Source organism: Lithobates pipiens, unplaced genomic scaffold, assembly GCF_037356315.1.
Source record: "Lithobates pipiens isolate NorthernLeopardFrog02 unplaced genomic scaffold, aLitPip1_a1.2 Scaffold_19, whole genome shotgun sequence".
Classification (NCBI taxonomy): domain Eukaryota; kingdom Metazoa; phylum Chordata; class Amphibia; order Anura; family Ranidae; genus Lithobates; species Lithobates pipiens.
In genome coordinates, this window is record NW_027507764.1 from 5,087,521 (window position 1) to 5,159,609 (window position 72,089).

The window sequence follows — 72,089 nt, forward strand, 5'->3', positions numbered from 1 at the left end:
ATCGCTCCGTTGTCCCCGCTGAGCCGGCTGCGGACAGGGCGGTCTCCGCACACTGTGCGGGGACCGCCCTGTCAGCTCTCCGCTCTCCTCTATGGGGATCGGACGAGCACGGACCGTGTGTCCGTGTTCATCCGATCCGCTCTGCAGACAGACAGAAAAATAGGATTTTCCTCCATCTGCAGAATCGGACATTTGCGGAGGCGGACAATAGCGGGTGTCTGCGGATGCTCATCCGCAGACACCCGCTATCCCATAGGGATGAATGTATGGCCCGTATTTCATCCGCAAACGGATGGATGAAATACGGACATACCATCCGCATGTGTGAAAGGGGCCTTAGTGGGAATGCTTTAGCAGTCCCACTATTGTTATTTGTTTTTATTTATTAATCATCTTTTTATTATTATTATTATTACGTACATTTTTTGGCTCTGCGTAAATTCTGCATACTTTCAGCTATTAAAGCCATTCAACTTTTAAAATGTTCAGCTCTTTCAGCTAATGATGGGACCTCTTCAACTTTTTTTTCTACTATTTATACTTTTTAAAATATTAAGCTTTTTTAACACTTTTTTTTTTAACATTGAAGTGAATGAGAGCATGCTTCAGATCCTTAAAATCTTCTTCCGCTCCCAAAAGTTTCAGTTCCTTCATACTTTCATCTACAGACGCCAAACAAACTTTAAAATGTTCACAAAATGTTCAGCTATCTGGCTATATCTTTTCGGTTTGATATCTTTTAATTTTTATTATTATTTCGTACGTTTTTTTGGCTCTCTGTAACTTCTGCATACTTTCAGCTATTAAAACCATTCGACTTTTAAAATGTTCAGCTCTTTCAGCTAATGATGGTACTTCTTCAACTTTTTTTCTACTCTTCATACTTTTTTCATACTTTTTAAAAGTATTTTAACATTTTAAAGTATTTTAACATTTTAAAGTATTTTAACATAATATTTTTTTTAACATTGAAGTCAATGAGAGCATGCTTCAGATCCTTATCTGTATCTTTTCAGTTTGATCTCTTTTAAAGTTTTCGTGAAAACGCTGTTTAAGTTGAATGATCATTTCAGGAAATTTTATCGATTAAACAGAAGAGTGTGTATTGGGCTGCTTAGAGTGAATGATGTCATAGCTAGAGCACAGTGTGGGTTATTTACTAAAGGAAAATCCACTTTGCACTGAAAGTGCACTTGGAAGTAAAGTCGCTGTAGATCCGAGGGGGATATGCAAGGAAAATAAAAAACAGCATTTTAGCTTGCACATGATTGGATGATAAAATCAGCAGAGATTCCCCTCAGATCGACCCCTTAGATTTAGAGTGACTGCACTTCTAAGTGCACTTGCAGTGCAAAGTGGATTTGCTTTTCGTAAATAACCCCCCAGAGCCTTACAAAAATGATCTTAGTTCCTTCTCTATAAATTGCTCTCACGCCCACAAGATCTACTTGTCATACGCAATTTATACATCAAAACGTCGGTATTTTTTTGTCTAGTTTCAGGCAATGTGCTCAGTTTTCTGATGGCTGGTTGAGCTTCCAACTGACAAGAGTTCTACACTTTCTTCCATTGACTGTCTGTATAAAATTCTTCACATTTCCCAGCGAGAAACGCACAGCCAACTTCTTTTTTAAATCGCTGACATGCCCACCTTTTTAGGTTTATCAACATAAATTTTATACAGATACGTTCACAAAGCCTGCGTGTCTTTAACCGTGAAGTCGCTGTTTCCATAGCATGTACTGTTGTTGATTTATTAACCTCCCTGGTGGTATTCCCGAGTCTGGCTCGGGGTGGGATTTCAGAACCAAAGGCGGTAACCCCCGAGCCGGGATCACATCGCAGGATCCAGGAAGAGCTTACTTAACTTGTCCCCTGGATCCAGCGATGCCCCCCCCCCCCCCCCCCTGCTGTGTGAGCGGCTCGTCCTCCGCTGGATTCATCACGGAGCCGGGGGTTCCGTTCACTGCGAGCGTTGTGACGCACGGGGACGGAGAACGGCGCCAAATTCAAAAAGTGAAACACACACAATACATACAGTACATTGTGATCCTACAGATTACATTACTGTATGAAATAATTTCACATCCCCTTTTGTCCCCAGTGCCCTGCATGTAGTTTTATATTATAAATACTGTTCTTTCTGCCTGGAAACTGGAGATTGTCCATAGCAACCAAAACTGTCCCTTTACATCAAAAGTGGTTTTAGACCAGCTAGAAAACAGCGATAATAAATTGGAATCACTCGCAGAATTGAGCGATAGCGATTTGTGGGGAGATCCGTCATCAAATATTGAAAAGTAATGACAGCGACAATTCTGCAACTGAGCAAATTTCCGTGTTTTTGATTTGATTACGTTATTGAATAATTTTTATTATTATTTTATTATTATTTGGTATAATTATTTATAGTTATTTATTATATTTTAATTTATGATTTCATTTTTCAAACTTTATCATACCCGGGATGCCTACTAGACTCTGATTTGGACAGATTAAAAGCGGAGGTCCACCCTAAAGTGGACCTTCCGCTCATTGGAAGCCTCCCCCCCCCCTCCGGCGCCACAATTGGCACCTTTCAGGGGGGAGGGGGGTGCGGGTACCTGTACAGTACATGTATCTGCACCCACTTCCGGCGTAGATTCTGCAGAAGGTACGCCCCTTTCCGCAGAATCTACGCCCCTTTTCCGAAAGTCCCCCCGCTGCCTGCTGGGAAACACACGGATCCCAGAGACAGCGGGAACCATCCGTATTGCGCAGCGCGACTCGCGCATGCGCAGTAGGGAAACCGGGAAATGAAGCCGAAAGGCTCCACTTCCTGATTCCCGTACCCAAGATGGTGGCGGCAGCACCCCAAGAGACGATCGAGAGATTGGCTTCGGGAGCCGACATCGCGGGCGCTTGGCGGGTAAGTGTCACTATTTTAATAGTCAGCAGCTGCAGTATTTGTAGCTGCTGGCTTTAAAAAAAAAATAAAAATGGCGGGCTCCCGCTTTAAGAGAGTTATTCCTAAGAAATACAGGCCTACAAATATAAAACTCCAAATTTCCATGCAAAATAATTCAGCGCCTAAAACCCGACATAATCATCAGGGAGGTTAAGGCTTGTTTGAAGGGTTCTCTCACACTGGGGTTGATTTACTAAAGGCAACTAGACTGTGTGCAGTTGCTCCAGAGCTTAGTAAATGAGGTAAAGCTTCACTTTGCAAAAATACCCAATCACATGCAAGGAAAAAAAAAAAAACGGAATTTTTGCTTGCACATGATTGGATGATGGAAGTCAGCAGACCTTTTGCTCACTTACTAAGTTCTGCAGCAACTGCACTTTGCAAACTGCACAGTCGATTTTCCTTTAGTAAATCAACCCCACTGTCTCTCACTCATTAGGTGTGAGGATTAATGATCAAAAAGCTTTTCAAAAAAACCTTTAAATAATCCACATCTTTCATACATTAGTGGTGTTGTTCAACTTTTTTTTTAATGAAATTTATGTTTATTTTAAAACCTTTCTTGCTTTTCCAACTATTCTCACTCCTTCAACTTTTTCTTACGGATTTAAAGCGGAGGTCCACCCTAAAGTGGACCTTCCGCTCATCGGAACCCTCCCCCCCCTCCGGCGCCACAATTGGCACCTTTCAGGGGGGAGGGGGGGGTGCAGATACCTGTACAGTACAGGTATTCTGCACCCACTTCCGGGATAGCTCTCTGCGGAAAGGGGCGTAGATTACGCCCCTTTCCGCAAGCGCCCGCCCCTTTCTGCAAGTGCCCCGCTGCCTGCTGAGAAACACACGGATCCCAGAGGCAGCGGGGACCGTCCTTATTGCGCAGCGCGATTCACGCATGCGCAGTAGGGAACCGGGAAATGAAGCCGAAAGGCTCCATTTCCTGATTCCCATACCCAAGATGGCGGCGGCAGCACCCGACAGACGATCTAGAGATCGGCTTCGGGGTGCCGACATCGCGGGCGCGCTGGGCGGGTAAGTGTCACTATTTTAAAAGTCAGCAGCTGCAGTATTTGTAGCTGCTGGCTTTTAAAAAAAAAAAAAAAAGGCGGAGTCCCGGCGGACTCCCGCTTTAAGCTATTCATCCAGTTAGCTTTAGCAATTCAGCTATTCGGCATTCCCACACATTTTCTCCAGGAAATGCATTTTCTATATATTTTTTTCAATTCAGACATGTTCAAGCACCCATTAAACTTGTATCTCTAATACTCTACACCAGTGATGGCGAACCTTGGCACCACAGATGTTTTGGAACTACATTTCCCATGATGCTCCAGTACACTGCAGAGTGCATGAGCATCATGGGAAATGTAGTTCCAAAACATCTGGGGTGCCAAGGTTCGCCATCACTGCTCTACACTGTTGGAGGACTGTGCTCCTCCTATCTAATGCCCTGAACACACGGTCGGACATTCCAACAACAAAATCCTTCTGATTTTTTTCCGACGGATGTTGGCCCAAACTTGTCTTGCATACACGCGGTTGCACACAGTTGTCGGAAAATCCGATCGTTCCGAACGCGGTGACGTATAACACGTACGACGGGACTATAAAGAGACCAGTAGCCGATAGCTTCCGTCTCTTAGTCTATTATGAGCATGCGCGGCACTTTGTCCATCGGAATGGGGGCAGTTTTGATGGAATTGTCTACATACGATCGGAAGTTAAACGATCAGATTTTGTTGTCGCACTTTGTCCATCGGAATTGTCTACATACGATCGGAAGTTAAACAATCAGATTTTGTTGTCGCACTTTGTCCATCGGAATTGTCTACATACGATCGGAAGTTAAACAGATCAGATTTTGTTGGCGGAAAATTTTAGATCCTGCTCTCAAGCTTTGTGCGTCGGAAAAATCAGACGCCAAAAAGTCCAACGGAGCCCACACACGATCGGATTTTCCGACAACATGATCCGATCGCACATTTTCCGTCGGAAAATCCGACCGCGTGTATGGGGCATAACTGTTATGGTGGTAATTTTTGTTGGAGGCGGCGGCGGCGGCAACCAGTACCACGCTCCCATCAGTCGGTCGGTGGGCGGGTCTGGTGCACTGTAGCAAGAAAAGACACACGTATGGGAGTCTGTAAAGGCTGCACACCCCGATACAAAAAATTTAAAAGATTCAAACAAATTCCCCATGGGGCTTTTTAGCAGCAATGAGCAACAGATACCATGGTAAAATTTTTACCACGGAATATATAGGGAAATTGGGGGAAGGGGGAAGAATTGGGACTTTATATGATAACACAACCCTCGGGTAGGATGGGACATACAATATAATATGTAAGTTAATCAAAAGTGACGATAATGGACATAATACAATGATAAATATGCATTTAATTGATACAATAAATATGATACAAATTAGTAAAACATGGTTGAGACGTCATATCATAATAGAATAACATAGTAGACAATGTATCATATAATAAAATCAATATAGGCAGTACATCCAGAATAGTCACGGAACACCATAAACCTCTAGTATTAATTAAATTGATGACTCATCCAGATAAAACCCATTGTATGGACATGGTTGCTGTGACATGACATCAAATATGTAATCTCTACGTGTTTCGTGGATTTATATTATTGTAATGTAAATTTGTAATTATTTACGTATTATTCATTCTAGACATCCCTAGTTATCTGCTCCTGATGAGTGGATACAAATCCACGAAAAAGTGGATTTACGTTACGTCTCCATCCCTAATAACGTCATCTACGTTATCAGGGATGGAGACCTGGGTGCTGGATAGCACTGGTCTCATATAAAGTCCCATCTGTTCAAAAATTTTACCACGGTATCTGTTGCTCGTTGCTGCTAACAAGCCCCATGGGGAATTTGTTCGGGTCTGGTGCACTTACCCCGTCTATGAACACAAAAAGGGAGAAACCAACCAGCAATTACAAAATAACCACCACCACATCCCACTTATATAGGACCAATAGGAAAAGAGAACATGCCCCAAGGGACTTTGTGGGTGGGGTTATAAATGAAGTCAGTACAAAAAGTATAGGAATATATCAAATACAATTTGTATTAATACATTGCAATAATAAAGGCAAAAAAAACACAAAGAAAAACAGTACAATATATGCAGAGACTCTTGCATGATATACATGGAAGAAGCTGAAGATTCTAAATAATCAAAGCATTATCCAATATACTCCTGATATCCAACATGTTTTTTCGGATTCATATTTATATGTCTAATTCCTTCTTCAGGGATCGCAAAGAGAAACTGCAATATCTAGCAGACATGCAAAAATAGTATTAATTATTATGGCATGTGACATACAGTATGTATAGATGGCAGGGGCGGACTGACAACTCATCGGGCCCACGGGCAATAGGAGATTATGGGCCCCCCAGGCAATTAGAGATTATGGGGCCACACAGTAAACACACACAGTATACAATCACACAGGTTACACATACATGTACACACAGTATACACAGACGTGTTTCTATTGGCCGAGAAGGTACTGGAGAGGTGGGGCAGCTATAATCTCAGGATATTTAGACTATAAGGATGTCGGTAAGGGACATTTCAGAGACAGATGTAAAAAAAAAAACCCACAGATTTTTACATACTGTCCCTGGTTTTAATGAGGCTGGCAACCCTGATGGGGCCCCCTAGTGGCATGGGGCCCTCGGGCAGTGCCTGAGTAGCCAAATGTTCAGTCCGCCCCTGATAGATGGTTCAAACAGCGGATGCAGAAAACGTTTAGACTACACTTACTAGGCAGATCAGAAGACACAAAGTGTTGTTTTAAAACCAAGCAAGACTCCAGGGCAGGCATGTACTGGCCATCGGGACTACCGGGAGTTTCCCGGTGGGCTGATGGCTCAGTGGGCCACTCTGAAGTAAGGGGGCTGGTGATGGGACACTCTGATGTAAAGGGGCTGCTGATGGGACACTGTGATGTAAGGGGTGCTCATGGGACACTCTGATGTAAGGGGGTGCTGATGGGACACTCTGATGTAAGGGGCCTGGTAATGGGACACTCTGACGTAAGGGGGTGCTGATGGGACACTGTGATGTAAGGGGCCTGCTCATGGGACACTCTGACGTAAGGGGGTGCTGATGGGACACTCTGATGTAAGGGGGCTGGTAATGGGACACTCTGATGTAAGGGGTGCTGATGGGACACTCTGATGTAAGGGGGCTGGTAATGGGACACTCTGATGTAAGGGGGCTGGTGATGGGACACTCTGATGTAAGGGGGCTGGTGATGGGACACTCTGATGTAAGGGGGTTGGTGATGGGACACTCTGATGTAAGGGGGTGCTGATGGGACACTGTGATGTAAGGGGCCTGCTCATGGGACACTCTGATGTAAGGGGGCTGGTGATGGGACACTCTGATGTAAGGGGGTTGGTGATGGGACACTCTGATGTAAGGGGGTGCTGATGGGACACTCTGATGTAAGGGGTGCTGATGGGACACTCTGATGTAAGGGGGCTGGTGATGGGACACTCTGGTGTAAGGGGGTGCTGATGGGACACTGTGATGTAAGGGGCCTGCTCATGGGACACTCTGATGTAAGGGGGCTGGTGATGGGACACTCTGATGTAAGGGGGTTGGTGATGGGACACTCTGATGTAAGGGGGTGCTGATGGGACACTCTGATGTAAGGGGTGCTGATGGGACACTCTGATGTAAGGGGGCTGGTGATGGGACACTCTGATGTAAGGGGTGCTGATGGGACACTCTGATGTAAGGGGGTGCTGATGGGACACTCTGATGTAAGGGGTGCTGATGGGACACTCTGATGTAAGGGGGCTGGTGATGGGACACTCTGGTGTAAGGGGGTGCTGATGGGACACTCAAAATGTAAGTGGGCCGGTCTGGATGAAGTCCAGGGCCAAAATTCTGTCCCAGTCCAGCCCTGCTCCAGGGTTTCAGCATCCAGATAATGCTAAAAAGATTCCAAAAGCTCAGGGGTGATTTGATTGGAAACTATTAATGGATGGTCTAATTGAGTAGAAAATTGCAGCACAAACTGTAGACCACCAAATGCACAGAAGACCTCATTGGTATTTATAGCCCAAAAGGAGTGGAGACATTGGGGTTGCCGTGTCCGCAAGGAGCAGGTCATATGATGGCGTGGAACCCCTGGATGGATGGATGATTGAAAAATAATAAAGTATACTGAGCAATATTTCACTATCAAACTGGCAAAGGTTATAAAGTTAAGTACAATAACAGGCAGGGCTATCTCTGAGGCTCACATAAATATTGATGATGTCGGTGTCACTTGGAAAATCTAATATGTATGGATATCAAAGATTCCATCTAACATCTAAAACCAGAGCCAATCCATATAATGATAACTACAGTTAGGAAAAAACCCCGGTACAGAAAAACTCAAGACAAATGCTCCAAACCAGAATCAGTAAAAGAAGATTCCTTATTAGAAAGAAGTAATAAAGAGCTGTCCACAATCAGTATAATTGTGTAGCTTTACAATAGTGGATTGCCAATCCAACCTAGACAGCAACTTAACGTGAGAACAAAGCAGAGAAGACTTACCAATGGTCTGATACAAAGTAGCGAACGATCAGTCACGCCAGACTTACCAATGGTCTGATACAAAGTAGCGAATGATCAGTCACACCAGACTTACCAATGGTCTGATACAAAGTAGCGAATGATCAGTCACACCAGACTTACCAATGGTCTGATACAAAGTAGCGAACCATCAGTCACACCAGACTTACCAATGGTCTGATACAAAGTAGCGAACGATCAGTCACGCCAGACTTACCAATGGTCTGATACAAAGTAGCGAATGATCAGTCACACCAGACTTACCAATGGTCTGATACAAAGTAGCGAATGATCAGTCACACCAGACTTACCAATGGTCTGATACAAAGTAGCGAACCATCAGTCACACCAGACTTACCAATGGTCTGATACAAAGTAGCGAACCATCAGTCACACCAGACTTACCAATGGTCTGATACAAAGTAGCGAACCATCAGTCACACCAGACTTACCAATGGTCTGATACAAAGTAGCGAATGATCAGTCACACCAGACTTACCAATGGTCTGATACAAAGTAGCGAACCATCAGTCACACCAGACTTACCAATGGTCTGATACAAAGTAGCGAACGATCAGTCACACCAGACTTACCAATGGTCTGATACAAAGTAGCGAACGATCAGTCACACCAGACTTACCAATGGTCTGATACAAAGTAGCGAACGATCAGCCACACCAGACTTACCAATGGTCTGATACAAAGTAGCGAACGATCAGTCACACCAGACTTACCAATGGTCTGATACAAAGTAGCGAATGATCAGTCACACCAGACTTACCAATGGTCTGATACAAAGTAGCGAATGATCAGTCACACCAGACTTACCAATGGTCTGATACAAAGTAGCGCACGATCAGTCACACCAGACTTACCAATGGTCTGATACAAAGTAGCGAACCATCAGTCACACCAGACTTACCAATGGTCTGATACAAAGTAGCGAATGATCAGTCACACCAGACTTACCAATGGTCTGATACAAAGTAGCGAACGATCAGTCACGCCAGACTTACCAATGGTCTGATACAAAGTAGCGAATGATCAGTCACACCAGACTTACCAATGGTCTGATACAAAGTAGCGAATGATCAGTCACACCAGACTTACCAATGGTCTGATACAAAGTAGCGAACCATCAGTCACACCAGACTTACCAATGGTCTGATACAAAGTAGCGAACCATCAGTCACACCAGACTTACCAATGGTCTGATACAAAGTAGCGAACCATCAGTCACACCAGACTTACCAATGGTCTGATACAAAGTAGCGAATGATCAGTCACAACAGACTTACCAATGGTCTGATACAAAGTAGCGAACCATCAGTCACACCAGACTTACCAATGGTCTGATACAAAGTAGCGAACGATCAGTCACACCAGACTTACCAATGGTCTGATACAAAGTAGCGAACGATCAGTCACACCAGACTTACCAATGGTCTGATACAAAGTAGCGAACGATCAGTCACACCAGACTTACCAATGGTCTGATACAAAGTAGCGAACGATCAGTCACACCAGACTTACCAATGGTCTGATACAAAGTAGCGAATGATCAGTCACACCAGACTTACCAATGGTCTGATACAAAGTAGCGAATGATCAGTCACACCAGACTTACCAATGGTCTGATACAAAGTAGCGCACGATCAGTCACACCAGACTTACCAATGGTCTGATACAAAGTAGCGAACCATCAGTCACACCAGACTTACCAATGGTCTGATACAAAGTAGCGAACCATCAGTCAGACCAGACTTACCAATGGTCTGATACAAAGTAGCGAATGATCAGTCACACCAGACTTACCAATGGTCTGATACAAAGTAGCGAACCATCAGTCACACCAGACTTACCAATGGTCTGATACAAAGTAGCGAACCATCAGTCACACCAGACTTACCAATGGTCTGATACAAAGTAGCGAACCATCAGTCACACCAGACTTACCAATGGTCTGATACAAAGTAGCGAACGATCAGTCACACCAGACTTACCAATGGTCTGATACAAAGTAGCGAACGATCAGTCACACCAGACTTACCAATGGTCTGATACAAAGTAGCGAACGATCAGTCACACCAGACTTACCAATGGTCTGATACAAAGTAGCGAATGATCAGTCACACCAGACTTACCAATGGTCTGATACAAAGTAGCGAATGATCAGTCACACCAGACTTACCAATGGTCTGATACAAAGTAGCGCACGATCAGTCACACCAGACTTACCAATGGTCTGATACAAAGTAGCGAACCATCAGTCACACCAGACTTACCAATGGTCTGATACAAAGTAGCGAACCATCAGTCACACCAGACTTACCAATGGTCTGATACAAAGTAGCGAATGATCAGTCACACCAGACTTACCAATGGTCTGATACAAAGTAGCGAACCATCAGTCACACCAGACTTACCAATGGTCTGATACAAAGTAGCGAACCATCAGTCACACCAGACTTACCAATGGTCTGATACAAAGTAGCGAACGATCAGTCACACCAGACTTACCAATGGTCTGATACAAAGTAGCGAACCATCAGTCACACCAGACTTACCAATGGTCTGATACAAAGTAGCGAACGATCAGTCACACCAGACTTACCAATGGTCTGATACAAAGTAGCGAACCATCAGTCACACCAGACTTACCAATGGTCTGATACAAAGTAGCGAACCATCAGTCACACCAGACTTACCAATGGTCTGATACAAAGTAGCGAACCATCAGTCACACCAGGAGTTTGAGAGGAGCCATAAATGTGTGATACTAATAAGATGTATAAATATTACCTGAGATCATTGCACCGCCCACAGAGCGAAGGACCAGATAATGGCCAAGATGCCTTACACCTGTGAAGAGGGAGAAGGGGGCCGCCCGCAGGGCGTGTCAGCGACGCCCCCGCCGATGTCACATGTCATAATAATTAATACTATTTTTGCATGTCTGATAGATATTGCAGTTTCTCTTTGCGGTCCCTGAAGAAGGAATTAGACATATAAATATTAATCCGAAACATGTTGGATATCAGGAGTATATTGGATAATGCTTCGATTATTTAGAATCTTCGGCTTCTTATGCCGCGTACACACGAGCGGATTGTATGGCGTACTTAGTCCGTCATACAATCCGACGGAAAATCCGTCGTAGTTTCCACTGAACGAACTTGACCACACACGGATACACAAACAGTTCGTTGAAAGCTTGCGCGATGACGTGTACAGCACGTACGACGGGACTAGAAATAGGAAGTCCAAGACACAGCAAAGCACGCTTCCGCCGCGTAAATCCTTTCTGGGCATGCGCCATTCTTAGTCCGTCGAACTAGCATACTGACGACCGTATTGTCTGCTGAAACCAAAGTACGACGGACAGAATTTCGAAAAAAACGAAATTCTTAGTACTCCGGACTGCACGCTGAAAAAGTCCGCTGAAGCCCACACACGAGCGGACTGTCCGCTGAAATGTGTGTCGACGGACTAAGTACGTCATACAATCCGCTCGTGTGTACGCGGCATTACATGTATATCCTGCAACAGTCTTTGCATATATTGTACTGTTTTTCTTTGTGTTTTTTTGCCTTTATTATTGCAATGTATTAATACAAATTGTATTTGATATATTCCTATACTTTTTGTACTGACTACATTCATAACCCCACCCACAAAGTCCCTTGGGGCATGTTCTCTTTCCCTATTTACCCCATCTATGCAGCGCTTCACGGGCAGCTTCCCCGGCTCAGCGGCGGCAGCTTTCCCTTGGCCTGCTCTCCGCGGCAGTGGTGGGACAAGGTATTCCAGTGCCCAGGGCGAAGATGCGAAAATGCGACCCCACCCCGACTGGTCGCAGAGCATGGGGGTCGGAGCTAGTACAGGCCGTGCTCCACGGGCATCGGCGGCTTCCGTTTTCCCCTTCTTCCTAGGCGGCCAATCGTGACCCTTCTCTTTCCAATTGGAAAACGGGTCTTCATTCCCTGTTGTAACACCTGGGTGGGCTCACAGTGCAATGCTCTGGGCTCCGAGCCCACCCTATTTTGAAGCCAGGTGCTTTAACCACTTGCTTACTGGGCACTTAAACCCCCCTCAGTCCCAGACTGATTTTCAGCTTTCAGCGCTGATGCACTTTGAATGACAATTACGCGGGCATACAACACTGTACCCAAATGACATTTTTATCATTTTTTTTCCACAAATAGAACTTTCTTTTGGTGGTATTTAATTACAGCTCGGAGTTTTATTTTTTGCTAAACAAACAAAAAAAGATGCAAAAAAAAAAAAAATCATGTTTAATAGTTTGTTATAAAATTTTGCAAACAGGTCATTTTTCTCCTTCATTGAAGTGCGCTGATGAGGCGGCACTGATAGGCTGCACTGGTGGGCACTTATGGGCTGCATTGGTGGGCACTGATGGGCTGCATTGGTGGGCACTGATAGGCTGCACTGGTGGGCACTGATAGGCATAGTTAAGGCGGCACTAATAGGCACAGATAAGGCGGCACCGATGGGCACAGATAAGGCGGCACTAATGGGCAAAGATGGGCACAGATAAGATGGCACGTATGGGTGGCACAGAGGGGTGGCACGGATGGGTGGCACGGATGGGTACTGATAGGTACCACTGATAGATGGGACTGATGGGCACTGATAGGTGGCACTGATAGGTGGCTCTGATAGGTGGCACTGCTGGGCAGCACTGCTGGGCACTGGTAGATGACACTGATGGGCACGGATATGTGGCACTGGGGTGCAGCACCTTTGTTGAGGCAGATTGTGGGCACTGCTGGGTGGCACTGTGGGCACTGCTGGGTGGCACTGCTGGGTGGCACTGTGGGCACTGCTGGGTGGCACTGTGGGCACTGCTGGGTGGCACTATGGGCACTGCTGGGTGGCACTGACGGGGGGCACAATTTTTTTTATTATGTATAGTTATGAGGGGGCAGGTGGGCACTGGCAGGGGGCAGGTGGGCACTGGCAGGGCTGGCTGTGATCGGGACCGATGTCCCGATCACGGCCGCCGGTGATCAGCTTTTTTTTGTCAGCGCGAGGAGGAATAATAGCCGATTACCGGCTCCATTGTATCACATGATCAGTTGTCATTGGCTGACAGCTGATCACGTGATAAGGGGTCGGGATCGACCCCTTGCACGGATCGGTGATCAGGCGAGTCTCATAGACTCGCCGATCACAGAGCGCTCCGCGCGCGCCCCTCGGGGGGCGTGCAGGCCACTCGTGCACGGGACGACGTCAATAGACGTAGTCCCGGCAAAGGAGATCCGCGCTGTAGCCGTCATTCGGCTATAGCGCGGGTCTCAAGTGGTTAAAAAAACACCCCCGCCACTGTAATTCAGGCACCCGGAGTCCTGAAAGGGGCCGGACGCATGAATAGGGGGTGGCCGCAGAGACTGTAGATATGTGTGCTATGCATGAATCTATACATTACTCTTATATGGGGTGGCGTGGATAGCGGGGGTGGCGCCCGGGTGCATCTAATGGACGGGCTACCCCTGCCCCACTGGCAGGTGACATGGACTCACCCAAGGCATGGATCCTAAGAGACAGTTGGTTTTCACCAGAGCTCCTAATGGGGAGATGGGCCGGAAAAACCCAAGTGGACACAGTTTTCTTCACTTACCAGGTCCCAGCTTACAGGTTTGCCCCACCAAGAGCATAGCCGAAACAGCTAGAGTGGGGAGACTGCACACAAAAATCTAGACAGAAGAGTAGTTTACCCCAGACAGGGGTCATGGGAAGGCAGAGGTTGTGAACAAAAGGTAATCAGAGAAGTAGTCAGGTCCAGGCATAGGTCATGGGCAAATGGCAGGCAAGAGAATAATAAGGTCCAGATCAAAAACAAGCAAAGCAATCAGGAGGTATAATAGCATTTTTTCACAAAGGATAGCTGGAGATAGGACACAGAACCAGCCATATCAAAAGCTGGTGCTTCTATTACAGGGAATGGAGGGGAGGCAGGAGATACAGAACACAGAAGAGGGGGTATAATACCTCTTCTATTACAGAGAATGGAGAGGAGGTAGGAGACATGGGACAACTGAGAGGGGGGTATAATACCCTTTCTATTACTGGGAATGGGGGGAGGTAGGAGACACAAGACTAGGGAGAGGGGGGTAATAATACCTCTTCTATTACAGGTAATGGAGGGGAGGTAGGAGACACAGGACAACTGAGAGGGGGGTATAATACCCTTTCTATTACTGGGAATGGGGGGGAGGTAGGAGACACAAGACTAGGGAGAGGGGGGTAATAATACCTCTTCTATTACAGGTAATGGAGGGGATGTAGGAGACACAGGACATCGGAGAGCGGGGTATAATAACTCTTCTATTACAAGGAATGGAGGGGAGGTAGGAGACACAGAAAACCGGTGAGGGGGTATAATACCTCTTCTATTATAGGGAATGGAGGAGAGGTAGGAGACACAGGACACCTGAGAGGGGGGTATAATACCTCTTCTATTACAAGGAATGGAGGGGAGGTAGGAGACACAGGACACCTGAGAGGGGGGTATAATACCTCTTCTATTACAGGGAATGGGGGCAGGTAGGAGACACAGGACACCAGGGAAGGGGGTATAATACCCTTTCTATTACAGGGAATGGAGGGGAGGTAGGAGACACAGGACACCAGGGAAGGGGGTATAATACATCTTATATTAAATGGGAATGGAGGGGAGGTAGGAGACACATGACATTGGAGAGGAGGGTATAATACCTCTTCTATTACAGGGAATGGAGGGGAGGAAGGAGACATAGGACACTGGAAAGGGGGTATAATACCTTTTCTATTACAGGGAATGGAGGGGAGGTAGGAGACACAGGACACCAGGGAAGGGGGTATAATACATCTTATATTAAATGGGAATGGAGGGGGGGTAGGAGACACATGACATTGGAGAGGAGGGTATAATACCTCTTCTATTACAGGGAATGGAGGGGAGGAAGGAGACATAGGACACTGGAAAGGGGGTATAATACCTTTTCTATTACAGGGAATGGAGGGGAGGAAGGAGACATAGGACACTGGAAAGGGGGTATAATACCTTTTCTATTACAGGGAATGGAGGGGAGGTAGGAGACACAGGACACCAGGGAAGGGGGTATAATACATCTTATATTAAATGGGAATGGAGGGGGGGTAGGAGACACATGACATTGGAGAGGAGGGTATAATACCTCTTCTATTACAGGGAATGGAGGGGAGGAAGGAGACATAGGACACTGGAAAGGGGGTATAATACCTTTTCTATTACAGGGAATGGAGGGGAGGTAGGGGACACAGGACATCAGAGAGGGGGTATAATACCTCTTCTATTACAGGGAATGGAGGGGAGGTAGGGGACACAGGACATCTCAGAGGGGGTATAATATCTCTTCTATTACAGGAAATGGAGGGGAGGTAGGAGACACAGGACATTGGAGAGGGGGGTATAATACCTCTTCTATTACAGGGAATGGAGGGGAGGTAGGAGACACAGGACACCGGAGAGGGGAGTATAATACATCTTCTATTACAGGGAATGGAGGGGGTAGGAGACACAGGACACCGGAGAGGGGGGTATAATACATCTTCTATTACAGGGAATGGAGGGGAGGTAGGGGACACAGGACACCGGAGAGGGGGGTATAATACATCTTCTATTACAGGGAATGGAGGGGATGTAGGAGACACAGGACACCGGAGAGGGGGGTATAATACCTCTTCTATTACAGGGAATGGAGGGGAGGTAGGAGACACAGGACACCGGAGAGGGGGGTATAATACATCTTCTATTACAGGGAATGGAGGGGAGGTAGGAGACATCAGAGAGAGGAATAGAATTCAGTCAGTCGGGGAACTTTTTCTTGGATATTATTTTATGCTGACCGGGTCACTTTAAAGGATGACAACTTCCTACAAAGTTGGGCATAACAGTGGAATTAAAAGTGCGAATGTATTCATATTTGGAAGGAGATATCTCCGCTCCCCTCATCCCTTTCGGCGATGTTGTGTCATCTGTCTTTGTTATATCTTTACAAAGTGTCAGTTATCAAAAAAGCTGACTTTTCTCTGGAAACCAGTAAGAATTGAAGATTAATAGAAAATAAAGCTCTTAACTATAAAGTCCGAAGGAACTAATTTTCTTGCGCAGAGATCAAAGCCACAGAGGGAAATCATCGCTTAGAAGAAGGAAGGCGAAGCCTCGTCTGATGGAACGGAGACGACTAATTCCTTATCAAGTCAAAAGGTTGTTCATAGAGAACTTTGATAGCGATCATCAGGGAAGACCGCAGGCAATACATCAGTGACACACTGCGTTTTAACGGAAAGGGCGAGGCGACGTCTGACAAATGTCTCTGTCTTTTCAATGGTGAAAATGTTCACATTCGCCAGCTGCTACAAAACGACAGTTGATTTATATGGAACTTTCCATTGCTACAGCAAAAAGAATAACACTCTAAGACCTTAGAGACAAAAGGTACATAATGTATAAATAACAAAAAATAAAAAATAGCTTTGAACAGTAATAAAGGGTCACACGTTCTTTATAGTATACATGTCCTCAGGGGAGGCAGTTCCTTGCCATTTTGTTCTGTTTTTGTAAACAAGAAGCCAGAGATTCCTTTCATCTATACCAGAGCTTTACCCATGGGTGTCCAACTTGAGGCCATCTAGCTGTTACGCAACTACATCAAGTCCCATCATGCCTCTGCCTTTGGGAGCCTAATCCCATCATGCCTCTGCCTTTGGAAGCCAAGTTCCATCATGCCTCTGCCTTTGGAAGCCAAATCCCATCATGCCTCTGCCTTTCGGAGCCAAGTTCTATCATGCCTCTGCCTTTGGGAGCCAAGTTCCATCATGCCTCGGCCTTTGGGAGCCAAGTTCCATCATTCCTCTGTCTTTGGGAGCCAAGTTCCATCATTCCTCTGTCTTTGGGAGCCAAGTCCCATCATGCCTCATCCTTTGGGAGCCAAGTTCAGTCATGCCTCTGACTTTGGGAGCCAAGTCCCATCATGCCTCTGCCTTTGGAAGCCAAATCCCATCATGCCTCTGCCTTTCGGAGCCAAGTTCTATCATGCCTCTGCCTTTCAGAGCCAAGTTCCATCATGCCTCTGCCTTTTGGAGCCAAGTTCCATCATGCCTCTGCCTTTGGGAGCCAAGTTCCATCATGCCTCTGCCTTTTGGAGCCAAGTTCCATCATGCCTCTGCCTTTGGGAGCCAAGTCCCATCATTCCTCTGCCTTTGGGAGCCAAGTCCCATCATGCCTCATCCTTTGGGAGCCAAGTTCAGTCATGCCTTTGCCTTTGGGAGCCAAGGTCCATCATTCCTCTGCCTTTGGGAGTCAAGTCCCATCATGCCTCATCCTTTGGGAGCCATGTCCCATCATGCCTCATCCTTTGGGAGCCAAGTTCAGTCATGCCTTTGCCTTTGGGAGCCAAGGTCCATCATTCCTCTGTCTTTGGGAGTCAAGTCCCATCATGCCTCATCCTTTGGGAGCCATGTCCCATCATGCCTCATCCTTTGGGAGCCAAGTTCAGTCATGCCTCTGACTTTGGGAGCCAAGTCCCATCATGCCTCTGCTTTTGGAAGCCAAATCCCATCATGCCTCTGCCTTTCGGAGCCAAGTTCTATCATGCCTCTGCCTTTTGGAGCCAAGTTCCATCATGCCTCGGCCTTTGGGAGCCAAGTTCCATCATTCCTCTGCTTTTGGGAGACAAGTGCCATCATGCCTCTGCCTTTTGGAGCCAAGTCCCATCATGCCTCTGCCTTTGGGAGACAAGTGCCATCATGCCTCTGCCTTTGGGAGCCAAGTTCCATCATTCCTCTGCCTTTGGGAGACTAGTGCCATCATGCCTCTGCCTTTGGGAGCCAAGTTCCCTCATTCCTCTGCCTTTGGGAGACAAGTGCCATCATGCCTCTGCCTTTGGAAGCCAAGTTCCATCATTCCTCTGCCTTTGGGAGCCAAGTCCCATCATGCCTCTGCCTTTGGAAGCCAAATCCCATCATGCCTCTGCCTTTCGGAGCCAAGTTCTATCATGCCTCTGCCTTTCAGAGCCAAGTTCCATCATGCCTCTGCCTTTTGGAGCCAAGTTCCATCATGCCTCTGCCTTTGGGAGCCAAGTTCCATCATGCCTCTGCCTTTTGGAGCCAAGTTCCATCATGCCTCTGCCTTTGGGAGCCAAGTCCCATCATTCCTCTGCCTTTGGGAGCCAAGTCCCATCATGCCTCATCCTTTGGGAGCCAAGTTCAGTCATGCCTTTGCCTTTGGGAGCCAAGGTCCATCATTCCTCTGCCTTTGGGAGTCAAGTCCCATCATGCCTCATCCTTTGGGAGCCATGTCCCATCATGCCTCATCCTTTGGGAGCCAAGTTCAGTCATGCCTTTGCCTTTGGGAGCCAAGGTCCATCATTCCTCTGTCTTTGGGAGTCAAGTCCCATCATGCCTCATCCTTTGGGAGCCATGTCCCATCATGCCTCATCCTTTGGGAGCCAAGTTCAGTCATGCCTCTGACTTTGGGAGCCAAGTCCCATCATGCCTCTGCTTTTGGAAGCCAAATCCCATCATGCCTCTGCCTTTCGGAGCCAAGTTCTATCATGCCTCTGCCTTTTGGAGCCAAGTTCCATCATGCCTCGGCCTTTGGGAGCCAAGTTCCATCATTCCTCTGCTTTTGGGAGACAAGTGCCATCATGCCTCTGCCTTTTGGAGCCAAGTCCCATCATGCCTCTGCCTTTGGGAGACAAGTGCCATCATGCCTCTGCCTTTGGGAGCCAAGTTCCATCATTCCTCTGCCTTTGGGAGACTAGTGCCATCATGCCTCTGCCTTTGGGAGCCAAGTTCCCTCATTCCTCTGCCTTTGGGAGACAAGTGCCATCATGCCTCTGCCTTTGGAAGCCAAGTTCCATCATTCCTCTGCCTTTGGGAGCCAAGTTCCATCATGCCTCTGCCTTTAGGAGACAAGTGCCATCATGCCTCTGCCTTTTGGAGCCAAGTTCCATCATTCCTCTGCCTTTGGGAGCCAAGTCCCATCATTACTCTGCCTTTGGGAGACAAGTGCCATCATGCCTCTGCCTTTTGGAGCCAAGTTCCATCATTCCTCTGCCTTTGGGAGACAAGTCTCATCATTCCTCTGCCTTTCGGAGCCAAGTTCTATCATGCCTCTGCCTTTTGGAGCCAAGTTCCATCATGCCTCGGCCTTTGGGAGCCAAGTTCCATCATTCCTCTGCTTTTGGGAGACAAGTGCCATAATGCCTCTGCCTTTTGGAGCCAAGTCCCATCATGCCTCTGCCTTTGGGAGACAAGTGCCATCATGTCTCTGCCTTTTGGAGAGAAGTCCCTTCATGCCTCTGCCTTTGGGAGCCAAGTCTCATCATGTCTCTGTCATTGGGAGCCAAGTTCCATAAGTCCTCTGCCTTTGGGAGCCAAGCGCCATCATGCCTCATCCTTTGGGAACAAAGTCCCATCATGCCTCTGACTTTGGGAGTCAAGTCCCATCATGCCTCTGCCTTTGGGAGCCATGCTTGCAACTATCATCCTTGAAATGCCCCATGGGTGTTTCCTTGCGATGTCTCATGGGTCCTGTAGTTTCACTACAGCTGGAGGGCCGCAGGTTGGACACCCTTGTGGCCTAGAGGAAAATCTACCATAAATATTAATGGGGGATCCATAAAAAATTAAGAAAGGTGAGAATTTCCCCCATAAATCATACCTGGCCCTTTAGGTCTGGTATGGATTTTAAGGAGGACCTCATTCAAAAAACAAAAAAGCAAACAGAGTGCGGTACCCCCCCCCCCCCCCCAAATTGCATATGAGACCCTTTAGGTCTGATATGGATTAAAGGGGGCATCACACACATAAATCAAGAAAAAAAAAGTATGGTGTCCTCCCCTCCTTTGCTTACATGGCTTACATGGGTTAGGTGATGTCACTGGATGTTAAGGACTCGGAGCTGTCAGCACACCAAACACCAATCGGTAGTGCGAGTCCCCAGAGAGGCTAGGCTCTCATGGGCATCGTTGGATCGAGAGGGGGCTCAGGTAAGTATTGGGGGGCTGCTTTAGTTTTGATAAATTCCCATCAAAGTACAATAACATTAAACCTTTTATGGCATGAACAAATTCAATTTCCCTATAAACTGGTAGAAAGTGGAGAGAACAGAGGAAAAAACGGGGCATAGTTGATGATGATATAATTAGAAATTACACAAAGGAAGGGGTAGAGTGGGATAAGGAAAGATGGCGGGGGGAATGGGAAGGGGTAAAAGGTAAAGGAGGGGGAAAAAACAGCCAGGGTAACAAGGTGGTGGGTTCACAATGTCAGACACAATCTCTCACAATGTGCTCAATGATGCCTTCATAGAGGTCAAGCAGTCAAGATTTTGTTTTTTTTGTACCTGATTTACCTGAGGTAAGGATCTTGGTGTATATATGAGTGTTCCAGTAGTGCCACTTCCAACAAAAAGCTTCTTCGATTCCCTTGATTGAAAGGTCCTCAAAGAATTTTTCCTGGTTGAGCCATGCAAACCGCTATGGCCAGTGGCGTAACTAGAACCTTCAGGGCCCTGATGCAAGAAACCATGAAGGGCCCCCCTGAACCCCAGCCAGGGCCCTTCCCTCCGAGTCCGGCGCAGGAACTCCAGGGCGTGGTCACAGGTATGACCTTTGTGAGCCCTGTAGTTCCACCACTGGCATCAGTCGTTTTTATTTATTTATTTTTTTAGATTTTTAGGTGCCCCATTGGGGGACTGTCCCTAGGCAGGATTGGGTCCCCACCCCCAGAAGAGATGAGGTCCTTTTCTCCAGGGCAGATGAAGTTACTGCCCCCAGGTGAGAAGGGGTCCCTGTCCCCATGTGAGAAGGGGGTCCCTGTCCCCAGGGGGATATGGAGGGGGTATGTAATAGTGTGTGCTAGCTGCCTACGCTGCTGCCGGCCATATGTAGAGGGGGCTGCATGGGCCCCCTGCATCACAGGGCCCGGTTGCGGTCGCGACTGCTGCACCCCCTATAGTTACGCCCCTGGCTATGGCAAAATGGAGGGGGTTCCTACCTATGCCAAAGTGCCGGAATATGGGATCTGGCCAGGCATGGACTGGCCATTGGGACTACAGGGAGTTTCCCGGTGGGCCGATGGCTCAGTGGGCCACTCAGGTGCAGTCCTGGAGCCATTCCTCTCTGACAGTGAGTGATCACGATTTCACTCCTGTCAGGAGGAGCTGCTTCCGTCATATGCTGGAGAGAGCATTAGGCTTTCTGCTCCCTCCAGCCGGCAGACTTTCCTTCCTCTCTCCCCTTATCACTTGTTATCACATGACTGGAGCTGCTGATGGGACACTCTGATGTAAGGGGGCTGCAGATGGGACTCTGATGTAAGGGGGCCGCAGATGGGACTCTGATGTAAGGGGGCTGCAGATGGGACTCTGATGTAAAGGGGCCGGTCTGGATGAAGTCCAGGGCCAAATTTCTGTCCCAGTCCAGCCCTGGTTCTGGCAGTATTCACCAGGGTTTATTATGATATATACAGTCAATGTTCCAGTAGAACAACTTCCAACAAATTATTTTTTCAGTTCTCTAAACCACTTCCCGACCAGCGCACGACGATGTACGTCGACAGAATGGCACGGGCAGGCATATTGGCGTACAGGTACATCCAATATTCAATGCCGTCCTGCCATCGGGAGCGCGCCGCCGGCGGCGTGCTCCCGCGCTGGTCGGGACCCCCGTGAGTCCGGTCGCAGGACCCGCGGACTCGATCGCCGCGGGCATCCCCGCGATCGTCTCACGGAGCGGCCGAATGGAGGAAATGCCGTGTAAACAGCATTTCTCCATTCTGCCTAGCAACTAGTGACGCTGATCTCTGCTCCATGTGATTGGAGCAGAGATCAGTGTTCACTAAATGAAAGCCCAACCCCCCCCCCCACAGTTAGTAGCACACCCCTAGGAACACTTAACCCCTACACTGCCACCCACTGGTTAACCCTTTCACTGCCAGTGTCATTTACACAGGAATCACTGCATTTATACAGCAGTGATTACTGTATAAATGACAATGGTCCCAAAAATGTGTCAAAAATGTCCGATGGGTCCCCCACAATGTCGCAGTCACAATAAAAATCGCTGATCGCCGCCATTACTAGTAAAAAAATAATAATAATAAAAAATTATTAATAAAAATGCTATAAAACTATCCCTATTTTGTAAACGCTATAACTTTTGCGCAAACCAATCAATAATCGCTTATTGCGATTTTTTTTTTACCAAAAATATGTAGAAGAATACGTATCGGCCTAAACTGAGGGAAAAAAATGTTTTTTTATATAATTTTGGGGGATATTTATTATAACAAAAAGTAAAAAATAATGAGTTTTTTTTCAAAATTGTCGCTCTATTTTTGTTTTTAGTGCAAAAAATAAAAACCGCAGGGGTGATCAAATACCACCAAAAGAAAGCTCTATTTGTGGGGAAAAAAAGGACGTCAATTTTGTTTGGGAGCTACGTCGCACAACCGCGCAATTGTCAGTTAAAGCGACGCAGTGCCGAATCGCAAAAAGTGGTCTGGTCTTTGACCAGCAAAATGGTCCGGTCTGTAAGTGGTTAAAGAAAGGTCGTCCACTAGCTTTTCCTTGCCGGCTCATACAAACCACTGTGGCAGATTGGGGGTTTCCTCCCTACCCCAGATTGCCAGACTACAGTATCTGGCGGTATTCACCGGGGTTTATTCTTCTGTGTATATGTAGATCTTCCAGTAGATCAACTTCCAACAAAGGACTTCTTTAGTTCTCTTGACTGAAAGGTCCTCCATGTCCTCCCCGTTGACCCCCCCAGTTCCTCCCTACACCACAGTGCTGGAATGCAGTATCTGGCGGTAATCACCAGGGGACGTAAAAATCAGCGTTTATACGTTTTCAAAATAGTCTTTTAAACATTGGTTGTTGAAACGTAAAAAATAAATAAAAATCGCACCCTAGTAAAAATTTACCATATTTTTAGGAGACGTATTTGGCTTATCTTCCTTTTTTCTTTTTTTTCCAGTTCACGGTTTTAAAGTCCTGTCTCGTGTTTTATATTCATACAATGTTGACACACTCTTCTCAATCAAGCTTCCAGCTGAATTACTTCCTCAATAATCAAATTCACAACCTCCGGGGCTATGTGCTGTACGCTCTTCAATCCAGCCTTTCAAGAACCTTTCATTTCGGAAGGTTCTCTGCAGGTATTGTGAGACCCTTATGAAGGGTTATTATTTGGTGCTTTAAAAACTTTTAGTGGCATTTTTTAGAGAATAGGCTCTGATAAGGCGGGGGAGGGGGACTCCCAGGACCATAAAGACCGATCTGTCTCTCTTTTTTAATTTAGCGTAGTTGAATAAAGTGTATTTGGAAGATCATGCCCGTCATCAGAAGGAGTGTGCCAGCTGTGCTTTCCTTTTCTATGATGTGATTGTTTGATATAGTGTTGGACCCCTTTATGGGGTTCTCTGGTGTGCTGGTGACATATCCTTTGCTCTCAGCCATAAAACTAAAAACAAAAATAAATGTGAAATATGCGGACATGTACCTGCATAGCATGTGCTTGAATGTACCACAGATCACGGTGCCTAGACGGCTATTTAACCACTTGCCGCCCGCCCTATTACAAATTGACGGTGGCAAAGTGGTTGCATAATCCTGATCGGACGTCATATGATGTGATCAGGATTATGAGCCGCTGCGCGCCCCCGGGTGCACGCATCGCGGCGATCGTTGTTGCGGGGTGTCAGTCTGACCCCCTGCAACTACGATCTCGGTAAAGAGTGTCCAATCACGGCTGATCACAGTGTAAATAGGAAGAGCCGGTGATCGGCTTTTCCTCACTTATATCTGTCAGACGCGAGTAGAGGAGAGCCGATCGGCTGCTCCTCTGACAGGGGGGGTCTGTGCTGATCGATTATCAGCACAGCCCCCCCGAGGATGCCCACACTGGACCACCAGGGATGCCACCAGACCACCAGAGATGCCCAGCAAAGGTAATCCTCCCTAGACCACCAGGGATGCCAGTCAGTGCCACAATGGATGCCAATCAGTGCCCACAATGGGCATCCCTGATTGGCATGCATTATTGTTTGCCACTGATTGGCATCCATTAGTACAGTATAACACCAATGCCGCCTATGAGTGCCCACCTGTGCCGCCTATCAGTGCCCACCTGTGCTGCCTATCAGTGCCCATCCGTGCCGCCTATCAGTGCCCACCCATGCCCATCTGTGCCGCCTATCCATGCCCATCTGTGCCGCCTATCCATGCCCATCTGTACCGCCCATCCATGCCAATCCGTGCCAGCTATCAGTGCCAATTTGTGCCACCTATCAGTGCCCATCCGTGTCGCCGATCAGTGCCACCCATCAGTGCCGCCTATCAGTGTCACATATCAGTGTCCATCAATGCCACCTCATTAGTGCCACTTCATTGGTGCTACATCATTGGTGCCCATCAATGCCGCCTTATCAGTGCCCATCAGTGTAGCCTCATCAGTGCCCATCAGTGAAGGAGAAAACGTACTTATTTACAAAGTTTTGAAACTGAAATAAAAAAAACATATTTTTTTTCTAAATTTTCGGTATTTTTTTTATTAGTAGCGCAAAAAATAAAAACCGTAGAGGTGATCAAATACCACCAAAAGAAAGCTCTATTTGTGGGGAAAAAAAATGATAAAAATTTCATTTGGGTACAGTGTAGCACGACCGCGCAATTGTCACTCAAAGTGCGACAGCGCTGAAAGCTAAAAATTGGTCTGGGCAGAAAGTTGTTTAACTGCCTGGTATTGAAGTGGTTAAACCTGAGGTCTGCATAGGATCATAGCAGAATGGTCAACCCAGTTGTTGACCCAATATCAGAACCTGGCACTGTGCCAGTGGAAGGTTGTAGTTCCGGTGTCCAGCTGTGGGTGTCTCCCAGCAGCCAGCAGGTCCCAGTAATTCGTTTCCACCTGATGCTGGCTGTTGGGAGGGTATTCAGGCCCTCTCATACTAGTGCTTCTTGCTCCAGTGCTACATCAGGAATAAGCAGCAGAGACGGCCAAATCTGCAAAGCTACACTCAGGAAACTGGGACCAAACGGTGTACCATCAAAACACCAGCACACAGCAAACATTAATAAAAACAGTGACAGAATACTTGAAGTCCAACCAAAAGTGACGGTTCTGCCAGCCGGAGAACCTGTCGTGCTTGGAAGTAGAGGGACCAATCGCCTTATTACCAGGGACCACAGTTAGTAGCTGAAGCAAGTACCGGAGCAGTGTTCTCACCAATGGGACGGTGAAGATCGGGAAACTTCAGCAGGTGCCAAGCCAGGGACCCAACCAGTGGGGTGACGCTTGAGGAGTATCTGGAGTGCAAAGCCAGGGACCCAGCAGGGAAGTGGGGGTGATGCTTGAGGAAGATATTAAGTAAGACGATTGGAAGAGCTCATGGGATTCACTGGTAGTAAACCAGCAAGTCTAGTGAGAGAGACTGGGAGCTTAGTGGGTTGAGAATCTACAAGAAGTGATCTTAGGAGGAGCAAAAGGAGTTTGTTACAACTTGTGTTGGGAACTGTTATAAGACCGTTGCCATAGGAGACAGCGCTCCTACACATGCAGATGTGGTGTCTTGCTGGATGCCTTTCCCTGCATGACTGCCTACCTGTAGAGGTCTCAGAGTCTGCTAATTAACATTGCAAATACCTAAGGGTGTCCTGGTCCTAAACCCTCTCTCCCACAGTTCTGTTTAAGAAGAAATAATAAATCTCTTTGCATTCAAGAAGTGTCTGGCACCCATGAATCTCTCTTGCACCACACCCACCATGCCATGTAACCCACCCAACAAAGAAGGATGTCAGCTATCCCTAACTCTAGAGGTTCTCATTAGACTAAAGGAGGCCTGGGACCTTGCTACATATACAAAATGGGGAACGCAGAAAAGCAGGGGAAAACTGGAGGTGCAGGAAGCAGATGGGAAGGGGGAACCAAAACTGAGATTAGGAACAAGGGGGAGCAGGTACAAGGCAGCAGGTTATAGGGTACAGGGCAAGATCAGGATCAATGGCAAACAATATCTGGCAGCAGCAAAACACTGGAGTGAAAGGCACTAGTAGGGAAGGACCTAAATACCCTCCCAGCAGCCAGCATCAGGTGGAAACTAATTACTGGGATCTGTTGGCTGCTGGAAGACACCAGCTGGTGGTTACTGGAACTACAGCCCTCCACTCTGGATCAGAGCCACCAGCAGGTGGCCCAGGTCCTAACACCCGGCTTTCTTCTGACCTGCTTCTGGATGATTCTTTTCTGCCTATGTTTGCCAACCTCTTCTTGTACCTGACCTTGCATCTGCCTGTGATCTGGTGCATTCCTTTTCGACTGTTACCAAACTTGACTTGTGACCCGGATTTGCGTACTACTGGACGTGGTTAATTCTGAGTTCCCTTCTCATTCTGTTTGTCTGATACCATCTCGGTGTCCTATCATTCTCTGCTGTGCTTGTCTGATACCATCGCTCCCAAGTTCCAGTCCTCGTCTGTGTCTGGAGGTTGAGCTCATGTAGCGGGTGCTGCAGTTTCCCAACTGACAAGAGCGGCATATTGCTCCTGCTGCTCCCGCTGCTCCCGCTGCTCCCGCTGTCCCCGGAGTCCGTGCTGGGTACCGCAGTAGAGCCTAGTATTGGAACATGTTCCGGTACTAGACTCCACTAATCTTTCTGTCCAGTGCGTGTGGAGAAGTCTCCTGTCTGCCCCGCCCCCTCTGCATGTGTTGGGCGGCTCTTCTCCCATAGGCGGTGTGATGAGAGGCTTGTGGGTTGGCCGGAGCTGCTGCCAATCATCCAGTGCTCTCCAAGTGCCATAGGGGGGCAATGATGGGGGACACCTGTTATGGGAGTTTTGATGGGGGGACACCTGCTGTGGGGGGCTCTGATGGGGGACACCTGCTGTGGGGGGCTCTGATGGGGGACACCGGCTGTGGGGGGACTCTGATTGGGGACACCTGCTATGGGGGACTCCTGCTGTGGGGGGCTCTGATGGGGACACCTGCTGTGGGGGGACTCTGATGGGGGACACTTGTTGTGGGTGGACTCTGATGGGGGACACCTGCTGTGGTGGGGCTCTGATGGGGGACACCTGCTGTGGGCGGCTCTGATGGGGGACACCTGCTGTGGTCGGGCTCTGATGGGGGACACCTGCTGTGGGGGGGCTCTGATGGGGACACCTGCTGTGGGGGACTCTGATGGGGGACACCTGCTGTGGGGGGGCTCTGATGGGGACACCTGCTGTGGGGGACTCTGATGGGGGACACCTGCTGTGGGGGAACTCTGATGGGGGACACTTGCTGTGGGGGGGCTCTGATGGGGACACCTGCTGTGGGGGACTCTGATGGGGGACACCTGCTGTGGGGGGGCTCTGATGGGGACACCTGCTGTGGGGGACTCTGATGGGGGACACCTGCTGTGGGGGAACTCTGATGGGGGACACTTGCTGTGTGGGTACTCTGATGGGGGACACCTACTGTGGGGGGACTCTGATGGGGGACACCTGCTGTGGGTGGCTCTGATGGGGGACACCTGCTGTGGGGGGACTCTGATGGGGGACATTAGTGTGCTCATTTTCTTTATTGTTAAAAGATCATGGGAGGATCTCAGGGTAATGAAGACTTCTTAGGGGAGCATCTCTGTGTTTGAGTCGTAGCCATAGAAACATTTGTAAAGGGGAGGCGTTAGTAAGATGACCACGCCCATGTGGGGGCGCCAGAAATATTTCTGCACCCAGGCGTCTGTGACCCTAGGATCAGCCGTGCCTCCTACATCACATCACTTCTTTCCCACTCATCTATGTTGGCGGTGCCTTCAATCTACAGGATCACATACCTGGTGTGATTGCGGTCATGTTAACACCTTCTGGGACAAAGTTATCGACATCTCCAACTCCACCTACCTAGAGAGCAGAGACAACACCCCTAAACACCCCCAAACTGCCTCCATTTACTATATTCTCACTCTCCGAGGCTAAAAAAGAGAGTTTCCAGGTTCTTTATTTCTAGAGCCCATATGAACATCTTATAGACATTGACCAAAGTATTCCAGAAAAGTTCCAAAATATGTGGATGTCCTACAGGTGGTCCCCCCAGCTACTCCTTCTGGCTGAACCCCCCGAGTGCCCTACAGGAATACAGGACATTCCAGCCACCGTCTTCTCTCAACTATAAGCTTTCTAAGCCCACCCAGACCTACTGATGTGCCACACATGGACAGGTTTCAGACCCTTATACCCCACCCCCCCCCCCCCCCCCGATCCAACTCCATAACAACCCTCTTATGCCTGGAGAACATCTCACACAGGACCCTGCATTACGCTCATGGTTCAGAATGAAGCTCTATAGGTCCAGTCTGATATCTGGGGTCCATGAGATGGGTGGCCAGGTCATCGCCCCATTGAGGGAGTTCTCTCTCACCCTCTACCTTCTGGGAAGGTCGCCCACAAGGTTTAGGAGGGTGTCTAAGCGGGAATGTTTGACCGTTCTTCCAGAAAACACATTTGTGAGGTCAGGCACCGATGTGGACAAGAAGGTCTGGCTCAGAGTCTCCGTTCTAATTCTTCCCATAGACACCCTCCTAAACCTTGTGGACGGCCTTCCCAGAAGAGGTGAAGCTGTTATAGCTGCAAAGGGCGGAGCCAACTCAATATTGAACCCTCCGGACTAAGACTTGGGGGGGGCCATTAAAGTTCATGTGCGTGTAAAGGCAAGGCGTCCCAATACTTTTGGTAAATATCTTGTACATATTGAGGTCTTCAAGTGGTTTTAAGGTCTCTCTGTCCATAACGTATCTCACTATACTCCTCTTTTATTTAATATCCTGGTAAACTCTCCCTTTAATAAAATTCTACTCAATATAAAGAACCCTCCAAACTAAAAAATGGCATAAAAAATTTCCCAAAAAACCCAACATGTTTCACCGCTTGACTTTGTGGCGTCATCAGGGCTAACATAAAGTAACATAACCCCTTCACGCCGACGCAAATTTGTGTTCCTGACTTGAAGGGGTTGCAGACATCACCCCGGGAACTGTTTTTTAGGGCCGGACGGTCGACTCCTTAGTGAGCCGCCATTCACCGTCTCACCAGGGCACCCGAGCCACCAGCTGGCACCAGCACCAGCTGGCACGTCTGCCGGCTGTGTGGAGACCCGCATGAAGCCAGATTCGGCTCCGCTCGGGTCTCTGAAGTAAAATCCAATGGTGCCGATTTAAAAAAAAATTAAAAATGACAGTATTCAGAATCGCTGCTTTTGGTGATCTGGATACTTTTAAGTACAAAGGGACAATAAAAATAAATAAATAAGAGTTTTTGTTTTAAAGGGACACTAAAAATTAATAAATAAGACTTTGTTTTTTAAAGGGACAATAACATAAATAAATAAATAAGACTTATTTTTTTTTTTAATGGGACAATAAAAATAAATAAATAAGACTTTTTTTTTTTTTTAAAGGGACAATAAAATAAATAAATAAATAAATAAGAGGTTTTTTTTTAAAGGGGCAAAAAAATAAATAAATAAATAAGAGGTTTTTTTTTTTTTAAAGGGACAATAAAAATAAACAAATGCTACTTTTTTTTTTTTTCAAAGGGACAATAAAAATAAATAAATAAACAAATAAGTCTTTTTTTTTTTTTAAAAAAAAGGGACAATAAAAATAAATAAATAAGACTTTTTTTGTTTATAGGGACGATAAAATAAATAAATAAATAAATTAGACTTTTTTTTTTTTTTTTTTTTTTAAAGTACTGCTTAGCAAAGAAAGCGCATACGCAAATGTAGACGGTGTTCAAATCACACATGTGAGGTATCGCCGCGATCGTTAGAGCGAGAGAAATAATTCTTACAATATACAGGAGGTGTGCCGTGCATTGTATGCACTAAAACAACGTTTTTTACATTGTAAGTTTTTGCATTGGGTGTTTCTGGTTATTATTGGATATGTAGCCATTCATTTCTATAATAATAATAATAATGTGTAATAATAATAATAACAATTATAATTATAATAATGTGTAATAATAATAATAATAATAATAATAATAATTATAATGTGATATAATAATAATAATAATTATAATGTGTAAAGATAATAATAATAATAATAATAATTATTATAATAATGTGTAATAATAATAATAATAATTATAATGTGTAATAATAATAATAATAATAATAATAATAATGTGTAATAATAATAATAATAATAATTATAATAATGTGTAATAATAATAATAATAATAATAATGTGTAATAATAATAATAATAATAATAATAATTATAATAATGTGTAATAATAATAATAATAATAATAATAATTATAATAATAATAATAATAATAATAATAATGCGTCTCTGCTAGTGAAGGATACTTTGTTTCAGAAGAGAAATCCTAGGAATTGGTTGCGCCGGGTTTAGGCCATGCACCAGGTGTCTGTCATTTAGAGGGACGCTGTATATCTGTATATCCCAATGAGGGCAATGCGGGGGAGGGGGTGGGGTTGGTTGGGTTGGAGGGGGTATATATAGAGGGTACATTGTATTTTATTCCACATCTTCCTCCGCCCCTTTTTGTCTCCCATGTTATACGGAGCAATAACATGGTCTAAAAATATAAATCTAAAAAAAAAAATAATAATAACTTCCCCGGTTAATATTTGTATTTGGAAACATTGAGTTATTAAATCCCCCCCCCCCCCCCCACTCATAAATATTAATGTCCATTTTTTTTATTAAAATCATTTCAATGAGGGGATCTCGGGCTTTGCTGACTTCTGGGAGGAAAGATTAATACGACTTCCACAACCTGCAGACACTAAGGCCTGGCATACACTTGCAGCTGGAGGGGGGGGGGGCAGTAAAAACAGATAATTGCATTGTGGTTTTACCCCCCACCCCCTTTAATCAAACACAGCAGCCCAGGCCCTCCTGTACCGGGACCGGACCCCATCAGTTCAAAAAGGGGGACCCAGGCACCCGCTGAAGGAGTGGCGGGAGTGCCGGCTGTACGGTCTTATTGCACACACCGATCCTCTTCTGTCTCCCACCGCAGTGCAGCCGGCTCCTCCTCCTCTCCCTCCCTCCGGGCTGGACTGCAAGGAGATTGGTTCTGGTACATGACCCCCTTCCACCTGCTGTCTGAGCCCCCTGTTTTCCCCTCCCCCCCCCCTGCAGCGCTACCAGATTCCATCCTTACATTTACCGGCCCCTTCCTTTCCTGAATGAAAACAGCGAGCGATCAGTACCAATCACTCCTGTGTCCATTCATCACCGAAGCATAGTAAACTGTGTATACACTGCTTCAGTTTGTGAATAAGCAGGAAGCCTCAGAGCACCTCCTCTTCATTCATCAGTGCAGCTGAGGCTGTAGAGCCGGGGGGGGGGGTCTCAAACTGTCCCATCATGTCTCTGCCTGGGGTAGTCATGCTTGTAACTGTCATTGCCTTGCAATGCCTCATGGGACTTGTAGTTTTGCAACAACTGGGGGGGGGGAGGAAGCGGCAGTTTGAGACCCCCTGCTTTAGAGAAATGTCCTCAGTCCCTTCTGTCCCGGGGGGGGGGGGGGGGGGGCTGTCAGGTAAGCTGTATGGGGGCCCTGTGATTTCTAACAGCAGTCAGATGGGGCATGTGCAGCCACAACGCTTTGAATCGACGCGTTTCGCAGACATCACATGCCGAGTGTGACGCATTAAAAATTAATAAAAAAAAAATATATATATATATTTTTACACTGTCCCTTTAATTTTTGGCCTTTTTCTTATCACTTTTATTCCTATTACAAAGAAAGTAACCATCCCTTGTAATAGAGATAAGTTATGACAGGTCCTCTTTATAGATCTCTCCAAAATCCCCAAATCTCTCCTCTAACAACAATTTTTTTTTTGATATTTTGTTTTAAAAAAAAACAATTGTTTACTTCCGCCGCAGACCGACGTGATGACGTCACTCCGGTCCTCCTAGAGATCATAGAGGCCATCAGAGACGGTCCGGTCTCTCTTCTCCTCTATGACCAGCCACATGTCGGGTCGTCTCCCGGACTCGCCAGTGAGATCCGGACTCTCTAGATGGGCAAAGCTGGTAGAGACGCCCCTAAAAAGACTTGTAGAGAAAGCGGGTTCTACAAAGTATTGACTCCGGGGGGCGCCATACAAATGCCCCTCCCCACACTTTTCACAGATTTATTTGTATCATTTATCATTTTCCTTCCACTTCACTATTATGTGACACTTTGTGTTGCTCCATCACATAAAATCCCAATAAAATACATTTATGGTTTTGGTTGTCACATGACAAAGTGTGGGGAATGTCAGGGGGTATGAATACTTTTTCCAGGCACTGTATATATATATATATATATATATATTGCCGTTGGTTATGCAGTTAAAGTGATATTAAACCCCAAACCAGACATGTCACTTATCACAACTAACCAATCATTAGATGTGGCGGCTGCATTTGTTTTCACCTGGTGATCCTGCCAGTAACACACCCCCTCTATTAGAGCAACCCCCACTCTGGATGAAGGAGCACAGGGGGCACCTTTGGACAGCAGCATTGTCAATTTAGGGGGCTGAGGGGGGCGGGGGGGAGTGTTAGATGGACTGGCAGATTTAGGTACACTAACAAAGTGAAGTCAAACTCCAACTCACTCTTTATAGCAAAGGCGTACCTAGAACCTTCGGGGCCTCGGGGAGACGGAGCTAATGAAGGCCCCCCCCCCCCCCCGTGGCCCCCCGGGCCAGTGCCCTTCCTACTGATCCGGAGGGCTCTTCACTCCTATTGTGGGACCCTTTATTAAGGTCCCATCCTGCCGTCTTGGGACCCCCCCCCAATGGTGGCGGAAAACCAGGGTCCAAGTGTGACCTTCGCGACCCCAGTAGTTCCGCCACGGGTGTCAGTTATTTATTTTTATTATTAATATTATTATTATTTTTACCATTAGATTTTATTTATTTATTTACATATACAATATCATTACCAATCACTGACTCCATTTATTAAGACAAGGAAGGGTCCCCCTTCCCCCGCTCTCCATCCTGACAGTATCCCTGGTTGGAGGTGGGACACTGGGCAGTGCTGAGGGGGGGGGGGCAGGAGAGCACACAGGGGCCCGGGGAGAACACAGGGGCCTGGGGAGTACACAGGGACCAGGGGGGCACACGGGCCAGGGGAGCACACAAGGGCCAGGGGGCACACAGGGGCCCCGGGAGCACACAGGGGCCAGGAGGGCACACAGGGGCAAGGAAGGCACACAGGGGCCTGGGGAGAACACAGGGGCCAGGAGAGCACACAGGGGCCTGGGGAGCACACAGGGGCCAGGGGAGCACACAGGGGCCAGGGATCACAGAGGGGCCAGGGGAGCACACAGGGGCCAAGGGAGCACACAGGGGCCATGGGAGAACACAGGGGCCAGGGAGCACACAGGGGCCCAGGGGGCACACAGTGGCCAGGGGACACACAGGGGCCCAGGCAGCACACAGGGGCCAGGGGAGCACACAGGGGCCAGGGGAGCACACAGGGGCCAGGGGGCACACAGGGGCCTGGGGAGCACACCCAGGGGAGCACACAGGGGCCAGGGGGCACACAGGGGCCTGGGGAGCACACCCAGGGGAGCACACAGGGGCCAGGGAAGCACACAGGGGCCATGGGAGAACACAGGGGTCCAGGTAGCACACAGGGGCCCAGGGGAACACAAGGGCCCGGGGAGTACACAGGGGCCTGGGGGGCACACAGGGGCCAGGGGGCACACAGGGGTCCAGGTAGCACACAGGGGCCAGGGGAGCACACAGGGGCCAGGGGAGCACACAGAGGCCAGGGGAGCACACAAGGGCCTGGGGAGTACACAGGGGCCAGGGGGCACACAGGGGCCCAGGTAGCACACAGGGGCCCAGGTAGCACACAGGGGCCTGAGGGGCACACAGGGGCCAGGGGAGCACACAGAGGCCAGGGGAGCACACAGGGGACAGGGTAGCACACAGGGACCACAGGGCATACAGGGGCCCGGGGGGCACAGAGGGGCCAGGAAAGCACACAGAGGCCAGGGGAGCACACAGGGGCCACGGGGGCACACAGGGGACAGGGGAGCACACAGGGGACAGGGGAGCACACAGGGGCCACGGGGGCACACAGGGGAGCACACAGGGGCCCAGGGGAGCACACAGGGGACAGGGGAGCACACAGGGGCCACGGGGGCACACAGGGGAGCACACAGGGGCCCAATGGCAGCAGGAAAGTTATAGGAAGGCGGTGCAGGCAGAATGTAGAGCAACCAATACCCTCCATTTCCTTCCTGCAGTCGCTGAATGTCTGTGGGAGGGAGAGGAGGAGAAGCCGGCATTCAGCTGCTGCAGGGAGGGATTGGTTCACCTACATGCCGCCACCTTCCTATCCAGGTGTACAGGAGCATGGGGCTGGGTTGCAACTGCGACCCCCTGCAACCCCTGTATGTACACCCTGACAACAGGCTTACTGGCTGGATCACAAGGTGAAAAGAAAAGAAAAGAAAAAGAAAGCCTAAAACAAGAAAACGAATGCAGCCATCATATCTAAATATTGGTAAGCTGCGATATAATAATTCTTTGCTTTTGGGTTTCTTACCACTTTAAATAAAATGTGTTAATTGATTGGGCAATTATCCAGCCTGAGCTAATGCTCACTCTTCCCCCGGGATCTGTAGGATTCTTCATCTTTTCATTTCTTTTTGAAAAAGCTCAGACGAATGAATGCAATAAAAAAAAAAAAAAAAAAAAAAACATTTTGCCTTTAGTTCTATTTTAAAGCTGTATTTTAAAATGGCATGTCATAGACAGAAATAAAAAAAAAAAACACTCTATCAAAAACAATAATAACATTTTTTTTTAAAAAAGTAAAAAAAAGAATTATCTAACTAAAAAGAAAAATTACAAGAAAATCTTTTATGCAACAAAAACTAAAATGAACAAAAAAATCTTTTATGCAAAAAAAAAAAAAATCCTTTATGTAACAATAAATAAATATTTAAAAAATTATTTTATGTAACAAAAAATAAAAGATGATAAAAAAAAATTATTTTATGTGACAAGAGTAAACATTCAAAATATAATTTATATAACACAAAAAAATGAATAAAAAATCTTTTATGTATCAAAAACTAAAATGAACAATCAATAGTTTCAAAAAAACTATTAGATAATCACCTGAACGACCGCAGCATACATGATATACAATGTAATACTGACATATAATCACACACATGGGTTGGACTCGATTGACTTGTGTCTTTTTTCAACCTCACCGTAACTATGTAACAAAAAACCTTTTATGTAACAAAAAAAGACGAAAAAAAGTATTTTATGTAACAAAAAAAATTTAAAAAATGATTTTATGTAACAAAAATAAACATTAAAAAAATCTTTTATGTAACCAAAAAAAAAGAAGAAAAAAATCCTTTATGTAACAAAATAAAAATGTAAAAAATATTGTATGTAACAAAAATAAACATTCAAAAAATCTTTTATGTAACCAAAATAATGAAGAAAAAATCTTTTATGTAGCAAACTAAAATTAAGAAAAAATCTTTTATGTAACAAAAAAAAAGAAGAAAAAAATCCTTCATGTAACAAAAATAAAAATTAACTAAATATTGTATGTAACAAAAATAAACATTCAAAAAATCTTTTACGTAACCAAAAAAATGAAGAAAATATCTTTTATGTAACAAACTAAAATGAAGAAAAAAATCTTTTATGTAACAAAAAAATAAAGAAGAAAAAAATCCTTCATGCAACAAAAAATCAAAATTAAGAAAAAAAATTTATGAGAAGAATAAACATACAAAAATAATTTTATGTAACACAAAAAAATGAAGAAAAATCCTTTATGTAACAAAAATAAAATTAAAAAAATTATTTTATGTAAAAATATAAACATTTAAAAAAATCTTTTATGTAACAAAAAATAAAATTAAAAAAATTATTTTGTGTTTAACAAAAATAAACATTCAAAAACATCTTTTATATAACAACAAAATTAGGAAAAATATGATTTTTGTAACGAAAAAAAAATTCTGCCTTGACTTGGGCTTTAAATTCCCGTTTCACATTCACGTGGCGTCCTTCAGCCGATTCCCCGTGCTTGTTAGCGGCCTCATTGCTGGAAGCGGCATGTTTGGATTAGCAGATGCACCAAAATCAGGGAACGTTGCCGCCAATGGGCTGTGACTAATGGCCACTTTAGCACTTGACAGGACGTCCAGGTGGCGCGAGGAGGCACATTTATTATAGCGGCAGACGAGAGTTCAATCACCGGCTTCCAGGACTGACAGCTGACGAGGGGTTCTGTCCAAACCCTAACGCCGTATCGTAAAATGTTACCGTCGCCGTTATGTTTTATCCGTCAGATCCCGGGGCCGCGGGGGCCGCCGTGACTTCTGGAAAACAATTACCAGGCCGACGTTTTGTTTGCCTAATGATCATGAAAGAGGACGAGCGAATCTCAGAGACCATTCCACGGATGGGGCGCTAATTACATCCCCTCCGCCATTCCGCCTACAAGAAATGGGACGCCATTAACCGCTTTATGGCGGTGCGGATACATGACACGACGCTGCGCTCTCCGGATTTGTCGCCAAACGTGCCGGATGTCCATACAGACACCGAAGAAAGACAACATCAAAATCATTCCTGGAAATACAAATATATCTTCTGTATTTTATTACAATTCATTCTTTTTTGAACGCTTTTGCTGCCAGAGCCGATTTTTTAAAAATTTTGACCACATTTTTAACCCCTCCCCCTCTCCCACCTGTTCATCCCCCCCCCCCCATGGAGTGAAGCAATTTTTATATTTCTGCTATGGACCTCTTTATTTGGCGATAACTTTGTCCTTACCAAAGATAATAAGATAACAAGGTCAAACATAAACTTTTTTTTTAACCACTTTCGTTTGATTGGGGACACTGACTGACAGTATGTAAAAATAAAATAATAAAAAAATATATATTTTTTACATAAAAAAAAAATATATATATATATATATATATATATATATATATATATATATATATATATATATATATATATATATTTTTTTTTTTAATTATGTAAAAATAAAATTTGATATATATATATATATATATATATATATATATATATATATATATATAAAATTGAAATAAAGAAATAAAAAAAAAAAATATATATATATATATATATATTGGTTATTATTTTATTTACAAAAAATGTAATAGATAAATATGAATATATATATATATATACATACATATATATTCATATTTATCTATTTAATTTTTTGTAAATAAAATAATAACCAATATATATATATATATATATATATTTTTTTTTTAATTATGTAAAAATAAATATGAATATATATATATATATATATATATATATATATATATATATATATATATATATACATATTCATATTTATCTATTTAATTTTGGGTAAATAAAATAATAACCAATATATATATATATATTTTTTTTTATAAAATAATAAAAAATATAACTTAAAAAAAAAAAAAATATATATATATATATATATATATATATATATATATATATATATATATATATATATATATATATATATACTATGTTACATTTTTATTCTTTTTTTTCCCCTTTTTTTATGATTTTTTTTTTAACACATTGTGACCAGAGCAATTCTATGTGTAACATTTTACTACTCTGGGGAACTGAACAGGATTTTTTAAAACATTTTTTTTATTTATTTTTTTACACATTATCATTGCTTATACCAGCAAATTTCATTGGTGTAAGCAACCATTTTTACTGAATTAAACTGAATCATTCAGTGATTAGCTGTGATTGGCCACAGCTAATTACATGGTACACAATGGACTGTGATCGGGCTGTCGTTTTGCTATAAGCCTTTCCTTGATCCGGGCGTGTGATATAAAGTTCTCCCGGATCGCACCTCGTGTGAGGCCGTGCAGCGGCGCGATCTGTAACAAGTTGTGTCTGATCACTGTTCTGATCCGCGGCCGGTATCATGTGATCGCTGTGACCGATCACAGCAGATTATGTGACAGTTGTAAACAATAGCTTCCTTTCATGCCATCCATTGTGTGCAATTATGTTGCTAGCTGTGATTGGTCGCAGGGATCACATGGTACAGACAGGTCCAATCACGGTCCATCTGTACCATGTGATTAGCTGTGGCCAGTCACAGCTAATCATAATAGTAAACACTGAACGATTCAGTTTTATTCAGTAAAAATGGTTGCTTACACCAATGAAATCCACTGGTATAAGCAATCATAATGTGTAAGAAAAACAAAAAAACAAAAAAAAAAAAACGATCATAATGTGTAAAAAAAACAAAAAAAACAAACAACCATTATGTGTAAAAAATATAAATAAATAAAAAAACCTGATCACCTCCCCAGAGTAGCAAAAAATCATACAAAAAGAATAAAAATGTAATTAACAATTTAAAAAAAATGTAAAAAATAAATAAATAAATATATATTATTTTATTTTATTTTTTTATTTTACATACTGTTCCCAGTCAGTGTTCCCAATCATTACCACACCTGTTATATTATAACGTACTGTAATGGTGACACAATGAGAATTTTTTTTTTTTTTTTTTTTTTTTTTAAACATTTTATTTTCATTTCTTTATGTTCCAAAAAAATTGTGACAAGAAATTACAGCTTAAAAAAAAACCTGCCATCCCTCTTACTAAATACCTTGGACTGTCTACTTTCCAAAAATGGGTCATTTGGGGGGCATTTGTCCTGTCCTCGTGTCCTGTCCTTTTTTTGGGCCTCAAGAAATGAGATCATTCGTCAGTACATCAGGATTGATCAATTTTCAGATATACATGATCTCACAAAAGTAAGTACACCCCTCAGTCACATTCCTGTAAATCTTTTCTTCTCTCTTTTCATGTGACAACACTGAAGAAATGACACTTGTCTACAATGTAAAGTAGTGAGTGTACAGCTTGTATAACAGTGTAAATTTCCTGTCCCCTCAAAATAACTCAACACACAGCCATTAATGTCTAAACCGCTGGCAACAAAAGTCAGTACACCCCCTAAGTGAAAATGTCCAAATTGGGCCCAATGTGACTTTTGTGAGGGGGGTGACAGTGCCCCGGTATTGAAGGACAAACAAGACTTTCTTTTCATGATATTGCAACAATGATTTTTTTTTTTTTTATATTATTATTTTTAATCCTTACACAATAAAACACAACAAAGCTATACAAAACACACTTTTAGTTTTTTTCTGAGTGGTGTTAGTTTAAAAATAAATAGATTGTAAGCTCTCAGGGTCAGGGCCCTCAGGTCCCTCCTGTATTGAATTGTATGGTAACTGTAATGTTGTAAAGCGCTGTGCAAACTGTTGGCGCTATGAAAATCCCATATAATTATAATAACGGTGTTATTGCACAATTTTATTCTGCGATTTGTCGTGTTTAAAATTACATTAAAATGATGATCCTGTTACAAAGCATTACAAAGGTTTTCACAAACTAAATCAAGTTGTTTTTTCTTTTTTTTTTTTTTTTACGCTTTTTTTTTTTTTTTTATGAAAAATTTGCAAATATATGTTAAATGTGCAAAAATATTAACACACAAAAAATTGTTCAAATATTAATAGTTAAAAAAAATAGAAAAAAATAAAGAAAAATCAGCAGAAAAATAATAGCTGAAGGGGGAAGGAGAATAAGGAGTTACTGAGGGCTAATTAGCGTAAACTAGGGGTTAGGAAGGGGTTAAACAGAGTAAGATTTAAAAAAAAAAAAAAAAAAAAAATGTTTTTAATTGTCAGATTGCTTTAGCAATCCGCTGTAGCTGTACATCAGAAATTTGACGTAGAGTATCGGGGTTATGGTAGGAGACAGCTGCCATGACCCCGGTATTTTCAGAAACGGTGGGCGGTCCTCTTTAGGGTAAAAGTGGTTTCAGCAGCAGATTCACCACAAGATCACTTTTATCGGTGGCATGAGAAGTCCCTTCCCCCTCCCGCTAGCAGTGTAGAAGTGATGTAGTAGAGGTGTAGAAGCGGTGTGGTAGTGGTGTAGTAGAGGTGTAAAAGCGGTGTAGTAGTGGTGTAGTAGAGGTGTAGAAGTGGTGTAGTAGTGGTGTAGTAGAGGTCTAGAAGCGGTGTAGAAGTGGTGTAGTAGAGGTGTAGAAGCGTTTTAGTAGTGGTGTAGAAGTGGTGTAGTAGAGGTGTAGAAGTGGTGTAGTAGCAATGTAGTAGTGGTGTAGTAGAGGTGTAGAAGCAGTTTAGTAGTGGTGTAGAAGTGGTGTACTAGTGGTGTAGAAGTGATGTAGTAGCGGTGTAGTAGAGGGATCCCACATGTATGGTATATACAGAGTTATATTGGTCCAAGCAGGAACAATGGAACTCTATAAATTGCCATTCCTGGAATTCTTTGTTGTGTTAATATTTAGAACAATTCTCGTTGATCCTTGTTGTATCTTTGTTGTATCTTTGCGGTGTACGGAGCTGACAATCATTGTATAACTCGCTCTGTATTTCTGTCTTCCTATAAATAAAGGTGACATTTTCCCCGCGTCTTGTTAGGTCCGATGATTTGTTATATAACATCTTCTATGGAAGAGCCGTCCTGTTCCTGATAACTGTGGGGATAAATGGTGCAGTGGGTGGCCCAGTGGTGTAGTGAGTAGTACAGTGGTGTAGTGGTTGGCACAGTGGTGCAGTGGGTAGCACAGTGGTGTAGTGGGTAGCACAGTGGTGTAGTGGGTCGCACAGTGGCCTAGTGGGTAACACAATGGTGTAGTGGGTAGCACAGTGGCATAGTGGGTAGCACAGTGGTCTAGTGGGTGGCACATTGGCGTAGTGGGAAGCACAGTGGTGTAGTGGGTGGCACAGTGGGTAGCACAGTGGTGTAGTGGGTGGCACAGTGGTGCAGTGAGTGGCACAGTGGTGTAGTGAGTAGCACAGTGGTGTAGTGGGTGGCACAATGGTGTAGTGGGTAACAGTGGTGTAGTGGGTAGCACAGTGGCGTAGTGGGTGGCACAATGGTGTAGTGGGTAACAGTGGTGTAGTGGGTGGCGCAGTGATGTAGTGGGTAGCACAGTGGTGTAGTGGGCGACACAATGGTGTAGTCGGTGGCACAGTGGCGTAGTGGGTAGCACAGTGGTGTAGTGGGTGGTGTAGTGGGTGGCACAGTGGTGTAGTGGGTGGCACAGTTGTGTAGTGAGTAGCACAGTGGTGTAGTGGGTGGCACAGTGGTGCAGTGGGTAGCACAGTGGTGTAGTGGGTGGCACAGTGGCGTAGTGGATAGCACAGTGGCGTAGTGGATAGCACAGTGGTGTAGTGGGTGGTGTAGTGGGTGGCACAGTGTTGTAGTGGGTAGCACAGTGGTGTAGTGGGTAGCACAGTGGTGTAGTGGGTGGTGTAGTGGGTGGCACAGTGGTGTAGTGGGTAGCACAGTGGTGTAGTGGGTAGCACAGTGGTGTAGTGGGTGGCACAGTGGTGTAGTGGATGGCACAGTGGCTTATTAGGTAGCACAGTGGTGTAGTGGGTGGCACAGTGGCGTAGTGGATAGCACAGTGGCGTAGTGGATAGCACAGTGGTGTAGTGGGTGGTGTAGTGGGTGGCACAGTGGTGTAGTGGGTAGCACAGTGGTGTAGTGGGTAGCACAGTGGTGTAGTGGGTGGCACAGTGGCTTATTAGGTAGCACAGTGGTGTAGTGGGTGGCACAGTGGTGCAGTGGGTAACGCAATGGTGTAGTGGGTGGCACATTGGTGTAGTGGGTGGTGTAGTGGGTGGTACAGTGGTGTAGTGGGTGGCACAGTTGTGTAGTGAGTAGCACAGTGGTGTAGTGGGTGGCACAGTGGTGCAGTGGGTAGCACAGTGGTGTAGTGGGTGGCACAGTGGCGTAGTGGATAGCACAGTGGCGTAGTGGATAGCACAGTGGTGTAGTGGGTGGTGTAGTGGGTGGCACAGTGTTGTAGTGGGTAGCACAGTGGTGTAGTGGGTAGCACAGTGGTGTAGTGGGTGGTGTAGTGGGTGGCACAGTGGTGTAGTGGGTAGCACAGTGGTGTAGTGGGTAGCACAGTGGTGTAGTGGGTGGCACAGTGGTGTAGTGGATGGCACAGTGGCTTATTAGGTAGCACAGTGGTGTAGTGGGTGGCACAGTGGCGTAGTGGATAGCACAGTGGCGTAGTGGATAGCACAGTGGTGTAGTGGGTGGTGTAGTGGGTGGCACAGTGGTGTAGTGGGTAGCACAGTGGTGTAGTGGGTAGCACAGTGGTGTAGTGGGTGGCACAGTGGCTTATTAGGTAGCACAGTGGTGTAGTGGGTGGCACAGTGGTGCAGTGGGTAACGCAATGGTGTAGTGGGTGGCACATTGGTGTAGTGGGTGGTGTTGTGGGTGGTACAGTGGTGTAGTGGGTAGCACAGTGGCATAGTAGGTAGCACAGTGGTGTAGTGGGTGGTGTAGTGGGTGGCACAGTGGTGTAATGGGTGGCACAGTGTTGTAGTGAGTAGCACAGTGGTGTAGTGGGTGGCACAGTGGTGTAATGGGTGGCACAGTGGGGTAGTGAGTAGCACAGTGGTGTAGTGGGTAGCACAGTGGTGTAGTGGGTGGCACAGTGGTGTACTGGGTAGCACAGTGGTGTAGTGGGTAGTACAGTGGTGTAGTGGGTGGCACAGTGGTGTAGTGGGTAGCACAGTGGTGTAGTGGGTGGCACAGTGGTGTACTGGGTAGCACAGTGGTGTAGTGGGTAGTACAGTGGTGTAGTGGGTGACACGGTGGTGTAGTGGGTGACACGGTGGTGTAGTTGGTGTAGTGGGTGGTGTAGTGGGTGGCACAGTGGTGTAGTGGGTAGCAAAGTGGTGTAGAGGGTTTCACAGTGGTGTAGTGGGTAGCACATTGGTGTAGTAGGTGGCACAGTGGTGTAGTGGGTGGCACAGTGATGTTGTGGGTAGCACTGTTACCTATCAATAAAAATGGTCGCTGGCTCGAATCCTGACCACAACACCACCTGCCTGCAGTCTGCATGCTCTCTCTGTGTCTGTGTGAGTTTCCTCCGGGGGCTCCGGTTTCCTCCCACACTACAAAGATGCTGGGAGCTTCTGTCTAAATTGCCCCCAGTATGTGTGTTGGGGGGGTCATTGGATTGGAAGCTCCTTGAGGTCAGGGACGGATGTGAATGTACAATGTATATGTAAAGCGCTGTGTACAGTGACGGCGCTGTACAAGTACCTGACATAGACGGATGGCAGATAATGGAAGGACGCGTGTCCGCAGTCTGTACATTCCGTGTAACGACTTCACTTTCTGGAAATTTCTTGCTCTGAGTGTCACAAACGATGCAATTTAAAAGTATTTAGGTTAATGGTCTCTACAAGACGTTCGTGTTTCCGCCGCGCTCTGCGATTCCGCTAAACTGCAGACTGTGCAGATAATCAGCTCTGAGCGCCCCTCTTCATATATTATTGTCTGCATCATTCCTGGGGGGGGGGAGGGGCGGTTTATAATCTCTGGAATCTGATCTGCCCTGAGATCAGTTCTCTGTGATTGGGGGAGGGGAGGGGCTCTGAATGAAGCCCTGAGAAGTGCCTTCCATATGTGCGATGATGACGAGTGTCGGGTACATCTGATTACTGATAATAATACTGCAGATCAGAAGTATAAATATCTTCTATCATTTCTGCCACTTAGAGCGACACCATAATTATCATTCCGCTACAAAGCATTGCAAAGTTCCTGTGTTTATAAAGTTACAAATAAAGTTTTTTTTTTTTGCTTTTTAACTTTTTTTTAATGCAACATTGCAAAATTTTTAACAAACGAAAATTATTCCAAAGGAATAAAAATGTCTGAAGACGAATGGCTGGAAAAATCGAAATAAAAAAATCAGGAACAGAATAATAAAAGGAGAATGATGGCGCGTTACCCGCGATCAAACAATCCGGTGGGAAAAGTCCGCCGGAAAATCCGCCCGTCTGTGGGCTCCGGCGGACTTTTTTTTTACCCAAAAGTCCGGACTCGCAGTCCGGCCGTGTGTGTGTGTGTGCCGGTCCGCCGTACTTTTGAAATGAACTGACTTTTTTCCGCGTGGAGAAAAGTCCGCTCATTTTGAGCGCGGCTCCAGGTAGCCGGGGGGCCAGCGAAGGGGGGCGTCGCTGGCCCCCGTCACCTGGTTTGGACTTAAAGGGGAATCCCTATGCCTAAAAAAAAACAGCGTGGGGGTCCCCCCGTAGGTCCATATCAGACCCTTATCCGAGCACGCTACCCAGCCGGCCAGGAAAGGGGGTGGGGACGAGCGAGCACCCCCCCCCCTCCTGAGCCGTACCAGGCCGCGTGCCCTCAACATGGGGGGTGCCTTGGGGAAGGGGGGGCCCCCGTAACCACCCCCACCCCAAAGCACCTTGTCCCCATGTTGATGAGGACAAGGGCCTCTTCCCGACAACCCTGGCCGTTGGTTGTCGGGGTCTGCAGGGGGCGGGGGGCTTATCGGAATCCGGGAGCCCCCTTTAATAAGGGGGGCCCCCGGATCCCGGCCCCCCACCCTATGTGAGTGAGTATGGGGTACAATGTACTCCTACCCATTCACCTGTGAAAAAAATGTAAAAAAAAAACACAACACACAAGGGTTAAAATAGTTTATTACGCAGCTCCGGGGGTCTTCTTCCATCTTCGGGGGTCTTCCGTCTTCGGGGGTCTTCTCTCTGGACTCCTCTGCTACCTTCTGCTAGCTCTTTCACTAGCGGAGGAGCCCGGCTTTCTTTTTCGCCGCCGCCCTCTTCTTCCGACTTCGGGAGTCTTGTCCCCCCTCTTCGGTTCTTCTTGCCGGGCCACCGCGCCTTCTTCTAGCTCTTTTACAAGCGGTGGCCGCGGTCTTCTGTCGCCGCCGCCTTCTCTTCTTCTCTTCTGGAGATGTTGCCTGGTCGCTGTCTCCGGTCACTATGACAGGACACGCGGCGTGCAGCGACTTATATAGGGACATCTCCGGATGATGTCCCCACCCATTATGATGTCACAGTCCCAGAGCTAGAAGAAGGCGCGGAGGCCCGGCAAGAAGAACCGAAGAGGGGGGACAAGACCCCCGAAGTCGGAAGAAGAGGGCGGCGGCGAAGAAGAAAGCCGGGCTCCTCCGCTAGTAAAAGAGCTAGAAGAAGATAGCGGAGGAGTCCGGCGAGAAGACCCCCGAAGACGGAAGACCCCCGGAGCTGTGCAATAAACTATTTTAACCCTTGTGTGTTGTGTTTTTTTTTTAAACATTTTTTTCACAGGTGAATAAGTAGAAGTACATTGTACCCCATACTCATTCACATAGGGTGGGGGACTGGGATTCGGGGGCCCCCTTATTAAAGGGGGCTCCCGGATTCCGATAACCCCCCCGCCCGCTGACCCCGACAACCAACGGCCAGGGTTGTTGGGAAGAGGCCCTTGTCCTCATCAACATGGGTACAAGGTGCTTTGGGGTGGGGGGGCCGCGAAGGCCCCCCCTTCCCCAAGGCACCCCCCCATGTTGAGGGCACGCAGCCTGGTACGGCTCAGGAGGTGGGCGCTCGATCGTCCCCACCCCCTTTCCTGGCCCAGCTGGGTAGCATGTTTGGATTAGGGTCTGATATGGACCTAGGGGGGAACCCCCACGCCGTTTTTTCGGCGTAGGGATTCCCCTTTAAGTCCATACCAGGTGACGAGGCCAACGACGCTTCCTTCGCTGGCCCCGGCTACCTGGAGACGCGCTCAAAATGAACGGACTTTCCTCCGCGTGCGGGCGAGTCCGTTCATTTCAAAAGTACGGCGGATAGTCCGCCGCAAAAGTACCGTGTGTGGACAGGTCCGCTCGTTCGGGAAAGTCCGGCGGACAGTCCGGTGGTTTGTCCGAGCATCCTGGTTGGCCCACCCTTTGCAGCTATAACAGCTTCATCTCTACTGGGAAGGTTTAGGAGATGTGTCTATGGGAATGTCTGACCATTCTTCCAGAAGAGCATTTGTGAGCTCAGGCACTGATGTTGGATGAGAAGGCCTGGCTCGCAGTATCCACTCTAATTCATCCCAAAGGTGTTCTATGGAGGTCAGGACTCTGTGCGGGTCAGTCAAGTTGCTCCACCCCAAACTCGCTCATCCATGTCTTTATGGACCTTGCTTTGTGTACTGGTGAGCAGTCATATTGGAACAGGAAGAGGCTGTCCCTAGACAAAGTTGGGAGCATGAAATTGTCCAAAATGTGTTGGTGTGCTGACGCCTTAAGAGTTCCCTTCACTGGAACTAAGGGGGCCAAGCCCAACCCCTGAAAAACAACCCCCCACCATAATCCACCCTCCCCCCACACCATAATCCCCCCTCCACCAAATGGTTTGAACCAGTGCACAAAGCAAGATATATAAAGACATGGATGAGCGAGTTTGGGGTGGAGGAACTTGACTGGCCTTCACATTAGAGTGGGGACTGCGAGCCAGGCCTTCTCATCCAACATCGGTGCCTGACCTCACAAACGCTCTTCTTGAAGAATGGTCACACATCCCCATAGACACCCTCCTAAACCTTGTGGACGGCCTTCCCAGAAGAGGTGAAGCTGTTGCAGCTACAAAGGAGCGGAGCCAACTCAATATTGAACCCTCCGGGACTAAAACTGGGATGCCATTAAAGTTCATGTGCGTGTAAAGTCAGGCGTCCCAATACTTTTGGTCATATAGGATATATATATAATATAGAGTATGTACTGTATTTAGAATTCCCAGAAACATGCTGTAAAATAATCCGCAGCCTTGAGCAGTAGTAAGCGGTGAGCGTGATTTTGGCGCCCGGGTGGCGCGGCTGGCCACGTGTCGGCTGCTCGCCGGTCGCGTTATGTGTGAAGTTATGAAAGGAATGTATTTTTAGCCTTCGGTCACGTGACTTCTCACGCAGACGTCGCGTCTCGAGCTGCTTTGCTGATGGAGGGGCGAGAAGATCTCGGAGAATCGGACGAATCACATCCTGAGCGTCACCCGGACGGAAGTAACTCCGCGCCATGTACCATTTGTTGAAGGTGAACGGCGGTCACCTGGACATCGGGCCTCCATCCTCCATCCTCCATCCCCCAGCCTCCATCCCCCATCCCCCATCCCCCATCCCCCATCCTCCATCCCCCCATCCCCATCCCCCATCCTCCATCCCCCATCCTCCATCCTCCATCCCCCATCCCCATCCCCCATCCCCCATCCTCCATCCCCCATCCCCCATCCCCCATTCCCCATCCCCCATCCCCCATCCTCCATCCCCCATCCCCCATCCCCCATCCTCCATCCTCCATCCTCCATCCCCCATCCCCCATCCTCCATCCCCCATCCCCCATCCCCCATCCCCCATCCCCCATCCCCCATCCTCCATCCTCCATCCCCCATCCTCCATCCTCCATCCCCCATCCCCCATCCTCCATCCTCCATCCCCCATCCTCCATCCTCCATCCCCCATCCTCCATCCTCCATCACAACCTTCTTCATGCCGATGGTGAATGGCGGCATTTCTATTCCTTTCATGAGAATCTTTGTACATTTTTTGGTCTAATTCTTACACCTTGTGTAAAAAACTGAGCATAGAGCTCAGAACTTCAAGGAAAGACAACTCAACAGGAGTATTTCCTAGTAGTTCAGTGGGAACAGGGACTATTGCGGTATCGTATACTAATCAAAAGACTTCAGTAAAATTCAATCATATTTTATTATAAATGAATCCACATCAGTAGATGACAAACAAACAATTACACAAAACATAAATTCAATCCAATAAAAGGACCGAATCAGCTCAAGGGAAATTATAACATTGTTTCAAAACAAAGGGGGTTTTGTTACGGAAATGCAGAATTGACGTATAAATCCGACCGGTTTCGCGGTACTAGAAATGCCGCTTCATCAGGGAACGTCACTTTACAAATCTAATATATACAAAGAAATATAATTTTTAATGCATACAATACATAAAAACTTTTTATAACCATAATACAGATTGTACACAATATACAGTCAAAGGACAAAATTAATCCAAAAATAATAAATACAATAATAGTTCATGACTCACCACTGGAATTCCCAACCCCTCAACAACCAAGCGACTGACTTCGAGACACCCTCAGATCGGGGTGCCCCCCCTGTGGGCGGACATGGGGGGTATATAATAGGTAGAGAGACACTGAAACAGCGAGTGAAAGGACTAGAAGGAAATGGATAAAAATAGTCCATTTTTAAAAAATGTACATTATATGAGATAGGAGATCTGAGACCATGGACAGGAAAAAGTTTAAGGATTATCTTATTTAGTAGATAGATAGATAGATAAATAGAATCTATCACACCAAGGAAAACACCCAGTGGTCCATGGTCTATGCTGCTAGGTGTAACTAAAAGAGACATGGCCATTAAACGAAACATACCCCCACTCTTATCTGGTTACTGGAAAGTCAGTTGTCAAGTAAAGAGAGGCCACGGAGCAGCAGCCGAAGGCTGCTAAGCGGAGGGACAGCATGACAATTGTTTGCATGCACTGTCGCCGCTTTAATGAGTATTGCATGGGCCGCTTTAAGAAGCCGGGAGGTGGGGCAAAAGGGGGGGCGGAGCTAACACGTTCGGCGGGAAGCCGAGCGGAAGCCAGGTCACTCGGAGAGCGGAGGAGGAAGAGATTCCCACCCACCCTCCCCTGGGGTTGGTAGGATTTTGTTGTATGGGTGTGCTGGTTGTTTGGGGGGTCAGTTTAGAAGGGTAAGTGGTGCAGGTGGTAATTAGGTTGTACCCATCCATGGGGATGGGGATGGTTGTTGATGTACTTCCTGGTTACAAGGGGGTAACCGGAGGAGAAAAGGGGTAGGTCACTGCATTGGTTTGGGTTTAGCCTCCGAGACAGGGGATGCCGTCTGGAGGTCAAGAGGTAAAATAGATGGTGCAGTGACCAGTAGGGTCTTGGATATGCTAATGACCCATGTTCCAGTGTTAAAGGAAAAGTTATTATTATTAAAAGTTATTTATAAAAGTTTATATTTTTTATTTATATATTTTGGTTAATAAATCAAGGCCTTTGGCCATTTACTCCAAACACAGTCTGGTCTGGTTTAATGGGGGGAAAGGGTTTGGAGGAAAGGAGGGGTGGAAGTGTCAGACAATACAAATGTCAAGATCCTGGCAGGTCTTCAATATACAGTGCCAACAGGTTCAAATGGTGGGTTTCCTGGTTATCAGTTTAAAAATATATATATAGGAATAGATCAGCACTACTGTAACCTAATTAAAATTAGGAGAGAAAACGAATAGCAAAGCCCAATTATAATAGTAGTTTTACCTTCTAGTCACTCGCCATATACATGTCCCATCAATACCGGCGTCGCTCTGAGAATTCAAATTCCAGGCGCGCCTTTCATACCCCCCAACCCGGAAGTAGTCAGAGCGTACTAGTGCGCTCCTAATCCCCGTCCCTCCATCACCGCGCAGGCGCAAGATCGCTCGTGCGCAGGGAAAAAGGGTCCCCCCATAGATCAAAAGAGACAGGGGGAGTGCTGGGAGGCATAACTGGGCGGGGATTTACATAGTATGCCATCCCCGTCCAGACATCATCACAAACCGAGCAAGGATAGTTCCGGGTCAGGCAACCAGCGCAATACATACAGTATAAGCGCTCCTCTCACCACTGCATACAATATCTGCAGCGAGGCGAAAGGGGCATAGATGGAATACAGCCACTGTAGGTTGCCACATATCCGCCCACAGAGGGGGGGGGGGGGGAGGAGAATAAACTCCTCGGGTCTCTCTGGCTGTGGGGGCGAGGCCAAAAGGGGGGAGTCACAATCCACATACGATATATCATAATAGATTTGTAAATTGACAAGTGTCATCAGGCTGCAAGACTAAAATTATATTTCTTTGTATATATTAGATTTGTAAAGTGACGTTCCCTGATGAAGCGGCATTTCTAGTACCGCGAAACCGGTCGGATTTATACGTCAATTCTGCATTAGGCTTGTGCAATTCGTTTCGTAACGAATCGAAATTCGGCCGAATTTTGCATCTTTCGGACATTCGGATGCATCCGAATGTCCGAATAAAAAAAAACAACAAATTACAACGAATACGAAAGAAATATAACGAATGAATTCGAACGAATTCGACAAGATTCGAAATTATTTCAACCGCATTCGAAATTATTTCAACATGATTCAACATTATTTCAACCGCATTCGAAAATATTTTGTGACCCGATTTTAGGGCCATGTATCTCGGGGTCACTTTGTGCTAGACACTTCAAATTTGGATATGTTGTAGAGCTAGTATTATTGTGTTTGCATACCAAATTTGGGGTTTCTAGCTATAAGTGACCCCGAGATATGTGGCCCCAAAATCGGGTCGCAAAATGTCATTCTCTGCTCTATTAACTAATAACATTTTGCGACCCGATTTTGGGGCCACATATCTCGGGGTCACTTATAGCTAGAAACCCCAAATTTGGTATGCAAACACAACAGTACTAGCACTACAACATATCCAAATTTGGAGTTTCTAGCACCAAGTGACCCCGAGATACATGGCCCTAAAGTCGGGTCACAAAATATTTTCGAATGTGGTTGAAATAATGTCGAATCATGTTGAAATCATTTCGAATCCGGTAGAAATATTTTCGAATTTCGTTGAAATATTTTCGAATGTGGCCGATTTTTCGAATTCGGTAGAAAACTAAACGAAATCCGAAAACGAATTTAAGGAAGTTAACGAATATAACTAAACGAAATTAATGAATTAACGAATTAAAACGAAACGAAACTAAACAAATTTTTTCCTTTTGCACATGTCTATTCTGCATTTCCGTAACAAAACCCCCTTTGTTTTGAAACAATGTTATAATTTCCCTTGAGCTGATTCGGTCCTTTTATTGGATTGAATTTATGTTTTGTGTAATTGTTTGTTTGTCATCTACTGATGTGGATTCATTTATAATAAAATATGATTGAATTTTACTGAACTCTTTTGATTAGTATACGATACCGCAATAGTCCCTGTTCCCACTGAACTACTAGGAAATACTCCTGTTGAGTTGTCTTTCCTTGAAGTTCTGAGCTCTATGCTCAGTTTTTTACACATACTGTTTGGGACGATGGTATCTTGGTGAATTTTTGAGGCTGTCATACTACCTAATTCTTACACCTTGATGGGGCTTAAAGTGAACCCAACGTGATGCCCAACCTGAATCCCTCCCACCCTGTAGAAGAAGGGGGTGGATTCCTCCGTTCCCCGGTGGGCCATGCGTTGGCGATGGCAGCGCTCAAACCCCGAACGTCGTCACTGGTCATCGATGGTCCCTATAGGCTCACCGCTTGGAAAGTGCTCTGGGAATGCTTGCTGTATATATGGTCAGCCATGACATGAAACCCGAGGAACTGGGCTCACCGCAGACCTGGAGCTCATGAAACCTTCATAATTCATGTAATCATTTCCCTAGAGGTTACTCTCACCCTCCCCCCCCATCTTTATGTGCCCCCCCCCATCCTCCATATCAATTAGTAAAAAGACCCCCAATGTCTGGACAGTAGTTGCTGACAAATGGTCGTCTCTCTTGGAATCCCTTGCTGCAAAACTGAATGTGTTCAGGGCTGAAGGCACAGTGGACCAGAGGTCCTGAATGGAGACAAGATTGGATTAGGGTTAGTGTTAAGGTGGGGGTTAGGGGTTTAGGGTTAGGGGATTAGGGTTAGGATTAGGGGTAGGGTTAGGGAATTAGGGTTAAATTTAGGGGTGGGGATTAGGGGTAAGGTTAGGGGATTAGGGGTAGGATTAGGGGATTAGGGTTGAGTTTAGGGGAGGGGATTAGGGGTAGGGTTAGGGGATTAGGATTAGGGATAGGGTTAAGGGATTAGGGGTAGGATTAGGGGATTAGGTTTAGGATTAGGAGTAGGATTAGGGGTAGGATTACGGGATTTGGGTTAGGGTTAGGGGATTAGGGTTAGGATTAGGGGTAGGATTAGGGGATTAGGGATATGGTTAGGGGATTCGGTTAAGGATTAGGGATAGGGTTAGGGGATTAGGTAGGGTTAGGGGATTAGGGTTAGGATTAGGGGATTCGTTTTAGGGTTAGGGGATTAGAGTTAGGATTAGGGGTAGGGGATTAGGGATAGGGTTAGGGGGTTAGGATTAGGGATAGGGTTAGGATTAGGGTAGGGTTAGGGATTAGGGTTAGGGTTAGGAATAGGGGTAGGGTTAGGGAATTAGGGTTAGGGTTAAGGGATTAGTGTTAGGATTAGGGTTAGGGGGTTAGGGTTAGGGATAGGGTTAGGGGATTGGGGTTAGGATTAGGTGTAGGGTTAGGGAATTAGGGGTAGGATTAGGGGTGGGGTTAGGTGTTTAGGGTTAGCGTTAAAGCTAAATTTAGGTGATTAGAGTTAAGATCAAGGTTAGGGTTAGGGAATTAGGGTTAGAATTAAGGGTAGGGTTAGGGGATTAGGATTAGTGTTAAGGTTAAATTTAGGGGATTAGAGTTAGGATTAAGGTTAGGGTTAGGGGATTACGGTTAGTATTAGGGGATTAACGTTAGTGTTAAGGCTTAATTTAGGGGATTAGGGTTAGGATTAGGGTTAGAGGTAGGGTTAGGATAAGGGGTAGGATTCGGGGTGAGGTTAGGGGATTAGGGTTAGGGGATTAGGGGTATGATTAGGGTTAGGATTAGGGGTAGGGTTAGGGGATTAGGGGTAGGATTAAGGATAGGGTTAGGGGATCACGGTTAGTATTAGGGGATTAGGGTTAGTGTTAAGGCTAAATTTATGGGATTGGAGTTATGATTAAGGCTAGGGTTAGGGGATTAGGGTTGGGATTAGGGGATTAGGGTTACAGGATTAGGGTTAGGATTAAGGGTAGGATTAGGGGATTAGGGTTATGGGATTAGGGTTAGTGTTAGTGTTAAGGTTAAATTTAGGGGATTAGAGTTAATATGAAGGCTAGGGTTAGGGGATCACGGTTAGTATTAGGGGATTAGTGTTAGTGTTAAGGCTAAATTTATGGGATTGGAGTTAGGATTACGGCTAGGGTTAGGGGATTAGAGTTAGTGTTAAGGCTAGAGTTCATGTTACATTAATTTGTTTAGTTAAATTTGTTTAATCCGTTTAATTCGTTTTTGGAATTCGTTTCGTTTATTCATATTCAAATCGATTTGAATTTTCGAATTTGGATCGATACGAAAAGATTTCAAATCAATTTCGAATAGTTTTCGAATTCGAAAAGTTTCCCAATTTCCAAAGAAAATAAAATAGAATAGAAAATAAAAGGAATAAAAGAGAAAGAAATATAACAGAATAGAAAAGAATATAACAGAAAATAAAAGAATAGAATATAATGGAATAGAAAGAAATGGAATTAAATACATTATAAGCATCTTCTGAAATTCTAAATAGAATAGAAAAAAATAGAATTAAAAAAAACAATAGCATAGAATAGAATTGAAATAATATAACCATTCTCCAAAATTCAGGTAGAATCAATTCCAATTTGAATTGAATAGAAAAAAATAGAGTAGAATAGAATAGAAAATAATACAATAGTATAGACAAAATAAAATAGAATAGAATGAATATAACCATCTTCTTAGTCAAAATTATTATTTTCTATTCTATTCAAATAATTTCTATTTTAATTTTGGGAAATGGTTTTATTCTTTCTATTCTATTCTATTGTTTTTTTTTTATTTCATTATTTTTATATTTGTTTATTCTATTCTATTTTTTTTCTATTTAAATTTATTCTATTCAAAATTCTAATTACAGATTATATTCTTTCTATTCTATTCTGTTTTTTTTTACTATACGATTCTTTTATTTACTATTCTATTGTAATACATTCTTTTCTATTCTATTCAAATTCGATTTGATTCTATTTGAATTTTGGGAAATGGTTATATTCTTTCTATTCTATTTTTTTTAATTATTACTTTCTTTTATATTCTATCATAGTCTATTCTATTCTTTTCTTATGTATTCAAATTCAAAGGTATTCTGTTTGAAATTTAAATTTCAGAAGATAGTTATATTCTTTCTACGTTATTCTTATAGTTTTTTTCAAAGTACTTTTTTATTACAGTGGCCCATCTCCTTTCTTGTTGCCTGAAAAAGAATATATACATATATATATATATATATATATATATATATATATATATATATATATATATATATATATATATGTATGTATATATATATTTTGTAATTTTCAAAGTATTTCTTTAATATATATATATATATATATATATATATATATATATATATATATATATATATATATATATTTATATATATTTATTTATTTATTTTTTTAGCAATTTTCAAAGGTTTTTTTTCTTACTTTTTATATATATATAATTTTTTCAAAGTACTTTTTTTATTACAGTGGCCCATCTCCTTTCTTGTTGCCTGAAAAAGAATATATACATATATATATATATATATATATATATATATATATATATATATATATATATATATATATATATATATACATATATATATATATATATATATATATATATATATATATATATATATATATATATATATATATATATACACACACACACACACATAAATGAATATATATATATATATATATATATTTATTTATTTTTATTGTAATTTTCAAAGTATTTTTTTCCTTTTTTTTAATATATATATATATATATATATATATATATATATATATATATATATATATATTTATTTATTTATTTATTGTTTTAGCAATTTTCAAAGGTTTTTTTTCTTACTTCTTGTTGCCTGAAAAAGAATATATACATATATATATATATATATATATATATATATATATATATATATATATACACACACACACACACACACACACACATGAATATAAATATATATATTTTTAATTGCAATTTTCAAAGTATTTTTTATTTTTTTTAATAATAGAAATAAATATAAATATATATATACATACATATATATATATATATATATATATATATATATATATATATATATATACATATATATATAGATATATACATATATATATATATATATATATATATATATATATATATATATATACATATATATATATATATATATATATACATATATATATATATATATATATATATATATATATATATATATATATATACATATACATATATATATATATATATATATATATATATATATATATATATACATATATATTTTTTATTTTATTTTTTAATTTTCAAAGTATTTTTTTCTTACTTTTTACATATATATAATTTTTTCAAAGTACTTTTTTATTACAGTGGCCCATCTCCTTTCTTGTTGCCTGAAAAAGAATATATATATATAAATTATTCATGCAGTGCTTACTATTGTGATTAGCTATGATTGACCCTATCTGTACCATGTGATCCCTGTGACCAATCGCAGGGCTCATCACAAGAGTACACAATGAAAGGCAATAAAACAAAGCCATTCATTGTGTACAATTGTCATGTGATTGGTCACAGAGTTCACATGGCACCAGCAGCGGGCCGGTACCATGATTAGTCATCGGTCGTGTCCAGTGGACACCGTGGGTCGCAGATCATGCTGGGGGCGTGGCCCGTGGGGGTGTGCATGAGGCGAGATACTAGGATGTCACCCCCAGGGCCATCTTTAACACAGGGCAAAAGGGGCAGCTGCCCCCCCCCCAGGGCTCAGTCATCGGGGCCCCTTGAGCCCACAAATAGTTGATAAGTGAATTTGCGAGGGGCTGATAAAAGGTTTGCCCCAGGCAGGGTCCAATCAATATTAAAGATGCCCCTGGTCCTCCCAGGATATCGGGGCTCCCGTCCCACCATCATATTACATTAGGCTGAGTGGGAAGAGGTTCATTTTTTTATTTATTTTTTTACCAGTGTTGTTGCAAGCGCAGGCTCAGTCTATTCACTTCGATCTCAATTAAGCCCTGATGAAGGTAGCACTCATGGACCGCCAAAACGCATTGGTTACTTTTTGGATTGTCCCTCTGACATTAATTGGAATAAAAGTTGTATCTGGAGCTCTTTGCCGTGGTGTGACGCTTCAATTCCAATTTTTTTTTTTTTACATCCAACCCCCCTCCCTCCCCCCCTCCCACTAAGAAGACCACTAAAAGCATCGGGGGAGACGCAGCGCGGGTACTGGAGCCCTCGTCTATAATCACCCCCCGTGTGTTGTTTTTTAATGCCTCGAATAAAACAAACAAATATATAATAAAATAATTAAACAATTGAATAAAAGTTAATGCCAGTAAAGTATCATAAGTTGACCCCCCGAGCTAAATAAACAGGAGAGCAGCAAATAATAGAGCGTAAATATAAGAAATAAAAACAAAACGCGTGTTTTGATGGAAAACGGCAGAAATGGAGGTTTTCATAGTTATTAATAGCCGACGCGCTCGATGCATCGGAGACAGATAAGAGCGGTATTGTGTGCATCTCGTTCCTTAGCAACTGCTAAAAGATTTGGTGTTGGTGGAGAAAAGAAAATTATGTAAGACAAACATGTGTAACTTTTCATTTTTTAAAGAAAACCGACAGATAAAAAAAATAAAAATAAAAAAAAAGCTACAATATAGAACATTGTTCCACAAACCACTGGCTGTGATGCGATTCGATGTCACCCGTCTGTCAGAATCTTTTTATTGCCAATACATTTCCAATATCTGGCGATCATTTTTGCAGACAGGAGCTGAATTCTGTTCTCTGGAATCGGCTTGCTGGTTTTCTCGGAACTCTGCACAGTGCTTGAGGGCAAGTTGCAGACATCCTCTGCCTTGTTTGGATTCCCAGCTTTGGGTTCTGTTGGGTGTGAGCTCCGCACTGGAGGGGGAACATTCACTGGAAGTGATTTGGTGTCGTGGATCCTCTTGTGAGATCTGTGTGACAATGGTGGAACCAAGAAAGAGTCAAGAGCCCGTCGGTAGGGAGGAGATGAATCGCGTTGGGACTGTACTTGGGATCCTGGCAGAGGTTTAAAGGGTATTTGGAGAAGCTGGTAGAGCTGTGACCCAGGGGCAGGATGAGGCCCTTTGCTTGTCTTTATCTGGCCCTTGGGGTACTGTTCCTCCCCCGATACAAGACACTATTCTGCTAACTGACAACAATGGGGCACCATTTTGCCCAATGACACCAACAATGGAGCACCATGTCACCCAATGACGCCAACTATGAGGCATTATTCCTCCCAATAACACCAACAATGAGGCATTATTTCTCCCAATAACACCAACAATGGGGAACCATTTCTCCCAATGATAACAATGGGCACCATGTCACCCAATGACGCCAACTATGAGGCATTATTCCTCCCAATAACACCAACTATGGGGCACTATTTCTCCCCATAACACCAACAATGGGGAACCATTTCTCCCAATGACAACAACAACGAGACACCATTTCTCCCAATGACACCAACAATGGGCACCATGTCACCCAATGACACCAACTATGAGGCATTATTCCTCCCAATAATACCAACAATGGAGCACTATTTCTCCCAAATACAACAACAAGACACCCTCTCTCCCAATTACACCAACAATGGGGCACCATGTTTCCCAATGACACCAACAATGGGGCACCATTTTTCCCAAGGACACCAACAATGGGGCACCATGTCACCCAATGAGACCAACAATGAGGTACCATTTCACTCAATGAGACCAACAATGAGGCACCGTTCGTTCCAATGATACCAATGGACTGGGAGTACACTGGAGGCACTGAACATACTGGGAACACTAGTCACGTAAGTACATGTGGACTGGGAGTACACTGGAAGCACAGAGCAAACTGGGCACACTGGAGTCACTTGAGGATATGTGGACTGGGAATGCACTGGAGGCACTGAGCATATTGGGCACACTGGAGTTACTATAAGACATGGGGACTTGTAGTACGCTGGAGGCACTGAGCTTACTGGGCACACTGGAGTCACTAGAAGACATGTGGACTGGGAGTACACTGGAGGCACTGAGCATACTTGGCACACTGTAGTCACTTGAGTACACGTGAACTGGGAGTACACTGGAAGCATTGAACATACTGGGCACACTGGAGTCAATTGAGATGGACTGGAGACACTGGAGATACTGAGTATACTGGGCACACTGGAGTCACTTGAGGTTATATGGGCTGGGAATGCACTGGAGGTACTGAGCATACTGGGCACACTGGAGTCAGATGAGGACACATGGACTAGTCATACACTGGAGGCACTGAGTATACTGGGCACAGTTGAGTCACTAGAAGACATGTGGACTGGGAGGACATTTAGCATTAATAAATAGGGACTGGTAGTACACTGGAGGCACAGATCATACTGAGCACACTGTAGACAATAGAAGACACATTGATGGGAAAACGCTGGAGGCACTAAGCATACTGGGGACAAGATAGGTGCTAGAACAACCTTTCTCAACCTTTTCAACACGGAGGAAAGCTTGAAATAGTTCTCCGGTCTCAGGGGAACCCCCTGCTAAAAATTAGAAATCTACAACACATAATACATTAGTGTGATGGTCAGTGGGAAGAATGGTCCTTACACTTGTGGTCATTGGGAAGAATTACCTCCTTACAGAGAGCGAAAAAGATCAATGGTGTCGGTGGGAACTTATCTGAGAGGCAGAAATTGGCCAATGCTGAAGGAACCCCTACAACCTCTGGAGGAACCCTGGTTGAGAATCACTGCACTAGAAGATAAGTGATCTGGGAGTGCACTGGAGGCATGGAGCATACTGGGCATACTAGAGCGACTTGAGGATACACAGAATGGGGGTGCACTGGAGGCACGGAGCATACTGGGCATACTGGAGTCACTTGGGGATACACGGACTGGGGGTGCACTGGAGGCATGGAGTATACTGGGCGTACTGGAGTCACGTGAGGATACACAGACTGGGGGTGCACTGGAGGCACGGAACATACTGAGCATACTGGAGCCACTTGAGGATAAACAGAATGGGGGTGCACTGGAGGCACTGAGCATACTGGAGCCACTTGAGGATAAACAGAATGGGGGTGCACTGGAGGCACTGAGCATACTGGAGTCACGTGAGGATACACAGACTGGGGATGCACTGGAGCCATGGAACATACTGGTCATACTGGAGGCACTTGAGGATACACAGAATGGGGGTGCACTGGAGGCACTGAGCATACTGGAGTCACTTGAGGATACACGGACTGGGGGTGCACTGGAAGCATGGAACATACTGGTCATACTGGAGCCACTTGAAGATACACAGAATGGGGGTGCACTGGAGGCACTGAGCATACTGGGCATACTGGAGTCACTTGAGGATACACGGACTGGGGGTGCACTGGAGGCACAGAACATACTGGGCATACTGGAGCCACTTGAGGATAAACAGAATGGGGGTGCACTGGAGGCACTGAGCATACTGGAGTCACGTGAGGATACACAGACTGGGGATGCACTGGAGCCATGGAACATACTGGTCATACTGGAAGCACTTGAGGATACACAGAATGGGGTGCACTGGAGGCACTGAGCATACTGGAGTCCCTTGAGGATACACGGACTGGGGGTGCACTGGAAGCACGGAACATACTGGTCATACTGGAGCCACTTGAAGATACACAGAATGGGGGTGCACTGGAGGCACTGAGCATACTGGGCATACTGGAGTCACGTGAGGATACACAGACTGGGGATGCACTGGAGCCATGGAACATACTGGTCATACTGGAAGCACTTGAGGATACACAGACTGGGGGTGCACTGGAGCCATGGAACATACTGGTCATACTGGAGGCACTTGAGGATAAACAGAATGGGGGTGCACTGGAGGCACTGAGCATACTGGAGGCACTTGAGGATAAACAGAATGGGGGTGCACTGGAGGCACTGAGCATACTGGTCATACTGGAGGCACTTGAGGATACACGGACTGGGGGTGCACTGGAAGCACTGAGCATACTGGTCATACTGGAGGCACTTGAGGATACACGGACTGGGGGTGCACTGGAGGCACTGAGCATACTGGAGTCACTTGAGGATACACAGAATGGGGGTGCACTGGAAGCACTGAGCATACTGGTCATACTGGAGTCACTAGAAGACATGTGGACTGGGAGTTTGCTGGAGGCCCTGAGTATCTGGAGTCTGGAGACAGGCACGGAGGACAGGTGTCAGTAAAGAAGGCTAAATGAAGGGGTTGTATTCCAGGGCGCATTGGGCTTTGAATGGCTGCTGAGAGATCTGCTCATGTGCCAGAACGGCCAATCATTAGTTTGGAACATGACCTTAGATATTGCCATAAACATGGTGTAGCAATGATTGTCTGTTTCTTACCTGCATGGCATCTTGGTAGCCCATTTGTAGCCCACACATTGTAATAATTGCCTGTTTGCTGCCTTTATGTTGTCAGGATTGGTGTTTTTTGTCCAAATATTGTTCAGTCATCTTTAGAAGATTATGCTACTTTCATTTGATCCCCTGTGTCGCTATTAAACCCTTTAATTCGCCATTGTACGTCATTCACTGATTGGTTGCTACAGGTGGTATGGGGGTGGCACAGGACTGGCAGAGTGGCATAGGAAAGCTTTCTTAATGGTAGATCAGAGCGAGTCACCTGCCGAAATTGCAGGATGATTTCACTGAAATTCCAGCCAAGGGGAAATTAGTGACTTTGCAGCAAAATCAATTTTGACTCAAGCGCTCCACTATTCCCTAAATGCCACCATCTGTGCCCTCCCATGCAGCCTCATTTATTAAGTTGGAGATGGGCTCTTCAGAAGCATTAGAAGAACACTTACAAAGATGAAATCTGGAATGTATTTTACGGTAATTACGCACTTCAAATCTGCGAGTAACAAGGGCTAGGCTACACAATGCCAGATTTCTGAGCCTCCAGGAGCTCAGCTTCGATAAAGCTTCTTCTCCTCCAAAGAGAAGCCGGGAGAGGTCCGCACTTCTCCACACTTAGATGATTGGTGGGGCTCTTCTACTCATCAAATTCTCCCAACAGACCAACCTTCAGACACAACTTTGACTTATCTTTAGGTGTCTCAGCTCACCTTCAGAACATGGTGGTGCTTAACCCCTTCAATACCGGGGGGGGGGGGGGGGAATAATACACCTTCCTGCCCAGACCAATTTTCAGCTTTCAGCGCTGTTGCACTTTGACTAACAATTGCGCGGTCGTGCTACACTGTATCCAAACTAAATTTTTTGCATTTTGTTCCCAAAAATAGTTTTCTTTTGGTGGTATTTGATCGCCTCTGGCAGTTTTATTTTCTGCTAAACAAATAAAAAAAGACTGAAAATTTTGAAAAAAATATATATATATTTTTTGTTTCAATTACAAAACTTTGTAAATAAGTACGTTTTCTCCTTCACTGATGGGCACTGATGGGGCTACACTGACAGGCACTGATAAGGCGGCACTGATGAGGTGGCACCAATGAAGTGGCACTGATGAGGTGGCATTTATTGGCAATGATATGTGGCACTGATATGCGGCACTGATGGGCACTGATAGGTGGCACTGTTAGGCACTGATAGGTGGCACTGATGGGCACTGATGAGGTGGCACCGATGAGGTGGCATTATTTTCTGCTAAACAAATAAAAAAAGACTGAAAATTTTGAAAAAAAAAATATTTTTTTTTGTTTCAGTTACAAAACTTTGTAAATAAGTACGTTTTCTCCTTCACTGATGGGCACTGATGGGGCTGCACTGACAGGCACTGATAAGGCGGCACTGATGGGCACTGATGAGGTGGCACCAATGAAGTGGCACTGATGAGGTGGCATTGATGGGCACTGATATGTGGCACTGATATGCGGCACTGATGGGCACTGATAGGTGGCACTGATATGCGACACAGATGGGCACTGATAGATGGCACAAATAGGCACCGATAGGCAGCACAGATTGGCATGGATAGGCGGCACGGATGGGTATGGATAGGCTGCACGGATGGGCACTGATAGGCAGCATGGATGGGCACTGATAGATGGCATGGATGGGCACTGATAGGCGGCACGGGTGGGCACTGATAGGCGGCACGGGTGGGCACTGATAGGTGGCATTGTAGTGTAACGTATTGTACTGATGGATGCCAATCAATGCGAAACAATAATGCATGCCAATCAGTAATGCCCATTGTGGGCACTGATTGTCATCCATTGTGGGCACTGACTGGCATCCCTGGTGGTCTAGGGTGGCATACCCGGTGCTGGGCATCCCTGGTGGTCTGGTGGCGTCCCTGGTGGTCCAGTGTGGGCATCCTTGGGGGGGGCTGCGCTGATAATCGATCAGCACAGACCCCCCCCCCTGTCAAAGGAGCAGCCGACACACTGACACACAGCAACAATGATTGCCTCGATGCGCGCCCCCGGGGGCTTAATATCCTGAGGACATCATATGACGCCCAGTCAGGGTATTGAAACCACTTTGCGCCATCATTCTGCTATATGTCGGGCGGCAAGTGGTTAAATAGAATGTGTCTTCTCATGCCGCGTACACGCGATCGGATTATCCGGTGGACTTAGAAAGAAGTCTTGACTCAAAATTGTCCGGCGGACAATCCAGCCGTCTGTGTGCTGGTCCACCGAACTTTTGAAATGAACGGACTTGCCCGCACACGGAGAAAAGTCCGTTCATTTTGAACGTGGCTCCAGGTAGACGGAACTAACAAAAAAAGTGAATGTCCCCGCCTCCATCGGCGAGATTGACACCTCACAAGCCCTGTCACCTGGTATGGATTTAAAGGGGAACCCCTATGCCGAAAAAACAGCGTGGAGGTCCCCCCAAAGTCCATAGCAGACCCTTATCCGAGCGCGCAGCCCGGCCGGTCAGGAAAGGGGGTGGAGACGAGCGAGGCGACAAGACTGGGCCAACGCTAGTTAAAGAGCTAGAAGAAGATAGCGGAGGCTCGGCAAGAAGAACCAAAGAGCAGGACAAGACCCCCGAAGATGGAAGAAGACCCCCGAATGGCGGCGGCGACGAAGGAGAAAGCTGGGCTTCTCCGCTAGTAAAAGATCGACAAAAGAGCAGAAGATAGCGGAGGAGTCCGGTGAGAAGTCCCCCAAAGACGGAAGAAGAGAAGACCCCCGAAGCTGTCTAATAAAGTACTTTGAAAACCTGTGTTGTGTTTTTTTTAATGTACACTTCTTTCCTCAGGTGAATGGGTAGGGGTACTTCGTACCCCATACTCATTCACATAGGGTAGGGGGCCAGAATCTGGGGGCCCCCGGATTCTGATAAGCCCCCCACCCGCAGACCCTGTCAACCAATGGCCAGGGTTGTCGGGAAGAGGCCCTTGTCCTCATCAACATGGGGACAAGGTACTTTGGGGTGGGTGCTTCCCAAATTTGTCCACATCCCTCAATAACGCTCAAGTGTACGTCACAAGTCTGTGGCAGAGAGTTTGTCGAGCACCCCATTGGCTGCTAGGCCTAGTGAGAGAGGTCTATCCGGGGGGGTTGTTAAATCCAGTTGTGAAACGGTGTCTTTTCTCTGGATTTTCTCTAAAGACTTAAATTTTTGCAATCCAAGTGCCTGAACTCCCTCCTAACCCTCTACCCTTTATTGAAAGACTCTGTTTCTGTTCTAAATAAATAACCCAAAAGAGGATTCGGTGTCAGTTTCCACATTCTTTGGGCCATCTACCACGGGAACCCCAAACCAAACCAGCAGCTCCTTCGGGGGTCAGTGCTACATATATAATCAGCACATAATAATAAATAATGTTATAGACTCATGTATCAAATTGGCAGCACAAATTGGGGTTCAATGGGTTAAAAATGGTAAATTGTGTATCTAGATATGAATCCTTATAGGGCACATAGCTACATCCTGAATGTCCGACGCATTTCGTGTGAAAACACTTCCTCAGGGGCGGATGCTATAGGATATCTGCAAAACAAGATGTAATATAGGATTAAACCTAATACTGAAATAAGATTACATGCCACAGATAGCAATGGTGTGTGGTGTATGTAAGACCAAGGCCAGAAAAGTGGTCCATCCCGGGGGAGCTGAGGGGGTCGTAAAGCCCCGTAGCCAAAGGGCACACACACAGAACCCCCAAGCACAGATTGCCAGTCTACAAAGTGCTTCACTAGAGTACAGTGTCTACACGTGTGCAGAGAAAGGAACTGTGCCTGGGGAGTCGTCTTATGTACGCCCCCTACGCACAATGGCTGCCACCAGCGTCACGCTCGCATGTCGGCCATGAGAGGAGTCTGTGATACTTATGTACATGGGATTTTTTTCCTTTTTTTATTATTATTAAATTTGCACAAATAACTGTGTGTAGGCCATCTAACTCAGCATGTTAGATGGTTACACATAATTATCTTCTCTGGAGTAGCTTCCCAGGCAGAAGTAAACCCAACACTGAGGGTGTAGTACCCGTCAAGAGGGATATTTCTGTATATTATAAAATTGTATGGTCCTGTTGCATTGTGTTATAAACTTTTTGTATTCAATAAAATTGACTATTTTATAAAAAAAACGTTTGTAATGTCCTATGACGGTACAGATAAAATCCTGTCGCCCCCAAACCACCTACATTTCTTCCAATGGTATTTGGGATGTGGACACCTGTATATGAGTAAAGTTTTCTCTGAGCAATTCTTTAAATATCATTGGGGATTAGCTGCTCTTCATCTTAATTGGGGTTCAGCTGCTCTTCATCATCATTGGGGTTTATCTGCTCAACTTTTTTGGGGTCCAGCTGCTCATGTTTGGGGTTTAGCTGCTCTTTATCTTCTTTGGGGTTCAGCTTCTCTTCATATTATTTGGGGTTCAGCCGCTCTTCATCATCATTGGGGATTATCTGATCAACTTTTTTGGGGTCCAGTAGCTGTTTTTTTGGGGTTTAGCTGCTCTTTATCTTCTATAGGGTTCAGCTGCTCTTCACCATCATTGGGGATTAGCTGCTCTTTATCTTAAATGGGGTTCATCATCATTAGGGTTTAGCTGCTCTTCATCTTTATTGTGGTTTAGCTGCTCATCATCTTCTTTGGGGTTTATCTGTTCTTCATCATCATTGGGGTCCAGTTACTCATTTTTGGGGTTTAGCTGCTCTTTATCTTCTATGGGGTTAAGCTGCTCTTCGTCATCATTGGGGATTATCTGCCCTTCATCTTCTTTGGCGTTCAGTTGCTCTTCATCGTCATTGGGGATTATCTGCTCATCTTTTTTGGGGTCCAGCTGTTCATTTTTGGGGTTTAGCTGTTCTTTATCTTCTATGGGGTTCAGCTGCTCTTCACCATCATTGGGGATTAGCTGCTCTTCATCTTATTTGGGGTTTAGCTGCTTTTCATCTTCATTGGGGATTAGCTGCTCTTCATCTTATTTGGGGTTTAGCTGCTCTTCACCATCATTGGGGATTAGCTGCTCTTCATCTTATTTGGGGTTTAGCTGCTCTTCACCATCATTGGGGATTAGCTGCTCTTCATCTTATTTGGGGATTAGCTGCTCTTCATCTTATTTGGGGTTTAGCTGCTCTTCATCTTCATTGGGGTTCAGCTGCTCTTTGTCATCATTGGGGATTATCTGCCCTTCATCTTCTTTGGGGTTCCGCTGCTCTTCATCATCATTGGGGATTATCTGCTCATCTTTTTTGGGGGCCAGCTGTTCATTTTTGGGGTTTAGCTGCTCTTTATCTTCTAGGGGGTTCAGGTGCTCTTCACCATCATTGGGAATTATCTGCTCTTCAGCTTATTTGGGGTTTAGCTGCTCCTCATCCTCATTGGGGTTTAGCTGCTCTTCATCTTCTTTGGGGTTCAGCTGCTCTTTGTCATCATTGGGGATTATCTGCCCTTCATCTTCTTTGGGGTTCAGTTGCTCTTCATCGTCATTGGGGATTATCTGCTCATCTTTTTTGGGGTCCAGCTGTTCATTTTTGGGGTTTAGCTGTTCTTTATCTTCTATGGGGTTCAGCTGCTCTTCACCATCATTGGGGATTAGCTGCTCTTCATCTTATTTGGGGTTTAGCTGCTCTTCACCATCATTGGGGTTTAGCTGCTCTTCATCTTCATTGGGGTTCAGCTGCTCTTTGTCATCATTGGGGATTATCTGCCCTTCATCTTCTTTGGGGTTCCGCTGCTCTTCATCATCATTGGGGATTATCTGCTCATCTTTTTTGGGGGCCAGCTGTTCATTTTTGGGGTTTAGCTGCTCTTTATCTTCTAGGGGGTTCAGGTGCTCTTCACCATCATTGGGAATTATCTGCTCTTCAGCTTATTTGGGGTTTAGCTGCTCCTCATCCTCATTGGGGTTTAGCTGCTCTTCATCTTCTTTGGGGTTCAGCTGCTCTTCGTCATCATTGGGGATTATCTGCCCTTCATCTTCTTAGGGGTTTAGCTGCTCTTCATCGTCATTGGGGATTATCTGCTCATCTCTTGTGGGGTCCAGCTGTTCATTTTTGGGGTTTAGCTGTTCTTTATCTTCTATGGGGTTCAGCTGCTCTTCACCATCATTGGGGATTAGCTGCTCTTCATCTTCTTTGGGGTTCAGCTGCTCTTCATCATCATTGGGGATTAGCTGTCCTTCATCTTCTTTGGGGTTCAGCTGCTCTTCATCATCATTGGGGATTATCTGCTCTTCATCTTTTTTGGGGGTCCAGCTGCTCATTTTTGGGGTTTCAGCGACTCTTTATCTTCATTGGGATTCAGCGGCTCTTCAGCTTATTTGGGGTTTTGCGGCTCTTCATCTTCATCGGGGGTTCAGTTGCTCGTTTATCTTCTTTAAATTTTTGCAGCTCTTCTTCTTCATTGCGGAACTCCGTGATTTGCATAATTCCACCATTATATATCGGTTCCTTGCATGTCCTCCGTCCTGCAGTCCATCAGTCACTCTCCCAAAACAAGACCCATTACTCCTCCAAATTGAATGAACATCGACCAGTGACATCACTGGACCCAAAAATCAATAACAGAATGGAATCAATCAGAATTTATATTCAGAGATATCGGGAAGTCCATGAATTTTATCCTCTCGGAGATCTGTCTTCCAGCAGTCTGTCCTTACTAAATGGAGTGATCCCGACTGAATACATTGTGAAGAGTTCATTTATTCAGGGCCTGGAATATGAAGTGCACCTGATAATTGACAAGCCAACATCTGCTGCGGGATTATTGGCTCATATTTAACTGCCTGTTCGATCGGTTAGGAAGGCAGATGCTTGGGTACATATGTAATAAGTCACTTAAATGATTTACGAAAATATCTGTTAACTGCTTTATTAGTCCTTAAATTTACTGTGAGCGGAGAGCTGAGGGAGTGGATGTTGTTCCATCGATTATTTGTGTATTTTTCCAGCTTGCATTGGGAAATAATTGAAATTTTTCATATAAGCCAAAGAAAATGAGCCTCAGAATGAATATAGGGCACCTGATGTACTGGACGAGGGCTTCAGGCTTTTATCTGGGCACCCCCCACCCCCAACCATCCCCACAGCCAGTAGGGATGGCCGAACTGTTCGCCCGGCGGTCGGTTCGCGGCGAATTTTACCTGTTCGCGATTCGCCTGATCGGCGGACTATTGCCGCTGTTCGCCCGGCGGACTTATGTGTTTACGTTGTGAAAGAACTTTGACCCATGATGACACATCCATCATGGGGTACAGGACAGCCAATGGAGACATTTCAGCACATGGACAATTGGACATTCCCCCTAACTTATAAATAGGCCCGATCCCATTTTACATTCTTTCTTCTGTCACTATAGGGAGAGGTTGCTGTGTGGAGCAGGGAGAGACTGCAGTGACACAAATCGCTAGCTATTAGGTCCACAAAAGTCCTTTTAAGGACTGGTATGGTGTAGATGTAGTACAGGATATAGGTTTGAGGCATTGCTGTGCAAGTGATTGTTGCAGCAGCCTGTCTTTTGTCAGTGTAGAGAGGGGCAGGATGCTGTGTGCAGCAGGGACAGTCAGTTTACTAGCTGTTACTATTAGGTCCACAAAGGTCCTTTCAAGGACTGGTATTGGTGTACAGTATATAGGGTTCAGTGTACTGCTGTGCTTGTGATTGGAGCAGCCTGTCTTTTGTCAGTGCAGGGAGGGACAGAACGCTGTGTGGAGCAGGGACAGTCAGTTTAATCACTAGCTATTACTATTAGGTCCACAAAGGTCCTTTTAAGGACTGGTATAGCTGTACAGAATATAGGGTTGTACACGTATAATATACTTTCTTCCAAATATAGAAATAATATTATACTTGACTGCTGCCCTATTCTGCAGCAGTCCTTTATCAGTATAGGGACTGAGGTACAGTCTGCTAATCCCTAGCTACTAGTTCCACAAAGGTCCTTATAAGGACTGGTATGGTATAGAGTAGTACAGTATATAGGGTTGAGTGAGGTACAGTCTGCTAATCCCTAGCTACTAGTTCCACAAAGGTCCTTATAAGGACTGGTATGGTATAGAGTAGTACAGTATATAGGGTTGAGTGAGGTACAGTCTGCTAATCCCTAGCTACTAGTTCCACAAAGGTCCTTATAAGGACTGGTATAGGTCCACAATATATAGGGTTGTGGTGCACTACTGCTGACTGCTGCCCTATTCTGCAGCAGTCCTTTATCAGTGTAGGGACTGAGGTACAGTCTGCTGATCCCTAGCTACTAGTTCCACAAAGGTCCTTATAAGGACTGGTATGGTATAGAGTAGTACAGTATATAGGGTTGAGTGAGGTACAGTCTGCTAATCCCTAGCTACTAGTTCCACAAAGGTCCTTATAAGGACTGGTATAGGTCCACAATATATAGGGTTGTGGTGCACTACTGCTGACTGCTGCCCTATTCTGCAGCAGTCCTTTATCAGTATAGGGACTGAGGTACAGTCTGCTAATCCCTAGCTACTAGTTCCACAAAGGTCCTTATAAGGACTGGTATAGGTCCACAATATATAGGGTTGTGGTGCACTACTGCTGACTGCTGCCCTATTCTGCAGCAGTCCTTTATCAGTGCAGGGACTGAGGTACAGTCTGCTAATCCCTAGCTACTAGTTCCACAAAGGTCCTTATAAGGACTGGTACAACACATGTGACCAGTAGACCATGTATATCTCTATAAACGATTTTTTTAATCGAGCACACAGACCTTCGTTCTACATTTGGTTCACTTCCTTGTACAAAAAAAGCACACCGTACTATATGCCCGTACCCTCCTGTTTGAAGAGGTTGAGCGGTGTCATATTTTTGGGGCCCAGCAGCAAGTTGCTGGTATCAGTGCTGCTGTTAGTGCTCTCTATCTTGGTGCTGGTGTCAGTGCACTCTATCACGGTGCAGGTGTCAGTGCACTCTATCACGGTGCAGGTGTCAGTGCACTCTATCACGGTGCTGGTGTCAGTGCACTCTATCACGGTGCAGGTGTCAGTGCTCTATATCACGGTGCTGGTGTCAGTGCTTTATGTCACGGTGCTGGTGTCAGTGCACTCTATCACGGTGCAGGTGTCAGTGCACTCTATCACGGTGCTGATGTCAGTTCTCTCTATCACGGTGCTGGTGTCAGTGCACTCTATCACGGTGCAGGTGTCAGTGCTTTATGTCACGGTGCTGATGTCAGTGCACTCTATCACGGTGCAGGTGTCAGTGCACTCTATCATGGTGCTGGTGTCAGTGCTCTATATCACGGTGCTGATGTCAGTGCTCTCTATCACGGTGCTGATGTCAGTGCTCTATATCACGGTGCTGGTGTCAGTGCTCTATATCATGGTGCTGGTGTCAGTGCTTTATCTCACGGTGCTGGGGATCATCTCCTGCACCCTCTTCATAGCTTACCCTGACCTTCCCTCTCCTCCATTGCCTTCATGCGCTCCTGAGTCCTGAATTGTCAGAATTTCACATATAAAAAAAGAATGCTTGTAGTTGTCGATCCCAGATTCACTTCATACATGTAGTCAGTGGCCATGTGGAAGCAGATGGACTACAGCAGCAGAAGACCCCGACGGGGACCACTCCTGTCAGCTAAGAACAGGAAACTGAGGCTACAATTGGCACAGGATCACCAAAACTGGACAATAGAAGATTGGAAAAACATTGCCTAGTCTGAGGAGTCTGGATTTCAGCTCCGACATTCAGATGGTGGGGTCAGAATTTGGGGCATGGATCCATCCTGTCCTAGGGACTTTTTTTGCCACCTTTGGGAGAGCCCACTACAGCAGTGGCGTAGCGTGGGTTGTCAGCGCCCGGGGCAAGGCAAGTAATTTGCGCCTCTTAACTTGCAGACATTTAGCACTCCCAGAGTCCTGTCCCTTCCCTTCCTACAATAGTACTAACCAACCTGATTCCTATACTGAACACTATACTATACTGTCCACTACACTGACCACTATACTGATCACTATACTGTCCACTACATTATACTGTTCACTACACTACACTGACCACTATATTGTCCACTACACTGATCACTATATTGTCCACTACATTGTCCACTACACTATAATGTCCACTATACTGTCCACTATACTGTCCACTACACTGACCACTATACTGTCCACTACACTGACCACTATAATGTCCACTACACTGATCACTATATTGTCCACTACACTGATCACTATACTGTCCACTACACTGTCCACTACACTATAATGTCCACTATACTGTCCACTATACTGTCCACTATACTGTCCACTACACTGACCACTATACTGTCCACTACACTATACTGTCCACTATACACTACTGTCCAATATACTGCCCACTACACTAAACTGTCCACTACACTGTTCACTATACTGTCCACTATACTGCCCACTATACTGTTTACTACACTGTCCATTACACTACACTGACCACTATACTGTCCACTACACTATACTGTCCACTATACTGTTCACTATACTGTCCACTATACTGTTTACTACACTGTCCATTACACTACACTGACCACTATACTGTCCACTACACTATACTGTCCACTATACTGTCCACTACACTATACTGACCACTATACTGTCCACTACACTACACTGACCACTATACTGTCCACTACACTGACCATTACACTGACCACTATATTGTCCACTACACTCTACTGTCCACTATACTGACCACTATACTGTCCACTACACTATACTGACCACTATACTGTCCACTACACTACACTGACCACTATATTGTCCACTACACTCTACTGTCCACTATACTGACCACTATAGTGTCCACTACACTTTCCACTACACTATCATAGCTACAGCCTTTCTATACTGACCACTACACTACATGACTCTAGCTGCTCTTCTACTCTTTCTGCTCCCTCTCCCCAGACCATGTCCACCCCCCGTCCACCCCCCGTCCACCCCCCGTCCACCCCCCGGGCCAGCAACATGACTCTCATGGTCACAAGGGAGTCTCACCTTCTCTCCTTTGTTCTCCATCGGTCCTGACCTATGCATTCGGTAATTACCCCTTCCCGTAAATATTCCATTTTAGTACCCATACCGTTACCATTCCCATCTTACCTTCCCCTTTCCCAATAAATAGACCACACCGGAGTTTGGAGTATAAAATTGGCCACAGCAGCCTT